The sequence below is a fragment of the Felis catus genome, chromosome C1 (assembly GCF_018350175.1).
Source record: "Felis catus isolate Fca126 chromosome C1, F.catus_Fca126_mat1.0, whole genome shotgun sequence".
In the NCBI taxonomy this organism is placed as follows: Eukaryota; Metazoa; Chordata; class Mammalia; order Carnivora; family Felidae; genus Felis; species Felis catus.
In genome coordinates this window covers 150,060,840-150,132,928 of record NC_058375.1, presented here as the reverse complement: position 1 = coordinate 150,132,928, position 72,089 = coordinate 150,060,840, and the positions used below count along the sequence as shown (strand labels likewise).

The window sequence follows — 72,089 nt, the reverse complement described above, 5'->3', positions numbered from 1 at the left end:
AAGATGGATAATGGTGATGGTTGCTCAATAGTTTGAATGTACTTAATAACACAGAATTGTGTACCTTAAAGTGGTTAAAATGATAACTTTTATGTTTATATATTTTATAAGAATAAAAATAAATACTTTTTTTTTAAAGAAAGAAACCAGGTAAGTTTGGGAGCATCTGGGATCAGAAAAGATACCCTTGTTTCCCATGATATAGTTCCACTCTCTACTGGAAATCTAGGTTGATGCACCTGAGAGAGATTTTTCCCAATCACAGGCTTCCACAGTGCAGTAGAAATAACATGGAAAGCCAAGGCAGAAAAAAGTCTAAAACAGCGTCTCCCCTAGTTTCTGGAAGTAAAACTTCCAAAAGACATCACTGGATACCATATTGGAATTCTCTGGATAGCACTTAATAACTGTCTGTGACTTCCCCAGTTTATCTGTTTGGGTGTTATCTGGCCTTTCCTAAAAGGTTGCCATCTTCCTGGCCACAGGCAGTTTACTATCCCCAGTGTTTAGAAAAGTGCTAGCCATGAATATGAGCTCCACAAATATTTGTTGGAGGAATAAATAAGTATATTTAAAATGAATCTTTAGGCATATCTACAAGTATTTCTGTAAGACTTATTCCTGGAAATGGAACTGCTGCATCAAAGGGCATATGCTTTGCTCCTTTGAGTAGATATTAGGATGGTCAGTTTGTCCAGACTGTTTGATGTGTTTGAAGTGGACACTGTGGTCTGGAGGGGTCAGTGTGCTTGGGCTCATCATACATCCCCAAAGTGCAGCCAAGAGGAAGAGCTGTTTGATACTGTCTTCTCTGATGTTCTGGCAATAAAATACATTACGGTTCAGCTGGGTGTGGTTTCTTCATAATTACTCCAGCCACTTCATCCCCAATTATCTAGTCTAGTGATGCATGAAACCTAATCTTTTATTTATAAATGTTGACAATGACATGTTAACAGTAGAGACTGATTGTTTGCAGGAACTGTGTGACTATCTAATATTTAATTACTTAATCTTCTTGAAATAAGTTTCATAATTGGTACAATGTATAATGTTAAACATATACCACCAATTTTGCCCTTGAATTCCTCACACAGGTATGGTTGTATAAGAATTGTCCAAACAATTGAGACTGTCACAGAGAATGGCTTTGGGCAAAGTCTGTGTGGTTCAAAGACTATATTTAGTCATGGACAAAGGAATGCCCTTGCAAGCATCTTATCTTTGTACTTACTAAGAGCCTGATTCTGAAGAATAAAAATTTTAGATGCCTTATTAATGAAACGTGAATGAGTAACCAAAAATCATTAGTGTATATTAATAGGTTTTAAGATGTTCAAGATGTGGTAAGTCTTAACCTAGGAGAGTTAGTGAAGAAAAAGTGGACTGAATATAAAATGCCAGATAGACATAGGATATAGGGAGCCAAGAAATAATTCTGAAACCTGGGATTTGGTGAAGAAGCAACTAGAACTAATAGACAGTGGCAATAGGAAAACTAAAACATAACAACGTGTTCTTGAGGGAAACTGGTGCGTTCACATGCCTACATCTAGATACACAAAAAACTTATATAAATTCTGGGGGAAAAAAAGCTTAGATGACAAAAAGGGGAAAAACCCACATTTTCAAGAATTCCAAACAATATCAAGTTATGTATCAAGATAAAAATCAGCCCAGCTTCACACTTCTCTTCAAAAATAAGATACAATTGTGGTGTGAACTTAGAATTTTCAGGTTTGTCATTCATGTGTATAGATAATAGATGGTCCTAGATATGCTAGACATTTCATTCAGAGACTCTTCACACAAACAAAAATTACTTGAGGTATACTTGACCAAGAGATTAACAAAGTTAAGAATTTCAGGTTTTACCCTATAAAATTTACAATCATCAAAAGTTGATAGTACACAATATTGACAAGGACGTGATAGGAGACAGACACCCCTTTCTTATTTATGGGAGCGTGAATTGGTACCATCTCTTTTAAAGGCATTAGAGGTATCTAATGAAATGTTTTTATCCTCTGGTAGCTATCAAACTATAGTCTGCTTGGAGGATTGTCCAAGCAGGACAATAGGATAGGATTGTCATGGCAGCATCCCAGAGATAGCTGGGGACACCAATATTTGCATAAGGGTAGTGTTTTTGAGGTAAAACATTTGGTAGTCTATAGAGGCTGTGGGAATTTCTTGACAACTACTTTGAGGCTGAGAATCCAAATAAGGAGATACAGAAGGTAATCCCTGTTGGAAAGGGTGAGGAAATAGCAGTGGACTTGGAGAGCAATGAAAAAGCAAGCTGAATTGCTATCACTCCTTCATGGAGGCCTCAAGTCAGAGAGAGGACATGACTATAGCTGTATTTAATCAGCGAAATCCTATCATGTAGGCCAGAGATGGAGTAAGGGAGCCCTGACTATAAAAAAGAGGACACACTGGGCATTGAGGCTGTCTCCTTAATATCCTTTGTCCCCTCTCCCAGTCCTATTCAATCATGTGATCCCATATTTCTTGGTTGGTTCGGGACCTACCTGATCCACTGAGAACAGGGATTGGTTTAAGAGTGGATATGTGTAAGGAGAAGTTAACTAAGTGCTTCTGAGAAAAGTGTTCTCTCAAGAAAAATATCTAGGAGATATCCACGCTTCCTACTCTGGATGCTGTCTTCTGCAGCCATTTTTTGACCCCTTGAAGAATAATGGCAATATAAGGGAGAGAGATAGAATGAAGCTTAACTTAAAGCCTACTCTACTACAAGACTTATGTCAAGTTAGCTAACCATTTTTCCCTCTTTTTTATAAGCCAGTATGAGGTGTTTTTTTTTGTTTGTTTGTTTGTTTGTTTGTTTTTTTCCACAACAGCCTAAGGTCTCTTAGTAGTACAGAGGATATGATAAGACAGGTAAGCTGGTCCTTCCGGCCACCCTCTTGGCCTAGCCTAAGCCTTTTTTTGGTCAAATTAGGATAAGGTCAGCAGTCCAACCCCACTCACTTAAGGCATCCTGGAAACTTATTCTGAATGTGTATCCCAGTAAAAAGAAGAGGTGGAGTGGAAGAAACCTGATATGGGGCATTAGCACTTCAAGTTTCAAGTAAAATTTCCCTGAATCCCTATCTCACACACACATTGGAAAACCCAAACGCTCTTCCAATCTCTCTGGGGATCTATGGAGAGTGATGGGTGAGAAGATTTGCTTTTATTTCTCCTAGTAACTTCTGGTTCCAAGTGACTATTTCTGCTGTATTCTTCATTCCCAATGTCTCTTTTCTGCAACATGTCACCTTTCATTGCTAGACACTGCACAATCCCTTCCCCCTGCTAAGTCTGTGATATTAGACTCTGCTATATATGTAAGGCCACAGAAGGTGTTGCACGGCAACAGAACACAGCCAATTTCGGACACCTCTGTCCTGACAGGATCCTCCTTACTTCTGGCTATCTCTTCTACCTAAGCTTCAGTTTCCTGTTATATTGCTGGACCGCCTCTATCTTTCAATCTTCTCCTCTCCTCAGAGCATTTATCCTCTCCTCCCAGAAAATCTTATTTCTTATGAGAAACATTTTAGTCATCTTGTTGATTCACCCATCCTATTCCAGCTACGCCCAGAACTATCTCTTAAAATAACATTTTGTCCTCCTTGACACATTTATAAGAGTAGCGACAAAACAATGGAAACAATCTAACTGCTCAGACATGGGAGCTTTTTAAGCAAATTACAGTCCATCCATATAGTGGAATACCAAGTAACCATTAACATCATGTTGTAGTCTTCCATTTCAATATGGCAGAACACGTTCCCAACTAAGGACAATAAAGAAGGACAAAAAGAGTAAGTGTATAACAATGTTGTAAAGGAGACGAGGAAACATCAGGCAACCAGAGCTTTTGATAAATCTCCAGAAGATAGAAAATAGAATGGACACTGAAAAGGCTGAAGGAGGATAGGAGTATTTTCTTCAGCAACAAAGCCAAGGAGAGGCTCAAGCTTGGAGAGGGCCAAACTAGGAAAAGGGGTAAAAATCAAGATGATGAATAAAAAATCATTTACACAGCAACTATACAATTTGGCCCCTCATCAACCCCATCTTACTTTTCCTAGGAGAGTTGCAATGTTTGTCTCCATAATAAAAACTAAAGTACTAATGTCTAAAAACAAACAAACAAACAAACAAACAAACAAACAAACAAACAGTCCTGACCAATATGCTGGGGAGAAAGTAAGACTAGTGAGGATTGGAAGTGCTCCAGAACAAAGCCTTCCTCATTTGGCATAACACAGGATGGAGTTGGTCTACTCGCCTGCCCACTTGATCTTACTCCCCAAGTGAAGCTTCCCAGTAACTACTCACTGTTCATTATTTACACCCATGTTTCCATGAATTGGGAGAAACTTGTTGGTTCAACAGGTCTAGACACCTACAGAGGAAACTCAAACTAGTTACCTCTACTAAACAAGCTTGTCTTCCTGTCCTTTGCTCATAGATATAATGAAGAAATAAAAACAATGGCCCACCAAAGAAACACTGATAATTAAGAGAACAGAAAATAATTTTCAATTTTAAAAATATTAGAGAACAAGTTGCATATAGAAAACAAGAATACAATGCTGAGAAAAATATGCAAAGTCTAAAGAAGGCTTAGAAATTTAAAATGTCATTGCAAAATATGAAATTTAATTGAGGTTCTGGGGAAAAATATAAAGAAATCTTCTAAAAGATAAAAAACAGAACTTGGAAGAAAAGTTAAGACAGAAGATCAGGGGTCCCTGGTGGCTCAGTCAGTTAAGCATCCAACACTTGATTTCTTTTCAGGTCATGATCTCAGGGTCAGAAGATTGAGCTCTGAGTCGGGCTCAACACGGAGTGGATCCTCCTTAAGATTCCCTTCCTCTCCCTCTCCCCCTGCTCATGCTGTCTCTCTCCCCACCCCCAAAAAATTAATTAATTAATTAATTAAAAATTTAAAAAAGGATGTAGAAGATCAACCCAGAAGGTTCAATATCTTTCTAACAAAAATTCCTAAATAGGAGAATATAACAGAAAGGGGGAGAAAATAGTGGAAGGAAATTTCCTAAAACTGAAATAATAGGTCTATGGATTGAAAATTCTTATTAATCCTTCTGTTTGACTGTTTTCAGAGATGGCCACAACAATACCTCCTATACCAGATGGCTTTTGTGATGAGACTCTGTTACTTTTTTTCAGCAAAAAGTAGAATCAATTTTTTCTATACCTAGAACTGTATTTATCCTGAAACTTGCTTTCATCAACAGAATGTGGCAAAAGTGGCACTGGGTAGTTTCTGAGACTATGTTTGATATACTCTTGTAACTCCCACTTAGCCCTTTTTGGAAAAGCCAGCTGCCATATTGCAAGGAAGCATAGGTTAGCTTATAGAATGAAGAACACCATCTGGAGAAAGAGGCTATGGGGAAGACCACTGAGGTAACAAAGATGTGAATGATGTCTTCTTTGACCTTCCTGCCCACCTCAGCAGCCAGCTGAATACAACTGAGTGAGTGATCCCAGTTGACCCCTGTGGAGCAAAACTACTGCCTTGTCAAGTCTGGCACTATTTCCTGACCAACAGAATGATAAGCAATGGTAAGTTGCTGTTGTTTTAAAGTATTAACTCTTTGGGTGATATGTTATAATATTGTCAATGTTTCTTCAAAGGCTGTTTTGTGGACATGTTCAGAATATTTTGACAAGTTCAATGATAAATAAAGATCCTACAAGATTCTAAAAAATAATAGTTATGTATAAAGGAATGAGAAAGAAATTGAATCTATATTCTGTATCTAACCAAAATATTACTCAGATATGAGTGCAAATAGGTATATTTTTGGACATGGAAAGATCAGAAAGTTTATCATGACCCCAACACTGTCTTGAAAATACTACTCAAGGATGTACTACAACAAATTGAAAAGGTAATCAAAAAGAAAGAAAGATAAGAAATCCAAGGAACAACAATGCTAACCCAAGAATGTAGTGAAAGAAATCTCAAGTTGACAGCAACCAGCAAGTCTTATAAAACAATAGCTAAAATTTATAATAGGGAATCACAGTCTCCAACAAGAATGTCTTCAAAGGAAAAGGAAATTATTTGTAACAAGTAAAAAATTAAATAGCTAGTTTTTTTGGTCATTTATTTAAAAAAGAAAATCATGCTCTAATAAGAGGGAAAGAAGGTGAGAATGAAGATTTAAGTAACTCCTTTTTTCCCACTTTCTCCTCTTAATTTGTTTTTTAGTAATATTTTCTTTGAAACAACACACATTTAGTGACATAAAAATACATGTTATATTTTCCAGGGGAAAATTTACTTGTCTTTCTTGAACTCTCCTATATGGTTTGAAATTTTATTATCATGTGCATATGTTACTTACACAAAGTATTTTTTCATTGTTTCATTTATTTTTAAGAGAGAGAGCTCAAGCGGTGGAGGGGCAGAGAGAAAGAGGGGGACAAAGTATCTGAAGTGGGCTCCGTGCTGACAGGAGAGAGCCTGATGTGGGGTTTGAACCCACAAACTGTGATATCATGACCTGAGTTGAAGTCAGACACTCAACCGATTGAGCCACCCAGGAGCCCCATTACACAAAGTATTTTTATATTGCTGTAAAATACCATAAATATTGCTGTAGAAGTTTTTTTGTCATGGGTAAATACACTATTTTTAATAAGAAAAAACATGTGTTGAATAAAAGGTATGTTTGGTTTTTGAAATTATTGATATTTACTCTGTGCTCTTCCAAATTTTCTACACTGGAAACTGAAAGTAATCAGAAGTGTTACGTAAAAAAAAAAAAACGTACAACTTCTCAAAAATAACCAAAAGTTAAAGTTTTTCAGGAAGATCATATCAGAAAAATTGAAACATTTTGTAATGGTCCATAGCTTCCATGCTTAGCTTCCCAACACTCATATTATACCATTGGGAATTAGGGGTTGACAAATCTATTTTGATGTCAATTTTGGTTTTCAGTTTTTAGTGTCTTAAATTCTGTATATCCAACATGTACTGAGAGCTTCTGTACACATGCAAATATAGTATCTAGAAGCTTCTGCCCTGTTCAAGATCTAAATGGAAAAAAGTTGAAACTAACACCTATTCTGCTCTTTATGTAACTAATGTTAAAGAGATTTTGTCATGATATGACTTTCTTATTTTTCGTTTGTTTATTTTTACGTAGAAATGTGTATATTAGTATTCTGGCCTTCAAATTTTGCCAGAACAAGAGCCAGCAGAGATAATGACAAAAACGGCAATTGATTGCAGTATAATTTAGTTACCTCTTAGCATCACCCATCTGGACATGAAGGATGTGCAAATCCAGTAGGAACTAAAGTAACCTTTAGTTGAGGAGCAGGAAATATGCTGCTAGGTATAGGATAGCAAAATATTTCAAGCCAAAGAGGAGGCTTGGAGAACATGAAACAGGATAGGAGAAAAAAGAAGTGAATGGTGAGTTAATTAATTCTGTCATATTAGTTTTGGATAAACGAATTGGAACTGAACCCAAAGCATCTGCTAAGGTACTCAAATTAAAGTGAGCTAAAAACCAGGGGTGGGGGGAAATGTTTTTCATAAGATACAAACAGATTTGACTCACTCTTTCCAAATATCCTTTCCAAGTATGACCAGTTTTAATAAAAGCTGTTTGTTCATGCATGGTTGGAGGTCAATAGGGCAAATTATGTCTTGGTCATCTTGAAATGAAATGACTCCTATATGATAAAGCTTGGTTTTTAAGTCTTTAAACTGTGAGCATGGGTGTCAATGTCACCGATATGCAGGCTCTGACTCCAGCTTAGATATGCAGGAAAATGAAGTAAAATGGCAGCTAAAGAAAGGCAGTGGAATAACTGTTGGGACAGAACTACCTCAGTCCAGGCAGATGATGCTATCACAAAAGTCCTCTAACAACGTCTCAGCATTGAACGATGAGGGGTGGGAGATTACAAAGATGAAAAAAGACGGACTAGAAGGTCCAGGAAGGAAATAGAAAAATAAAAGAGGGAAATAAATGAAGAGGAAAGAAAAGGAGCAAGAGAAAGAAAAAGGGAAAAGAAAGAAAGAAGAAAAACACGAGAGAGGAGAAAAATAGGGCCACACCTAACACTCAAAGCGGACCCGAGTGCAGGGAGCAGCACTGCTCACTCTCTTCCTTCCCACAGCTACCACCCTCAGGCCCAGGCAAGAGGTTCCCTGTTTTGGTTTCTGAAGTTTGTTTATTTATTTTGAGAGAGAGAGGGAGAGGCAGAGAGAGAGGGAAAGAGAGAGAGAGTGGGGCAGAGAGAGAGGGAGAGAGAGAGAATCCCAAGCAAGCTCCACACTAGCAGCACAGAGATGGACGTGGGGCTCAAACTCACAAACTATGAGATAATGACCTGAGCCGAAACCAAGAGTTGGATGCTTAACTGACTGAGCCACCCAGGAACCCCTCATTTAGTGAATTTTGGACCCTAGAATTCCCTATACAAATGGCTTCCAAATGCCATCTAGGCTTCCAACATCTACATGGGCACCTTGCCCGCATCATCTTCTGGAAGATGGTCTACACTTCTGATGTGAAGAGTGTTCACATGTAGTATGGGATTATTGCTGAGGTTTGGACATGGGCTGGGTGTCTGCATTGGATGTGCATGAAGATTCTTCAATGTGTTGGCTGGCACTGGGGCTGGGGGCAGGGTGAGAAAAAGAAAACAGGAGCCATCAGTCAGGCACAGTCTCTCCCAATCATATTTGGCAGAGAACCTGAAGGCTTAAAAATTCTAAGTTAAAATCTGACCTTCCAGGTTGTTATGAATGAAAATTTGTCAAGTTAAAAGAATGGAAATGATTATACTTAACAGGTTACTAACTTGAAACTACTAAATATTTAATATATGATATGTGATTTTTCAGCTACACTCTTGCTCTGAGACTGCAAAGCCTATAGATGAGTCATAGTATAGAAGCAGGATAGACAGACTTCATTTGCATGTAAACAGAGGATAATTTTCGCACAAACACACATACACACAAACCAACAAGTATCTTTGGTACATTTCTATATAAAATAGCATGGTGAGGATCTATAATATACCTCAAAATATAACATAAATGTGACTATTGTTAGTGTTAGAGTTAGATGCCTCCACATACCGTTACCTGGTTTCCTAAGTTACTAAAAATGGCAGATTGTGTGGGGCGCCTGGGTGGCGCAGTCGGTTAAGCGTCCGACTTCAGCCAGGTCACGATCTCGTGGTCCGTGAGTTCGAGCCCCGCGTCGGACTCTGTGCTGACCGCTCAGAGCCTGGAGCCTGTTTCCGATTCTGTGTCTCCCTCTCTCTCTGCCCCTCCCCCATTCATGCTCTGTCTCTCTCTGTCCCAAAAATAAAAAATAAACGTTGAAAAAAAAATGGCAGATTGTGGTTTCCAAAAATGGCCACAACAATACTTCTCATTCCACAAGCTCCTCCAGAGCCTTACCACTGGGACAAGAACCTTGATAGGGCATCAAGGGGTAGAATCTAGGTCTCCTCCTTGATCTTGGGTGAGCTTTTATGACTTCCTTAACTAATAGAGTACAACAAAAGCAGCACCATATGTTACTTGAGAATAGAACATAAAAGGCAATACAACTTCCTCCTAGTTCTCTCTCAGGACACTTGCTTTTAGAACCTAGCCACCATGCTATGAGGAAGCCAACCACCTACATGGAGAGGTCAAATGTAGGCATTCCTGTCCCATGCCTAGCCGAGGTCCCAGCCAACAGCCAGCACCAACCACCAGACATGTGAGTAAGCAAGCTTTCAGAATATTCCAGCCTGCACACACACACCCCCTCAGCTGATGCCAAGTGGAGTCAAGATGAGCAGTCCCCTCCAAACACTGCACCAATAGTTGATTACTGAGCTAAATTACTGTTTGCAAATTACTTTCACTATTGTAAAGTACTAAGTTTGGAACGCTTTATTTCTCAGTAATAGATAAGTAGACCTCTAAGTGTGAAATAATTTTATTTTAAAATATGTTATTACAAAATATATATCTCACTTTTGAAACTAAACTAAAAAAGGATAAGCAACATAAGCAAAAATTGAGTTATGGCTCTTTCTACATGTACATTATTAACTCTATTTAATAATTTTTATGTTTGGAAATTTAGTTGAATTTAGCCAACAACAACCTCACAGTGATTAGGATGCCAATATACAAAAAATCAAACAAACAGGGGTGCCTGGGTGTTCAGTTGGTTAAGCGTCCACCTTTGGCTCATGGTTTGTGAGTTTGAGCCCTGCATTGGGCTGACATCTCAGAGCCTGGAGCCTGCTTGGGATTGTGTGTCTCCCTCTCTCTCTGCCCCTTCCCTGCTCACGCTCTGTCTCTTTCTCTCTCTCTCTCTCTCTCTCTCTCTCTCTCTCTCTCAAAAATGAGTAAACACTACAGAAAATTTAAAAGTCAAACAAACAGAAAATAAGTGTTGGCAAGGATATGGAGAAATTGGGATCCTTGTGAGTTGCAGGAAGTAAAGGAAGTAAAATGGTGCAGCTACTATGGGAAAGTATGATGGTACCTCAAAAAATCAAAAATGGAACCATCATATGATCCAGCAATTCCACTTCTGACTATATTTGCAAAGTAAGTGGAAGCCTGTTCTTGAAGAAATATATGCACACCCAGCATTGTGCACAATAGGCAAAAGATGGAAGTGACCCCAAATGTCCATCAGCGGATGAATGGATAGATTAAAGTGTGGTATGCATAAGCAATGGAATATTATTCAGCCTTATAAAGACAGGAAACTTTTTAAATTTGAGTATAGTTGATACACAATGTTACATTAGTTTCAGGTGTACAGCTTAATGACTTGACAAGTTTATACCTTATGCTACGTCCACCACAAGTATAGCTACCATCTGTACTATTGCATTGCTATTACAATATCACTGACTGTATTCCTTATGCTCTGCCTTTTATTCCTGTGACTTCCTCATTCCATAATTGGAGGCCTGTATCTCCCTCTCCCCTCCACTCATTTTGCCCAATCCCCTGCTCCCCTTCCCACTTGCAGGCATCAGTTTGTTCTCTGTATTTATAGGTCTGATTCTGCTGTTTGTTTGTTTATTCACTTTTTCCTTATAAGTGGAGTCATGTGGTATTTGTCTTTCTTGGAGACTTAGCATAATACCCTCTAGGTCCATCCATGTCGTCTCAAATGGCATGACCTCATCCAAGAAAGGAAATTCTGACTCATGCTATGACACGGAGGAATCTTGAGGACATTATGCTAAGTGAAATAAGCCAGTTCCTAAAAGACAAACACTATGTGATTTCACTTACATAAGGTACCTCGAGTAGTGAAATTCATAGAGACAGAAAGTAGAATGGTGGTTGCCAGAGGCTAGGGAAAGAAAGAATGGGAAATAGCTCTTTATTGGGTGTAGAGTTTCAATGTTGCAAGATGAAAAGAATTCAGAGATTGGTTGCACAGCAAAGCGAATGTACTTACTACTCATCTGCAGACTTAAAAATGCTAAATATTAAGTTAAGATGGTAAATTTTATGTTATATGTATTTTATCACAATTAAAAAGTTTTTTATTTAATCAGGGGTCTTTTGGTTCCATGATTCCAGAATTTCCCCCAATCTTACTCATTTTCATATCATATAGGCAAGCCAATATTTATTACAGAATAAAATCACCCAAATTTTCTCCCAAATTTGCATAAATAAAATTGCTTATCAAATTTGGCAGTATTATGAAATTTAATAGATGGCTAAAAAACAGTTGGCCAAAGAAGTAGGGAATCTGACATTTATTTCATGCATTTCAGAGCCAATGTGGTATAACATGAAACATCTTTTTAAGACTGATGGTCAAGACTCTGGTTAGTGTTTATTTCCATTAAATTGTAGTTCATTAATTATAGTCAATTATAATTCAAATTCATTCATATTTTGTATTTCATGTTTGAAGTGTTTATAAACTGGCTCTTACATAGTTATGGAGTTGTAATCCATTAATGTTTATAGTAGACAATTATAATTTTCAAAAATGTAAAACATGCTTTCTTCACCCTGTATAGCAAACTGCTTTCTCATTTTATATTGCTGAACAAATTGAAAATATTTTGCAATACTTTGGATTATTAATTTCAAAAAATTTTATCAGTATTTCTATGGGGAATTTGTAATTGTAACTTCACAAGCTACATGCCCAACAGATGGAATTTTTTTTTTTAATACCCAGAAGCAGAAGTGATGTCTGCGGGGAAAAAAAAAAGTCACAGTAAAAAAAAAAAATCAGTAAATTGTTTCATTAAAAGAAAATTATGTAAAAAATTGTAATGAACTGATTTGAACTTAAAATTGTTCCCAATGCCTTTCTTTTGTTTACGTTGGGAGGGAAAGCCATTCATATCAGAGCTAACTTCCTGATGAAAACACTGATTGAGAGATTGTTTTGCCCTAAATAAATTGTTGACTTTTGCCTTTTACCTTAATGTTTAGAAATGACATCCAGAAGAAAGAAAGAAAGAAAGAAAGAAAGAAAGAAAGAAAGAAAGAAAGAAAGAAAGAAAGAAGGAAGGGGAGAGAGAGAAAGAGAAAAAGAAAGAGAGAAAGAAAGAAAAGATAGAACATATTTTCTACTCAGCATTCTCCAAGTTAAAATTATCTTTCCAGTAGAAATAATTTTGAGTTTTGCCAAGCAATTTTTAAAATAATAACACTTTTTAATGTTTATAATACCATGATACATATGGTTCCATTTCAGAGCAATGTTATGGCTAAATATATACAGTTCTTGCAAACAAATTTAATTTTGATTTCAAAATAAATCAGGTCTTTTTCTTGTATTTCCTCAACACTATGATGAATTCCAGCAATTATTCTTAAAATCCTCCATTTTCCCCCCTTCTCATCTGTCACGGTCATATATATGAACTATTCCTGGACCTTTTCCTCAAATCCTCCAAAAACTCTCCTTCTCTACCTTCAGCCTATATGACTTTTCCTACTATTTTTAACCTACCTCCTTTCCTAGCCCCTCATTTTATAAATTGACATATATAAATACAATATTATATATAAATTGACACTGAATTGTTTTCCTTCATCCTTCCACTTTTCCCATCTCTCTTTCTCTCTCTCTCTCTGCCTGATCCGTTCTCTCTCCAAAGCCCAGAGAACTGGCAGGACATTTTCTGAGGGGGGAAAATGGCTGAGCAAGGCTGGGTATCTCTTGCACAGACAGGTTATAAGTATGAGAGAGAAACTAAAAATCTTCATACACCCATAATTTTAGTCTGTTACATTCTAATAGCTACAAAATTTACTGTCCTTTCAATAAAAGTATAAAGCTGCTCACAAAGAGTCTCTAAACTTAAAATCCTGAAGCCTTCCCTTCATCCAGACCATAATTTTCAAATAACATCAGCAGCAAGAGCCTAATAAATTGAAGGTTCTCTCCACTTCTTTTTCCAGTGCTTCAGAGAGTTCAAAACCTAGGGGGTGGCGGGGGGGTGGGGAGAGGATTAGTGCAACTTCTTTTGCTCTACACATTTCTGCTTTGGAGAGTTGGAGTGATTTGGATTGAAATTTTGGCCCTAAGCACCATGAAATTCCCGCCCATGATGGGAGGCCCCAGAAACATCTGGGGTCTTTGCGAAACCAGTCTCTAAATCTTCATTTCCCTGCGTGGCAAGCATACAGGTTGCACACTATGATTTAATCAGCCGCTTTTAGAAAAACACTTAGAATTCTAACATACTGGAGCCAGTTGTGGTGTTTTGAAAGTCACGGCGGGACCACACTTCCACGCTAGGACAGTACTCTGTCATGAGTTCTTTCTCTCTTCTTACAGTTCCTCTCTTTGTGCAAAGTAAACTTTGCTTCCTTCGGTCAAAAGGACATTGGATGAGCGGAGTTGAAAGCACCATTCTCCTGTCTCATGAATCACTGACCGACTTGGTTCCACATTAGGTCACCGTAGAACACAGACTGTAACAGGAACACATAAAAGCTCTAAATGGGGAGGGGAGAGACGCTGTTCTGGAATATCGTTGCCAGAGTAACATAAACCTTGTGTGTTTTCACAAGGAAATGAGTCACTTGTTTCTGTTGGCTAAAACTCTGTTTTCTTTAATTTCATATTTTAGCTGTCTAATATATGCTGAAAGAGCCCAGGGTTTCCAGTCTTCAGATGAAGATAACTTGCTAATTAAAAGCTCAACAGAGGGCTTGCGTGGTAATTAAACCAAAGGGGATAAAAGGAACACTCAAGCAACCAGGAGCACAAGGCAAAGGCAAGGGTGAGAGCCCTCAAAACTTTATCAGTCCTTCGTGAGTGGGAGCCCTGGGGCTGGGGGCAGAGGCAGGCTCTGCACATTGAGATAATTCAGAAGAACGTAACAACTAGAAGTAAAATTTACTAAACTCAGTGTGTTAAAAAAAATAGTATATTCCGACAGAGTCAGGATGTATTTGCCTTGAATTATTGGGTTATTTATTTTAATGTTTCCCTTTCATTTGGATGCTTTAACATTAAAAAGTATTAGAGCAGAAGTTGAAAATGCAAATATCAGGGTGCCTGGGTGGCTCAGTTAAGCATCTGACTCTTGATTTTGGCTCAAATCATGATCTCCTAGTTCAAGGGATCAAGCCCCACATCAGGCTCTGTGCTGAGCCTGATGCACAGAGCCTGCTTGGGATTCTCTCTCTCCCTCTCTCTGCCCCTTCCCTGATTGCTCTCTCTTTCTCTCTCAAAATAAATAAAGAAACTTAAAAAATGCAAATATCTACATGGTTAGGCTGGCTATGGGGTCACAGGGAGGGATGGGGACTGTGGCACTCAAGCAACAGTATGTGTCTATGAGCCAGATTTAGCCTGTGGGGATCTAGATTGGGACCTCTATTCTAGAGTGCCAAGAAATACATTATTCCTCACTTTCGTTGGAAGACTGGTTTTATTTCTAATATATGCATTGATAAAAATGTCAATATCCACTCAAACTTTTAAAAATTAATACAACCATGGATATTAAGCCTCTTGTGCTTGCTTTCAGGACTTACGTGCAATACCTCTTCAGGTTCCTCCTCTATTGGCGCTTTCCAAACTATGTGACTATTTGGTAGTACTCTGTCTATATTTTTCTCCCTGCTTTTCTTGACAATTCTTTAACCAAGTAGTCAGTATCCCCTGTTTCTAATGCTCTGGAGTCTCTTCCCCCACAATCCTGGAATCCTAGCCTCAACTGCCCAATTTACTGGAACTGCTAACCTCCTAAGCACCACACCTAATGGATTTTTTTCAGGCTTTATTCCCTTTAGCCTCCCTACTGTGTCAGCCATTAAACTGGGGTGACACCTTGTCTGTATTGCTCTCCTTCATCAGCTTCCCCTTCCACCAGACTTCTCTCCTAATGCTTCTGTCCTTTGATGGCTTCCATATTTGCATTATGCAAGTCTGGTGTCTCCTCCTAACTATATCTGGATATTTTTACTTGATATACAGTATACCACTCCAATACAATATTTTAAAAATCAAACTCTCTCTCTTCCTCCTCTAAAACAGCATCTTCCCTGACTTTGTTCTTTCTGTCAATGGCACTATCTTTGTCTCTGCCGGACAATCTCAAACGCTGGAGATGGTTTTGATTCTTCTCTTTCCTTCTTTTCTCCCACACATCTGACTGGTCCTGTGAAGTAATCCATTTTGGATCCATGCTTTCCTTTCCAATCCCTCAGCCAGACCCTGTCCAGAATCTGTTATCACTTCACACCTAAGTTATTGCAACAGTTCCCTAATTGGTCTCTGCCCGCAATCTCTCAGCGCCACAATCCATCCTGCCCACCGCAGCTGGATATGCTTTACTTACAACTCCAGTCTGCAGGGCTCACCCTGCTCCAAGCTTCCGGTGGTATCATGTGCCTGTAAGTTCCACATCACAGTCTCTTACGCCCTTATTTCATCTTCTCCATCTCTCACATGAAGTCCTTCCCTCTGGTCTGACCTGTGCATTGTTCCATTCCCTCCCTAAGTTCCCTCCCACTGCTGAAACAATGTATGTCATCCTAGAAAGAGTGGCCCTTCCCATTTATTCCTACTCACTATCTTGGCCCACCTCATTAACCATCTCCTTGCTGAAGCCTTTCTGGTCATACAGGCATGTCCTGACATATTTTAGCTTGTATTTATTTAACTTTTCATGTGTTTGAGTCTTGTCCTCATCAAGAATTCTTAGCATTCTAAAGGGAAGAAGTAGGTCTCTGCTTCATGCATCCTGTAGACACAGTGAGATAGCTGCAATAGGTTTTCTATAATTATTTCTTGAATAAGGATGGTAATTATCTTAATAGTGTCATCCTTAGATACTAAGTTGTACATTGAGTTGAATATTTTTTTAATTTTTTTTTAACGTTTATTTATTTTTGAGACAGAGAGAGACAGAGCATGAACGGGGGAGGGTCAGAGAGAGAGGGAGACACAGAATCTGAAACAGGCTCCAGGCTCTGAGCCGTCAGCACAGAGCCCCACGCGGGGCTTGAACTCACGAGCCGTGAGATCATGACCTGAGCCGAAGTCTGATGCTTAACCAACTGAGCCACCCAGGCGCCCCGAGTTGAATATTTTTAATACATTTTCATGAGTGTGTTTTCAAGATTTTTATAACTTCTTTTATAGACATCATTTGTTCATCTTTCATGCATGTCTGAAAGATTTAAGACCACTAATTAAATGTCTAATCAATTTGCATCATAATTAACTTCACCCAAATCCTTATTTAGCATCCACATTCTTTGTTTTCCCCTTAGATACATGTTTTTCTTCTCAGGGATTTTTTTTATCATATATTTGTGTTTATATTACAGATACTTTATGAATTCTCATTTTTATTAAGATATTATTTTATTTTTAGAATTAAAACTCAAAAAGTATAAAATGTATACAGTGTTCCATTTTTTTCAGTTTCCTCTTTTTCCCAATGGGTAACCATTTTGTTAGCATATTTGCCCTTCCAGAGAATTTTTAAGTGTGCTTAAGCCAATATGGCTTCTTTTTTCATCTACATTTCTTCACATTTCTTTTACATATTTTGGAGCACCTTGCTTTTTCCAATTTACAATGTATCTTCAATTTACAAAAGTCTTCCACGTTCTTTTCAACACCGGTCTGGTGTTCTATAGTATGACGTACTTTAATTTATTGAACCAGTTCCCCATTAATAGACATTCAGTTTATTTCCAATCATTTACTATCACACAAGGTAGAACATATTCTTGTACATAAACTTTTCACACATGTGCAAGTATATGACTAGGGTAATTTCTGAGAAATAGAGTTTCTGCGTCTAAGGCCACACATATTTGTAATTTTGACAGATACTACCAAATGGCCCATTATAACATAATGAACTATTTTATACAAATACACAAATGACGCATAACAGTGTCTGTTTCTTCAAAGGCCTATCAATAAAGTGCATTATCAAACTTCTGGGTCTTGCCAGTTTCATAGGTGAAAAATTGATTAACTTTTTAAAATCACCTTTATAGAGGTATAATTTATTCAATAAAAAAATTTTAAGCGTACAGTTTAATGAATTTTGACAACTGTATATGGCCATGTGACCACAACCACAAATGTAATGAAGAACTTTTCCATCACACAGACAAAAATTCCCTCATGCCCTTCCAGAGCCAATGTCCTAGTCCCGCCTCCACCCACTTACGATCAATAATTTGCTTTTGGTTATTATTGTTTTGTCTTTTGTAGAACTTCATATAAACTCCACAGACCATGTACTTTTTTTCTGTGTTTCTTTTCCTAAGCACAATGTTTCTGAGTATTATTCGTGCTGTGTGTACCAATCTTTCATTTGTTTTTGTTGCAGAGTAGAACATTATTGTAAGGATGACTAAAATTTGTTTATCCACTTACCAAGTGATGGACATGTTGGTTATTTCCAGTTTGGGGTTATTATTAAGAAAGCCATGAATATTTGAGTATAAGCGTTTGTGTGAAAATGTTTTAATTCTCTTGGATACCTTAGATACTCTAGAAGTGGTATTGCTGAGTTGTATGTTGTATATTTTTAACATTAAAAGAAACTCAAATTGTTTTTGAAAGTTGTACTTTTTCATTCCCACCAGCAATGTGTGAGAGTTACATTTGAATCATATCCTTCCCAATGCAAAATACTGTCAGTTTTTAACCGTAGTCATTTTAGTGGATAGGCAATGGTAATTGAGGCTTTAATCTACTTTTTCTTCATGATAATGATGTTGAACATCTTTTCATATGCTTATTTGCCATTCATATATCTATGTCTATTCAGATATTTGCCCAATGTTTATCATGTTGTTTTCTTATTATTGAGTTTAAGTATTCTTATATGTTCCAGTTAAAGTCTTTTATTAGATATGTATTTTCACAAATATTTTTTCCAGGGTATGGCTTGCCCTTCTTTCTTAAAAGAGTCTTTTGCATATCAAAATATTCCCATTCTTTATTTTAAAGAAGTCCAGTGTAACCACTTATTGGTTTATACGTTGTGCTTTTGGTTTCCTATCTAACAGATCTCTGCTAACCAAGGTCACTTCTTCTAGAAGTTATCTAGTTGAGCTTTTATATTTTTATGATCCATTTTGAGTTCATCTTTGTGTATGTTATGAGGTAACAGTTGTGTTTCATCTTAGAATCAGATATTCATTTGTTCTAATACTATTTATTGAAAAGACTATATTTCCCCTGTTGAATACCCTCAACAGTTTTGTCAAGAAGCAGATGACCATATATATGAGAGTCTGTTTCTGGATTCTATTTTGTTCCATTGCTCTATACACCAATATTACGCTACCTTAATGAGATACTTAATGAGACACTATTAAGATGCTATCTTAATGAGTTATTTGTGGTAACTCAAATTCAGATTGCATAAATCCTATAATTTGGCTCTTCTTCAAAAGCATGTTGGTTATTTTAGTTCCTTTTTATCTCTATATACATTATAGATTCACCTTGTGAGATTCATAAATATTGCTAAATTTTATTGGGATCATGCTGAAATTATATATCAATTTGGGGAAAATTGACATTTTAACAGTATTAACTCTTCTAATTCATAAAGATGGCCTTTCTCTTCATTTATTTAGATCTTTTATTTCTCTCAGCAATGTTTTATAGATTCTGTTGCACATATTTTAAATATTTTTTTTTAAACTTAATCCTAAATATTTCATTTTTGATACTTTTGTAAATGGCGTTTTCATTTTAATTTCCAATCATTGATAGCATAGAAATACATCTGATTTTTGTATATTGGCCATGTATCATAAGTTGTTGCTAAATTCACTCATTAATTTTTTAGGTAGGTAATTACGTTATCTGTAAAGAATAATATTCTTTCTTATGTGTGTGCCTTTATTTCTTTCCTAACCATATTGCACCAGTTAATATCTCTAGTACTGTGTTGGGGAAAAAATGATGAGAGTAAACATTTTTGTCTTGTTCCTAACCTGAGCAGAAATGCTTTGGTATTTTACCATTAATTGCGATGTAAGATGTAGGTTTTTGTAAATTCTCTTTATCATATTGAGGAAGTTCCTTCTTATTTGTATTGTGCTGAGAGTTTTTTCATGAATGAATGTTGAATTTTGTCGAATATTTTTTATGCATCTGTAAAGATGGTTATAGGACTCTTCTTTTTTAGTCTATTGATGTGGTAAATTCCATTGATTGACTTTCAGATGTGAAAACAACCTTGTATCCCTATGATGAATGCCACTTGGTCATGATGCATTATCTTTTTATTGTTGGATATGATTTACCAAAATTTTGTCAAAGTTTATTACCTCTGTCCATGAAGATTGGTGGTCTCTAGTTTTTTCCCTTGTCTTTCATGGGTTTGGTATTAGTGTTATGCTGGCCTCATAAAATGAGTTGAGAAGTGTTCCTTTCTGATGTGTTTTCTGGAAGAGGTTGCATAGAAATAGTGGAGGTTTTTTTTTTTTTTTAATTAAACATTTGGTTAATTAACCAGTAAACCTTTCTTGACATACAATTTTCTTTTTGGACAAGTTTTTAACTACTTACCTAATTTCTTGAGTAAATTTAGGACTATTTGTGGTATCTATTTCTCCTTAAGTGTATTTACCTAATTTGTGTCATTCATAAATTTGTTCATTTTATCTTTATATCAAATTTGATGCCATGAAGCTGTTCATAATATTCCCTTATTATCTTTTAAATACTTGTAGAATCTGGAGTAATTTCACCTCTCCCATTCTTAATATTGGTTGTATTTTATTTCTTTATTTTCTGATCAATCTAAAAGTTTATCAATATTACTAATCTTTTTAAAAACCCAACTTTTGGTTTTGTTGTTTTTCTCTGTTGTCTTCTTATTTGCTATTACAAAGATTCTGACTTTGTCTTTATTATTTCATTCCTCTTGTTCACATTAAGCTTTCTTTACTTTTCTTATTCTAGTTTTTTTAAGATTTAAGCTTGGATCATTGATTTAAGAATTTTCTCCTTTTTTAACATACTTAACGGTATAAATTTCCTTTTAATAAATATTGTTTTGGCTATGCCTGACAGATTTTATTTTGTTCTGTTTTACTTTCATTCATCTTTTTAAATTTTTTTAAATGTTTATCTTTGAGAGAGAGAGAGACAGACAGACCATGAGCAGAGGAGGGGCAAAGAAAGAGGGAGACACAGAATCTGAAGCAGACTCCAGGCTCCAAGCTATCAGCACAGAGCCTGTTATGGGGCTCAAACTCACGAACTGAGAGATCATGACCTGAGCTGAAGTCAGACTGAGCTGCCCAGGTGCCCCACTTTCATTCATCTAAAAATATTTTCTAACTTGCCATTGTGATTTCTTCTTTGAACCGTGGATTAGTTAGAAATGTGTTGACTCATTTTTTCAAATATTTAGGATTTTCAGATATCTTTTTGAGAGGGAGGTTGGGGCAGAGAGAGAGGGAGACAGAGGGAATCCCAAGCAGGCTCCATACTGTCACTGCAGAGCCCTATGTGTAGGCCTCGAACTCTCTAACCACAAGATCATGACCTAAGCAGAAATCAAGAGTCAGAAGCTTAACCAGCTGAGCCACCCAGGCACCTCTCTGTTATCAATTTCTAACTTAAATCTTTTTTGATTAGAAAACATGCTTTCTATGATTTCAATCTTATATTTACTGACACTTGTTTTATGGCCCAGATTCTGGTATCTCGATAAATGTTCTGTGTCCATTTGAAAAGAATGTATGTTTTTCTGTTCTTAGATGGAATGTTCTATATTACTTAGGTCAGGTTGGTTAACAGTATTGTTTGACTATTGTATATCATTTCTGATTTTCTGTCTACTTGCTCTATCAATTACTGAAAGAATAGTGTTAAAATTTCTGCCTGTAATTGTGGATTTATCTATTTCTCTTTTATGTTCTATCAGTTTTTGCTTCATGTATTTTGCAGCACTGTTAGTAAGTGCATGCACATTTACAATTCCTATATGCCCTTGATAAACTGACTTGTTTATTATTAAAGAAATGTTCTTCTTTCCCTGTTATTGTTCCTTGTTCTCAATTCTACTCTGTTTGATATTAACAAAGCTACTTCAACTTTTTTACTTAGTAAGTGTTTGCATGGTATTATTTTTTCATTTTTTTACTTTTAACCTGTGTTTTTAGATTTTGGGGTTCTGGATCCAATCTCACAATCTTTGCATTTTAATTGGGACATTTAGACTATTTACATTTAATGTGATTAACAATGTGGTTGAGTTTAAATATACTACTTTTCTATTTGTTTCTTTTTGTTCCATTCACTATTTCTTCCCTGCTCCCCATTTCCTACTCTTTTAGGTTAACTGAGTGTTCTCTTATGAAACCATTTTATCGTCACTATTGGCTCTTAGCTATGTATCTTTGTTTCATTACTACTGTGGTTACCTTGGGGTTCTCAATTTACATTTTTAACTTATCACTGTCTGCTTTTAAATAATATTATACCCTATGTAGGGAGAAGGGTAAGAACCCTACAACAGTTACTTCCATATTCTCCTTCTTGTCCTTGGTTATTTTTGTCATGCTTTTTACTATTACATATGCTATAACCTCCATAATACATTGTTGATATTTTTGCTTCAAACAGATAATTTGTTTTTAAAGAAATTATTAAGGTAAGAAAAATATGTCAGTTATATTACCCATATTTTTTCCATTTCTAGTGTTCATCATTCTTTGCATAGATCCAAATTTCCCTCTGGTATTATATTCTTCTCCCTGATGAATTTTTAAAAATATTTCTTGAAGTACAGACATACTGATGATAAATTCCTTCAGCTTTTATATTTCTGAATGTCTTTTTTTTTTAACTTCTCATTTTGACTGGTTAAAGAATTCTAGGTTGACAGATTTCTTTTCCTTTAGTGCTTTAAAGATGTCTGTGTACTATCATCTGGCTTGCATAACATCTGATAAGAATTCTTCTATCGTTCCTATCTTTGTTCCTCTGAGCATAATGTGTCTGTATTCTCTGCTTTTAAGACTTTTTTTCCTTTTGTTAGTGGTTTTCAGCAATCTGATTACGGTGTGCTTTGTCCTATATGTAAAATATGCCAGATTTGTTGAGTTTCTTAGATTGATGAGTTTGAAATTTTACCAAATTTAGAAAGTTCTTGATCAGTATTTCTTTAAATATTTTTTCTATCTCCACTTATGAGTGGGGACTCTAATTAAATGTATATTAGACTGTTTAAGGTTATAGGTTACTGCTGTCCAGTTATTTTTTTCGTCTTGTTTTCCTCTGTGTGCTTCATTTCAGATAGTTTCTATGGCTGTGTCTTCAAGTTCACTGATCACTTATTCCACAATTACTAATTTGATGTTAATTTCACCCAGTACATTTTTCATTTCAGATGTTGGACTGTCATTTATTTAAAAACTCTAAAATGTTCTTTATATAAATATCATTTATTTTTTGTCTCCCACTTTTCTTCTCATACTGCTTATATTTTCTTAAACACATTAAGCATATTATAATAGCTGTTTTAATATTCTTGTCTGCTAGTTTCATCATTCTGTCTGTTTGTATGGATTGTTTTTTCCCTAGTTATGGATTATATTGTCTGCGTATTTGGATGCCTGGTAGGGTTTTGGACTTAATGATTATATGGTGCTTGTTGCTGGATGTTTTATATTCCTTTAAATAATATTATGTTTTATTTTTATGCTTAAGTAATTTGAAATCAGTTGCATTATTTTAAGGCTTGCCTCTAAACTTTGTTAGAATAGGTGTAGATCAGACTTTAGTCTAGGGCCAATTTAGCCCTACTTAGGGTTCTAATCATTGCCTAAGTACTAGGTCTTTCCACTCTGGCTGACATAAACACAAACTATTTCCAACCTTATGTGAGGTCCTTGAATTTGACTACTTACTGACCTTGAGTGGTTTTTAACCCAGCTGCAGGTAGTTTCTTCTCATGCATGTATACATTAGTAATCACCAAAAGACTCAAGAGACCCTGCTGCAGATATCCACTTCTCTCTGAGACAGTTCCTCCTTTCCAGTATCTGCACCATGATTTCTAGCCTTTGTCTTCCCTGGATTCTAATCTTTGTCCTCTTCTCAGCCAGAGAGTCTATTCTGCTGGGTTCCCTCTTTCTGCACCAAAGCCTAGAAACTGTCCAGGCACAGCAAGCTAGAGCAATTACAGTAGTTTCATTTTATTTGTGGAGACTACATTTCAAGACAAATCAGTGGATGCTTGAACCACAGATAGCATCAAACCATATATATATATTTTTTTCTATACACACATACCTATGATAATGTTTAATTTCTAAATTAGGCACAGTAAGAGATTAACAAAGAACTCATAATAAAATAGAACAATTGTAGCAATGCATAATAAAAGTTACGTGAATGTAGTCTCTTTCTCTCTTTCAAAATACCTCATTATATTGTACTCACCTTCCTCTTCTTGTGATAATGTGAGATGATAAAATGCCTATGTGATGAGATGAAGTGAAGTGAATGACGCAGGCACTGTGATGCAGCGTTAGGCTACTAACAAACACAGTTGACCGTGGTAACTAAAACTACAGAAAGCAAAACCACAGATAAGGAGAGACTGCTATATAGTTCTTTCTTTTTTGTTGTTTGTTCGCTGTTGGTTTTTTGTTTTTTTGTTTTTGTTTATTTTTTTCAGGGATCACAGACCTGGACTGCTTGTTGCCTAATGTCTGAAAACTCTCATGTATTTTGTCTAGTTTTCTATTTTATTAAGGCAGAAGATTAAATCTGATTCCTCTCACTCTGTCTTGATAAGAATCAGAACTTCCTATCAGTTTAATATGAATTTCTCTTACTATGAGTGAGGTTGAGTATCTCTTCATGTGTTTAACAAGAGGCTTTTGTGTTTCTGTCTCTGGGAATGTATTTATATCCTTCATCCATTTTTATTGTGTTGTTGGTTCTTTCATCATTTTCAATAACACCATTTAATGCTAGAATTCTGCTTCACTGATTCTCACAGTTCTAAAAATAGTTTTTTTTTTATCCATTGATATTTCAATAGCTCTTCCTAAAATAATTTGCAATGCTGCTCTGCTGGTCTTAAAAACTATTTCTTCCATTTTTATATTTGCCTATTTCTATACTTCCAGTGCAAACATCAATTAAATGAACTTTTTAAAAAAGTATTTAAGACCCACATACAACTATTCTAGAGTAAAGAAGGAGAAAACTAAGCAAAAGACACATTTTATGACCTTAAAGAGCTTTTTATATTGATGGAAAAGGAAAAAAATACATAAATATTTAAGGTTAGGAGAGGAGACACAAAGCCTAAATTATAAAATGGGCTGAGTCATGGAATTCTTTTGGAAAAGATTCATCTTGAGCAAAATTGTGAACCAAGTTTAGAATCTAAATATGTTGGAGAAAGCAGGCAAGGTGGGATTTTCAAGATTAACTGAAAAACACAGAATGAGAAAGAAGAGTAGAATAGTGAGGAAACAAGCCAGAGGGGTGGGCTCTGTGGGGCTGCAGCCTCCACTCAGGCCCTGCTTTATATTCTGTCCATTGGAAGAAAGTGATGTTCTTGTCAAGCAAAAGTTTAAAGTCACAGAGGCCTGGGGAAGCTGGTCTCAGAGACTTTGAGGGAAACACAGTGCTGCCTCATAAAGAGATGAGAACTAGATTCCCTAATGAACAATGCATTCATGTTTTCATGGAGACCATTGCAGTTTTAGAGTCATCTATGTAAGTTCATTACTGTCATGTTTTACTGAAAGAACATAAGGAATCAGTAATGTGTTTAATTGCTATTGCACATTTATATAAAATTCTGGTCATTCTTACTACTGATCATTAGGCTTCCCACCATAGAGGGATTGATCAATTTATATTTCCCAACCTCGGACTTGTTAGCATTCCTCTGACCACCTGGCCAGATGGAACCAGAGCCTTCTCCTAAGGCATACCCTGTAAGACTTAGGGAGGGCAGTTCTTACAAGTCAGACTAAAGGCCCATGTGCAGATCCTCCATTGCATATGTACCAGATGACTCTTAATCCCATTTTCAGAACTCTGTGGCTCACCTTGTGGACCCTGTGTGGCTACTCAATGAGGCCACTGTCTCCTTTGTTATTCTGGTCTTAATTTCTTCACAAACTCTACTGTTGGAACACACCTACTTTTTCCCAATGCCTTAAGCTTCTGAAACCTTATCAGAGAAAGAAAACATTGCTTCTTGAGATGCATCATTCACTTATGACTTGACTAAAGGCCCTGAGTTTTTGCATAGTAGAAAATTTGGGGTCAATCCAATGGATAAATATGTGTCTGATCAAAAGGGCAATAAAAGGGAAATATACCAATGGCCAAATAGAAATATTCAAGAGAACTTCCAAACTGAAAAGGGAAATTAAAGAATGAAAAGTAAATTGATCACTTGCAAAAATAAATAGAAATAAAGGCATAGCGAATTAAGATGTAAATATTAATTCAGCCAGATTGGATAAAACCAAGTATATCCATCGTAACCTTGAATGTGACCAGATAGAATATTCCTATTTAAAAACAAGTACTGTTACTTTAGTATTAAAGAAAAAAATTTTAAGCCTGAGCTACATATTATTTATAAGAAAACCACGTTCAACAGTGGATGTTTTTTAAGGCTAAACACAAAAGGGAGAGCAAACTAATACTAGGTAATCACAAAAATAAATAGCAGAGGAAACATTAATATTACATAAACTAAGTTTAAGGTTCCAAGTGTGAAACGGGAAAAAGAGAAAATATGATGAGTCACAAGTTATAAAAGTCATATTTTTCAAAAAAAGATAACATTCATAGATCTATATGCACAAAACAGCATATAAACAAGAAAAATCTTTAGAAATGCAAATATATCCAAGATATTGTGAGAGATTTAAAAATATCTCGTCAGAAGTAGGCTAAAAAGTATGAATAATACAAAATAAGTAAGAAAAAAAGATAAAATGATACAATAAGCAACTCATAATAATGTAAGGAGAGATGCTTCAAATAGACAATATTATTTTTCTTCCTACATGCCCATGACGTATTTACAAAATCAGTTGTGTAGTGGCCACAAAAAGATGTCATTAGCAAAAAACTTTAAAGTAGAGACTTTAAGGGGTGCCTGGGTGGCTCAGTTGGTTGAGTGTTCAATTTTTTGTCTCAGGTCAGGTCTTGATCTCAGTATCATGAGTTTGGGCCCCACACTGGGCTCCACACTGGGTGTGAAGCTTACTAAAAAAAGAAGAAAGAAGAAAGAAAGAAAAAAAAAAAAGAAAGAAAGAAAGAGAAAGAAAGAAAGAAAAAGAAAGAGACTTTACAGGCCACATTCTATAGTCATAATCCAAAAAAAATAGAATAAATAATAAAAAAAATACCCAAGCAATTCTACCTACTTGGAAATTAAAACCCATACTCCTAAATAACTGTTAGAAATGAAAGTGGCTACTAAAATGGAATGATGTAGAAGAGACCCACATGTACATGTACATGGCCCTCTGTGAGGAGACAAGAAGCCATCTTTCATTTCTGTTACTTTAGTGTTTAGCAAGTAAGTTACACTTACTCCTATATGCTGCTATGTGTCCAGGATTGATATTTATAGGTTTGTTTATTTACATAACTGATGTGTTCTTTCAAAAGTAAATCAGTAATTCAAGAACAAGTTAAATTGCTCTTCTTTTAAACATATAGAGTATGTGGTTAGTTTTGGTATTTTCACTTGATCTTAGCGAAAAGGCTGAGAAGCGATAGTTTTGGTATTTTCAAATGTGTGGCTTAATACAGTTTTACACATTGTTAGTCACATATATTCACATTAGTTAATAATGCAAAACTCTTAGGATAGGACACACAGATTTGTGTGTCACAAATCCCATGTTAACTATCAGTATTTTATTACATGAGTTCCTACCTGCTTAGTTTCATAGAAAACCCTGCATCCTCCTCCCCCTGCAGGTCCGCAGGTTTCTTCCCTTAATGTGCTCAAAATTTCCCATAGTTCACCTCCTCTACATAGAGACAGTTCCCATTACTCTCAATGGGTTCCTGGGGCCAGAACTTGAACACCTTCCCTAAAGCTGAAAATATAATTTAGAACATAGTTAAAGCTTCGTTAGGGGCACCTGAGTGGCTCAGTCAGTTAAGCATCCGACTTCGGCTCAGGTCATGATCTCATGGTCCGTGAGTTCAAACCCCTTATCCGACTCTGTGCAGCTGGAAGCCTGGAGCCTGCTTTGGATTCTTTGTCTCCCTCTTTCTCTGTCCCTCTCCTGCTCATGCTGTCTCTCTGTCTCTCTGTCTCTCTGTCTCTCTCTCTCTCAAAAACAAACATTAAAAAAAAAAAGCTGTGTTAGAGAAGCTAATGCTTTCTGTGTAGCACTTGACTCAGATTCCATCTTGCCAAATGTGCCTGCCTCCTTCCCTACTCTTCTCCAAAAAAATAATACATAGCTGGCCCTTCTTTCCAGCTTTCTGGTGAATTGTCAGGAAGTGGAAATTCATGGCCCTCTATTCCTCAGCAGGTTCAGATACTTGCTCTAGAGTCTTTATCCTGCGGGCCTCATGGAAGTTACATTCTAATAGGGGAGACAGGAAATAAACAAGTAAACCAATACTAATGTAAAAACAGGTAGTGGTAAAGTGCTATGGAAAACATAAAGCAAGATATATCAGTCAGAATCCAAGCAGGAAAGCAGTAGTCCAATAAACAATGGTCTAGGTTTAATATGGAGAATTAATTATGATGATGTTAGAAATGCTTTAAGAGCAAACAGGTGACAATGAGATAACCCAGAGATTTGCAGTTGACCTTTGGACTGAAGAATAAGGAAAACAAGCCCAAAAGCCAAGCCACTTTGCAAATGCTGGGACCATGGCAAAGATGCAGTGATTTCTGGAGATACTACCCAAAAATAGAGAAAAGGGAAGAAATCTCCAAAATTCTCTCCCTGCTTCTTTCCTTTTCTTCTCCCCCCCAAAATAAATATCTCTCACTGACCAAACTTAACTAGAAGTCAATTGGCAAAGGAGGCTGGGAGATGTAACTTGTAAGGATCAATCTTACAGCATGGAGAGAGCAAAGGTGGGGAATGGGTGTCCGATGAAACAGACAAAACATATGCAGATGTGGGAAACTACACCAGGCAAGGTGAAGAGCAAATGAAAAGATCCTGAAGAGACTAGCTCGGCATGGTCAAGGAGCAGTGAGGAGGCTGGTGTGGGGAGTGCAGAGCAAGCAAAGGATAAACCAGCAGCAGAGGAAGTCAGAGAGAGAGAGAGTGGAGGCCAGAGCATGCAGGGCCTTCTAGGCTATGGTCAGGAACTTAGGGGTAGTGCTAAGCATGATGGGAAACCATGGAAATGTTTGAGTACTAGAGTAATGCGAGCTGATCAACGTATTTGAAAGATTTCATTCACCTTGCAAACATAAGTAACCTCAGGTGCTGGGTATGCATATGTTCCCACAAATCTCTGCTATGTTTCAGCCCCCTGTCCTGCCCCTCTGGTGCAGAGTGTCCCATAGGACCCATCTGGGACTTGCCAATTTTGGTACCAAACAGTTACAGTACTGTCCTCTCTGGAGCAGCCCTACCAGCTTTGTGTTTTCAAACCATTCAGGTCGAAGCAGGTTTGAGGGGACAGTGCCTGAACTGTCTGAGTTGTATTGGTGCTAGAGCTGTCTGCTAGTTGGAATGGTCAACTGAAGAACATAGCCCTTGGAGGTGGAGGTGAGATGGTTTTCTTCTATATAGGAATTCCAACTTCGAGGATTCACTCAGTGCTTGACAGGAGGCTAATTAGAGTAAAAGTGGGAAGAAGTTACATGTGTCACAGAATGTTATTATCCTCATGCTTTACCTTCAACATTTAGCACTATAAAAACCATTCCTACCACCATACAAAACAAGCAGCGGGTCAGCTTTGACCCATGGGCCTTAGGTTGCAAAACCCACTGCTCTGGAGTAAAGTCCCCTGTTGACAAATCCTCCCAGCAGCACCCTGAACATAAATGGAAAGCCAGAAATCACTAGACAGTCGAGGAAAATCTCTAATGGGAGAATCAGAAACCAAAATATGGAAATAGCAAAAAAAGAAGAACAAACAGGGAATAAAACCAATGCAGGGAGCAAGAAGAAACCCACACCATGGCCCATTGGTCCTAAAAGGGACTCAAGAAATAGAATAGAGGGGAAGTCACATGGAAAAGATCCAGAAACACAATGGCATTGGATTACTCAATATTAATACTAGAAGCTAGAAAATAATGGAGTAATTCAAATTTTGGAGCGCAAATGATTTCCAACCTAGAATTAATTCTCTCAATCAAGTATGAGAACAGAACAAAATCCCTTCAATCAGTGGGTCTAAGAGACAGGGAATCCAATACAAAAGAGAAGTAATGGAAATCCTCAGAATAATGGCAAAATAACTCCCCTGGCCTCTGTGTAGCAGCCCTTGAGAGCCACCAGACTGTATTGGAACATGGCCATGTGTCAGTACTGGAGCTCCCAGTTTTTGTGGAGAATCAGGGATGGATTAGTGATACATATATAGATAACTAAGCAAACAAAAACCAGGCAATTATTAACAGAGGAAACAAGTCAAACAGGAAAAGAAATACAATAATAGTCTACCATATGACTCAGCTGTGATTAAAAATTATTCTCAGAGCAAGACAAACCCTGAATTTTGATCTAACTCACAAGTATGACATTCTATTAGGAAGGTGGGGTAGGGCTGAGAAGAGAGAAAGAGGTGTTTAGGAGAGCATAAATTCTCATCATTTCATAGTAAACAGTAAGTCAAAAGGTAATATCTAAAACAGAAAAATCATCGTTTCTTGGCCTTTTGGCTAAGATCAAGTGTAGTATCTGTTCTTAGCAGTTTAAAACAGAAAGACAATGGGGAGCCTGGGTGGCTCAGTCAGTTAAACGTCCGACTGAGGTCATGATCTCACAGCTCGTGAGTTCAAGCCCTCTTATTGCCCTCTGGACTGACCGTGCAGAGCCTGCTTGGGATTCTCTCTCCTTCTCTCTCTCTCTCTCTCTCTCTCTCTCTCTCTCCCCCTCCCCTGCTCACTCTCTCTCTGAAAAATAAAAAAATAAATAAATAAACATTTTAAAAAATAGAAAAGTCAGGTGAGAACACTATAAACATGTAATTTAGAAATATAATATAAATGCTAAACAACTAAAAAGGGGTACCAGTGATTACTGCTGGGGACTGAGAATGGAGGAGGAAAGGGACAGCTCTTTGTTATTTCTGGGTAGTTATTATAAGAATTGCTCAATTCTTTGTGATAATTCTCTGCACATGCACACTCACTCTGCACATGTGCAACATGGATGAAAATTCACACGCAGATCATGTTGGTTGCCCTATACAGAACTGATTGGAAGGGGTAAGTGCGAAAGCAGAACCAGTGAGGGGTTCTGTGTAAGCAGAAGATGGTAGCAATGGAGACAAGAGTTGACAGATTCAAAGGCACTTTGGGGGTTGACACAGCCACATTTGGTAACGCGTTCACTACAAAGGCAAAAGAAACAGAGCTGTCGAAGACAATTCCCAGGTTTCTGGCACGAGCAACACATGGAGATACCGTTTAATGAAATGTGAAATGTGTTCAAGTTGAGGATCATAGGAAACTTTCAGCTCGAATGTGGGAAAATAACTCCCAAGACTGAATTTTAATGGTGACCAGCTTCTCTGATTTTCATAGGATTTTTTTTTCCCCGTGTATGCATCTAATTCTGGAAAACTCCTGTGAGATTAAATTTCCCAAGTAGCAAGTTGAGTCACTTTGCCATTACTCCAAGACAAATCTATAAGTGGTATACTCTAAGGTTGTCGCTGTACCACCTACACAATGCTGTCAACCTGCCTTGCGCTTTCTACCAGCCCCTTATTTACAAACGAAAAGGTACAATCCATAATGAGTGGCACTGATTTGCTAAAAATATATTAATCTTGTTACTGAGCAAGTTATTGCTGTTTTCATTTGACTTAGCAAATTATTTTATAATAAACCTACCACTAAAGACGAATGAACTGAACGGAAACATTTAAAAATACTCCCCAAAGTATTCACGTAGAGGAGAGCAGTACCTGTGGCAATACCCATCTTAAGCTCCCCAGAAATAGTTTTTGGGAGCATTTTGCAGTAGAGACCCTCACTCCACCACTCAAATCCTCAGGTGTAGTAACACCTGAATCACATCAGATGGTAACCAGATGGTGAGTATCTGAGGACCAGTGAAGAACACAGATTTAGGTAAAAATAGGAAAGAAAACCAAAGGAAAGAAGCTAGTTAGCCAGAAATCCTATGCAGAAAAACAGCCTTATGAGAAGAGAACAGCAAAGCAATTCAGAACAATCAAGCTGACGTCTTCCCAAAGCTAACATATCCCTCCAAATGCAAGTGACATCACCCTTGACCAGGAGTTGAGAGAAAAGAAGGTGGCACTGAGGTCAGGGTTGATTTTTTTTTTTTCAGACTTGACTTTGTTTGGCCAGCATGAGGGCTATGAAACTACTCTGGCCCCCACATGAAGGAACACAGAGCCAATCCGCGAGCTGCATGGACAACATGTGTCAGCAGCTTAACAGGTATCGGCCTGCCATGGTTTTTATTACTTCTTACACAAACAATTCTAAATACCGCAACTTCTAGAGAAGTGATAAGGTCCAGCAGGTTAGGTCAGTAAGCATTCCTTTCCTGCTTTCCTGGAAGCCTTTTACACCAGCACTTGGCCTTTTTGCATCAAGTACTTAACAAAGACTCTTGTCCTACAATTAGCTAGACGGTGTCTTTCTGTTAGGCGCTTCTCTGTATGTATATTTTTATCTGAACTGAATTATCCAGTGAATTTTAGCAGTTGGATAGACTTTGTGTTATGGCTTTCTAAATCTACCAGATCAACTGTGTTTGTTCTAAATTTACTAGATGCATCTAGTTAAGCAATTCACCTGATCTTGTCTTGTTTTGTTATTGTATTGGTGCTTTATTGTTCCTGATTGGCATATCTTAGCCAAGAGTGGGAAAAGGAGTGTGATAGGCCCACCTTACTACACACACACACACACACACACACTCACATACACACCTACAATACTTGCTGAATGAAGTAGGTGAGAGTCTTATATTGGAGCAGGTATTTTAAAGACAGCCTTCCACTGAAAATGAGTCATTTTTATTAGCAGTCAAACAACATAAGTAATTTAGAATACTTTGATGATTAATTTCAGAAGTGCCAATAGTGTTAAATTAAGAGGACTAGATAGTGTCATTTGAGGTCTAAATAGGTACTCAAAGGCCCAGGATAACACAGGACACATGTAAGCTTATTCTGCTACAGGATATTTGGGAATGCCCTTGTCCTGGTAAGTGACGAACTTTTCTGTCACTTAGAAACAGATTCAGTTTCTCCTTTTATCAAATGGCAAGAAATCTTCCTACCAGTCTAATGGGACCTTAGTAAAGGCTTATGTCCAAGAAGTTAATGAATCTCTTTTAAATGCCAATTGTGGATATCAAAATAAAAAGGTAAGTGTAACCTATTGAACTAATTCTGCTAAAGCAAAGGTTATGCAGGTGATAGAAGACAGTATCCCAAAACACTAAATATATGTGTTAATTTGGACTATACTTATATTAGTAATCATTGCTCAAATTATTAAATTAATTTCATCTTTTAGATTAGTGCTTCCCTCAGTTTGGCCAAAATCACCCAGGGACTTTTAAGAACCACAGATTCCCTTATCTTACTCCAGATGGAAATGTCCAAGATTGAAATCTGGGCATGTACTGTTAAAAAGAGCCTCAATGATTCTGAGCCAGGTTTGGAATCACTGATTTAAGAAAGCCAAGATAACTGGCTCTTAATTTGTTGTGTCTGGTTACTTTGCTTGCCTTAAAAATCAATATGCCTGTCATGGGGTGATCAGCAACATATATGGTCGAGTCAGTCAATTATTCATGCAAAAATTTCCTAAAATGGAATCTTGGAGAGACCTATTAATAGTTTTTCAACACTGAAACATTGCATTAAAGACTATTCTTTTGATCTCTTTGCTCAGCCCCAATCTGCTAAACTTAATTTATTGTCAAAGCATAAGGAGTCTGAGCAAATAGTTAAAAAATCCATTGACTAATTTAATGTTGCCTTGTTAATAAATGTGTGAGTGAATAATAGTTTGGTAGATTACTTTATAGACATTTCTTACTTATATTTTCCATGCTTTCGCTCCCCAGTCTACCTATAACAGGCTCTCCTCCATTGTTTGTTGTTTCATTGCCTGGGGGAAGGGAAGGAGAGGGGTAAAAACAGAGGAAGGCCTCTCCCTGAGGTTTTCCAAAATTCTAATCCCTTAGGAGAATTTATAAGACTTGAGAAAGGGTAAAAGGGACACGGGTTTTGAAAGAAGAAACAGAATAGTCTGGAAAAGCAGGCAGAAGAAAGGAGCTTTCTGCCAAAATAGTCAACTTTCTCCCAGGGCTAGGAGACAAAATGGGGAAGACTTACTCCTCCTGCATAGTACCCCAGGGTGTGTCAGAGCCTTAACCATGGTCACTTGATACATCAGGCAAAGAATTCAGAGGTTCCTGACTCCTAAAAAGTACCTGAGTCCCAAGCATGGTATTCAAACAACAAAAACTACCAGGCCGGAAGAGTCAGGTAAACAGGGACAGTGGCCTGCTCACATTTATGTGTCCAAAAGACCAGAGACCAGATGCTCTGCCACCCCACCATGACACCTTGCCTGGTATAAGGCCTTGTGTTCATTTCCTAACAAATTACCACATACCAGGTGACTTAGAACAACAGACAGTTATTGTCTCACAATTCTAAAGCCTAGAAGTCTAAAACCAAGATGTCAACAGGGCCATGCTGCCTCTGAAAGCTATAGGGAAGAATCATTCCCTGCCTCTTGCAGCTTCTGGAGGTATTGGCAATCCTTGATGACTTATAGATGCATCATTCCAGTCTCTGTCCCCATCATCTCATGGCAGTCTTCTCCCAGCACGTTTCTCTTCTCTTCTTATAAGAACACCAGTTATATTGGACTAAGGGCCCATATGACTCCAGTATAACCTCATCTTAACTAATTATACCTACAATGGCCCTATTTCCAAGTAAGGTAACATTCTGAGGTACTGCAGGTTAAAACTTCAGCGTATCTTTTGGGGCCAAACAATTCAATCCATAACAAGCCTCAATATCTCAGCCTAACCCCAGAGTAAAAAGGAACACCAAGAATTCTTGAGGTGAGATGCTCTTCAATATCTCCCTGATATTATGATATCAGGATTTGGGTACCGAATTAAGCCCATTTTACTAAGAGTAAAAATATATCTTGTACACTTGAGTTTGTAGACTAAACACTGTGTGCACTACGATTTTCATTCAAAGGTTTAGTATGTATAGGAAGTGTTTCATATCTTAACAATCTGTTCTGTACAAGAGATCTGGGAATTCTCTGCAAGAGTTCCCTAACTCCTCCCTCAGTGTTTTATACAGTGTAAGTACCTATCAAATATGAAATAAATGAATAAACATATCACAGAATTCCAACAGAAACCTTTCTCTTTATTGGATATTTATACAACCTGATATTTTTCTTTGAAGATATCAAACTACTTAAAATAAAGTCAGTTTCTACCTTGATTTCTGAACCTGATGTTACTTTTTTTTTTAATTTTTTTTAAACGTTTATTTATTTTTGAGACAGAGAGAGACAGAGCATGAACGGGGGAGGGTCAGAGAGAGGGAGACACAGAATCTGAAACAGGCTCCAGGCTCTGAGCTGTCAGCACAGAGCCCGACGCAGGGCTCGAACTCACAGCCCGTGAGATCATGACCTGAGCCGAAGTCGGACGCTTAACCGACCAAGCCACACAGGCGCCCCTGAACCTGATGTTACTTTAAAAAACATTTAAGTTTTAAAAAAATTGGTTTCATTTAGGATCTTCTTTATAACTTTCATGGTTACTTTTCTCATAGTTTATTTCATTTTTTTTCTCCTTCAAAAAGTAGATCACTGGGGAATTACAATCCTTCTAAAAATTCTAAATGCAGGTACAACATTTAAAGCTCATTTGATTAAAATCATTCCTTAGAACAGTGGCTTTTTGAAAAGGTTAATTTTCTTCTAATGTAGTCAGATTTTTAAATCAGAATGCTAGTGCTTCAGTAGCTATATTTATTTCAGAAATGTCAACCAAAAATTCAGACTGTAATAACCAACTAGGAAAATAATAGTTACAGAACCCATGTCACTCTTGAATTATAGCAAAAAGAAGACCTGATATATAATATAGAAACATTTTAAAAGATAGGAATTTGATTTAACTGACATAACATATTTAGTGACCTTGTTTCATGGATAAAAATAGGCAAACTTTCCCCTGTGTCCTTCTCATCTTTTTGAGGAAGAAACATAAGGATAAAGTCAGATGTTTGCATTGTTGGGTTTGAGCTCCCCTACAGAGGGCATTTAAAGCTTTTTCATAGCCCCTGAATTCAGAATAAAAGACTTATTTAAAAAAAAAAATACTGTGTGTGTGTGTTCAGAAAAAAAAAAATGTTTGAGTTAACATCAATCCAAGAGACACAAACCCCCTGATCTCTTGCCATGAAGGAGTAATCACTTTTGATGTTACTGTAAAAGATTTCCAGCTGTTCAAAAACAATTCAAGGCCATTAAACTAGTTTAAAAAATTAAATCCTTGTTTTTGAAGTCATAAACATAGATGGAAACTATAGCCTGCAAATAGATGTGAGTTTAATTTTTGGTATCTGCTCAATCATACCCATCTCCCACATGTTTTAGTATCATTGTGTTAGGACTTGAAATACTTTAGAATCACGGAAAGGTACATTTGAGAAGTCATTTATTCATTTGTATTTCTTCAAACTGAAGTCTTCTTAAACGATCCTTAAATATTCAAGTGGGGAGGCTTCCTAAATTGTTGTGTATGTGAATTTTCTTTTAAGAATGCAGCACTTTGGAGGAACCATGAAAACATAGTTACAAGTCTTAACAAATTTTTTGTCTCCCAATGTCGACTGGACAAAGAGATAGGAGAGGAAACCGCACAATCTGACCTGTTCTTGACAGAACACCAGAAGGAATGCTAATGCCTCAACTTTGACCTAATTCTGTTCAGCTTAAAGAAATGAAAAGAATTAAAAGAGAAAAACAGTGCTGTCAGGAAAAAAAACAAAAAACAAAAAAACCCTGTGGTGCTAAATCAGAGCAGAGTTCCACAAGAACCCAACTATTACATTGGTTTGATGATCAAGGCCATCCCCTTCAGCAAAGTAAAGAGACTCTAGAACCAAGCTAAAAACTGTTTTGCCTCAATCTTGCTTTGGTTATGACTATGAACTTGATTAAATGCCTGAGGTACAAACCACAAAACCCCAACGAAGGTCTGATATAAAGGAGATAGTTGTGGCAAGTATACAATTCCCACTGTGAAGAGAAATTAAGAATAATCTATATTTAGAATAATTTTTATCTAAATCTTCTTCAAACTTTTTTGAAATAAAATCTTTGTTGGGGGGAACGGTCAGATAAAATTTTTGAAAGTAGAACTGTGAGGGCAAATTTGAAAATAGACTTAGCATTAGCCATCCATCTATTTAATAAATAGGTTAGATATTAACAGCAGCCAAATACTAGGCTAGGTGTTGAACATACAAAGGTGAAATCTGTCTTCAAAAAACTTGATGTTTAGTTGAATTTGACAATAAAAAGGAATGAGATACTGATACCCACAGCAACATGGATAAACATTGGAAACACTGTACTAATGAAAGAAACCAATCATAAAAGACCACAAATTGTATGATTCCATTTATACGAAATGTCCAAATAGACAAATATACACAGTTAGAAATTAGATTAGTGATTACAAGGACAGGATGGAATGGGAAATGGGGAATTTCTGCTAATGGATAGAGGGTTTTGTCTAGAGGTTATAGTGTACATTGTAGTGATGTACATAGAACTCTGTGCTTACACTACAAAAAGTGAGGTGTATACTTAATAGGTGAATTATATAGTACTTAAATTATATTTCAATAAATATGTTTATAAACATCAGTAGAGATAGACACATTCTTAAAATGGTATGAGTGGCACTATTTGTTCTAAGCTACAAGTAATGAAAAAAAGAATAGGATACATTGAGAAAGGGGCAATTAATTTCAAACATGTGAGATTGATAGTCACTGAATAATCAATGCATGGTCATATCAGGATGCTTCTTTGTGAATAACTCAAAAATAAACTTCACACAACGATATAATTTAGAGTTTCAGAACAAATATGTAGTGTTTCAGAACTAATAGGACACTAAAGATTTCCAAGTAAGGATAGAAAATTGAACCCATAAAATTATATCCAAGCATCACAAAAAGCTAAATATGTTTTAAAAGATTAAAAAGTCACAAAGTAAAAAAAGGACAAGAAATGATAACAATGGAGGAGTGATGTCAGCACAATTTTGGATTTACCAGCAGCAACATTGAAAGATGAAGACAATGGAGATCAATGCTTTCAAAATTCTGTGAAATGATGATTTCTAAAGTTCTATACCCAGCCACACTAACACTCAAGTTTGAAGTTTAGGAAAAGATGTGTCATAAACCCTTCCTCAGGAAGCTAGGATGAAGGATGGCCTCAAAAAAAAAAAAAGAAAAAAAAAAAAAAAAGAAAAAACAATAAAGAGGAAGACATGAGATGCAACTCAAGAGAAATATTAGGAGATTTCCCATTATAATATTCAGGAAGCTAAGAGAACAGCCAATCTAGAGAGGAACATGAAATTGAGGATTCCAAGAGAGTCCCTGAGAGTGGAGATGTCACGGATAAAACTGACAGATTATTTAATGTTTTTGACCATATTAGGAAGGATTTTTTTTAAGAATTAGAGGTACAACAATTTTTTTTAATGACAAAATGAGGCAATCATTAACTGTAAGAAAAAAGTTGTATAAGAAAGGAAGTGTGATCATAATACATTATTTAGTGAATGGTGAGAGGTGTTTATATAAATATAGTAATAAAAACCCTGAATATTTAGTTTTCCAAAAATTATGATTATCTTAAAAAGAATAAGGTGATAAATAGCAGAGGTCAGGGATAATAAGAGAGCTAAATTCTCATCTTGCAAGAATTAAAAAATCAAGGAATACTTGTTTATATATATTGAGTTAAGTAGCTCAACAAAAAGCTCTAAGACCTGATCATGGTTACCTTTGGGTAATGAAACGCAGGGAAGGGTGGAGCAGAAGATTATCATTTTTTATCACAAGTCTTGTAATAGTATTTGACATTCTTAACTTCATTGATGTATTGTTTCCTAAAAATTAATATTTGAAAAAATATACTCAAGCACTGAAAATACTGCCAAGTCAAGAACATGGATAGTCAAGTGACATGTTTTATTCTTCTTTGCGGTTTCCTCACAGCACTAAAATAGTACCTTGAATATATTAGAAGCCAAATAAGTATATACTATTTGATAATGACCACTCATATGCCAATTCTGTGGATTTGACAGTAGATCCTGTGGGATATAATCTCAAACCTAATTTTGTCTTTATAAAAAGAATCTAGAGGTCACAACATGCAGTGCAGTCCTTTGTCTTGATATGGGAAAGAGTTAGATGCAACTAGAGGAAAACAGTTCTGGTTATGTTTATCGTACAATGCCTGGCAAACTGTAAAGTGCTCAATCAATTAACCAATACTTTTTATTACAGTTTAACTTAGAGAATCAATAATATGAGCCAACTACTTCTATTTTTTATGCTTTTTATGCCCTCTAGAACTTTGTATCCTGTTTCCATGATTTTCAAAAGGATTTTCTCCTTCCTTCAACATCAATTGATTTAAGATGTATTTTTTAAGAAGGTATGAAAGATGGCAAATGCATGGGGCTCATATCACCACTCCCCCACCCATGGCAGGTATTGCCATCTAAGGACATGTGTGGGTGGCGGAAATGGCATGGCATATTCAGGGACAAGGAAGTTGATTGCCTTGTCTGGAGTGGAAGTTTATACACTAAGTAGCAGGAGATGAAACCGATCAGCAGTGCAAGAACAGGATGCTGAGATTTGGATAGTTGAAGAATTTGAATAGGATTCATTGAGAGTGGTAAACCTTTTTGAACTGGAAAGCAGCCTAATAAATTATAAACACACAGGAAAGAGGTTCTTAAATTCTATGAAAACAGTCACTCGCTGGGTAGTGGAAATGATGCAGAGATAGAAAGTAGATTATTAAGGCAGAAGAGAATTTGCTGAATTACTAGACTTAAGAACTAAGGAGAAGGCAGTATTGTACATAATAACAAGTAATATAATTAACTTTTTTTGTAAAGCATTTACTGTGGTGCCTGGATGCTGTGCTAAGCCCCGCTGAAGGGGACTTTATTATCACTATCATTCCCCCATTCTCCAGTTGAGGTAACTTAGGCAATATAAAGTAACTTGGCCAGAGACCCACAACTTATGGGTGGTTAGATCCAAGACTTAAACCGGTCATCTATTTCCTGGAATGGAGAATTTGGGAAGGTAGATTGGATATCCAAGTGGAAATGACTAGTAGTTAGATAGAAGTATGGAACAGACTTTATGTGAGAAATTACAGTTTAACACATTTAGAGGGAGTCACTACCATTTTGATGAAAGTATTCATTTTGAAAATGGAGGGGAATAGGGATAAGAACAAAGACTTGAGTCAATGACTACAAGGAGAAAAGGAGACATCAAAGGAGAAAATGAAGAGTTGAAGAGGTGAGGAAAAGATCCCGTGTTATATAATCAGAACCCTGAACACATTTTCAAGGAAAGAAGATAATCAACAGTGCCAAATGCCACAGAGAGATTTAGTGGGTAATAACAGACAGTGACAAAGGGCTGGTAGAAAAGCTCAGAAAAGCATCATTTCAGTTGTTCACTGGGAATGGAAACCAGATTGCCAAGGATTCATACGAGAAGAGATGATGAAGAAATTAACACAATCAATAATATATACTACCTATTCAGGAATTAGTCAATGAAAGGTGGTTGTCTGGATGCAGTAGTTCAGAAGGCAATGATGTAAAGTTTTATATTCCAAGGTAGGGAAAAACTTAGGCCTAGTTAAAGGCAGAGAAAACAGAGTTGTTGTGGGTTTTTTTTTTCATGAAGCCAATCTTAACTGTAAAGAATACACCTGAAAATATTGAGAAATTCATTAAACTTATCTCTGCAAATGTAGTAGTCAGCCAACATATCATTCCTTCCAGATAACCCTGGGCCTAAAGCCAGATAGAGTGCATTCTTAAGAAACTCACTAAGAAGTGATGTGCCTCCAACGCCCTGCGACTCATCTGGGAGAGAAATGCCTGCCAAGAGAGGCCTTTTGAACATTCAGAGGAGTAGCTGATTCTGCCAGCATAGGATCAAAGCCAAGAAGCTCACTCCCGAGACTAGAGCAAGGTCAGCAAGGAAACCAGTGTTCAGGGTGGGGTGGGGGATGTTTCAAATGGAGCACTCAAATGGAGCACTCAGGAGGCAGACATTTCGCAGACGTTTGAGTGGGTGTTCATGTCATCACTTGGCAAAGCTCAAGGCAGAGTCAAGACCCAAGTGGCAGTCTGTCTCCACTGAATAGGTCAGCAACTGCCTTGCATGACAAATAGCCCTGCTATCAATGCCCCTTATACCCATTAAGCCAGTTGAAATAAAAGGGCAAAAGCTTGTAATCAGCCTGAGGTGCCAGTAGACACACAAGCTAGTGCTTTCCAGATACCTAAACCTCTTACACACCTGGACAGTAAAAGGGAAACAAATACACATCTCTCTTTGAAAGAATTTAGAAAAATCAAAGTCTCACACTCTGGAGTTCCTAGTCTGGCACTAGCAGAAGTTAGACTAGAATCCAGGTTTCTTGCTTCATTTGTTAGAAAGTTACAGGAGCCGTGTTCTCTCTGAGTGACCCCCAATGCAACCAATTTGGTTATTTGACATGTATTGTATTTTCAATTTGAATTAAAAGCTATTAATCCAGGGTTAAATCCTTAGGCAATAGGCTTTTCCTTTCTAGGAAGGGTGGGTAAAAATCCTCACCCTTTTTAATGCCCAGAGCTAACAATTAACTTTCCATCTTTATGTCTACATCAAATGTGCCAAAAAGAAAAATCAAAAACATCCTCCCTGAAACAAAATTCAAAAGCTGAAAAACATCGTAAGAATTAATCCCTATGCCTTATTCTTTGGCTGGCAGGTTAAAAACTGAATTTGCATAAATCTATAGCAGTCAGCCCTCTCTTGTTTGTGTGGATAAAAGAGGTCTTCACGTGCTGAAGGGGAGGTCTGACTATGCTGTTACAAAGTCATGAAAAATAGTATGAAGATGAGTACAATGGAGTGCTTTAACTAGGAGCCTGGGAGTAATTTTAAGACAAACTACCTAAGGGTTGATAAGAGGGTAAAGAAAAGGCTGACTACCACCCATTGATATATAGGCACAGTCTAACCCTTAGAGGAAAGGGAAGGGAAAACGAAGTTCAGGTGGGAAGTTTATCTGGGATAAACTTGCTGGCCCAAGTCTACGACTCCTCTAATTTCCAGTAAGTTGTTCTGCCTGCTCACTCCACCCAACATAATATATCCTAGTCTGGTAGTCAGCCGTATAGCTAACATTGGCATCTATCCTGATTGGCTGGTGCCATGTCATACCTCATTAAGTATTTTAAGACTGGCCCTGGTTATATCCAAAATTAGACTCATCATCTCCTCTTAAAAGCTAAACTCATTACCTCCCTTCCTAAAATTTTTCTTTCTTGTGTGCTTTCTTTCCTTCATGCCACTTCCACATTCCTAATCACCCTGTTAGCTTCAGTTAGCTTTTGACTCCTGCCCCACATTTGTTTGCCTCTCCTCCAAATCCAAGCAATTTTCAAATGCAATGGATGTGTCATACCTTGAGATTCTGCAGGGTACCACCAGTTATATACTGGAGAGGCAGGAAGGACAGACGAGACATCACTTATGACCACTGGTGGGTGGCTGGGGAGAGGAGCACATGCCAGGGGAGGTGTAAGATCAAGTGTGTAGAGTTCTCCAACTACAAACCAGGTAGTCTGCAAAGATATGTGTGGCGAAGGGGGCATGCGACTCATCAGGTATCTAAAACAGGTGACAATTGGAAGCCGGCACATGGTTGGTCACATGATTCATAGTTGGTCTACAACAAATGGCAGGACTGACATTGGAAGCCCTCTTATCAGGCAGGCCTCAATGGCAGGTGAAGGGGGCAATAAGACAACACAGATGAACACCCCTTAAATATGGACTGTGTTGCTGAGCAATTAGCCCAAGAGGAACTCAGAAACAGGGACTAAGGCAGGAATTTAGTTGTAAGAACTGTGTTATGAAGCAAGGAGGATAGAACTCAAGAATAAAGTAGAATAAGAACCAGGGATCTTTGATTATCAGAATTTAACCATTCAGTTAATGTTTACCAACTACCATCAGAGCGGACATTGGAAAAGAGTTTAAATGTAAGTGCAATTCAGTACGACAAGTGCCAAATCCAGATTCAGACAAGTTCAGAAGAGTCCAAAGGAGCGGATGGTCAGCTGTACCACCTGGAAGTGTTATACAAAGCTACATAGAGGAAATGGTGCTCAAGCAGGTTCTTAAAGTACAGTTAAGCCCTGGCAATGTGGAGAGGGGACTTCAGACAGAGAACATAGCAAAAGTGCTGAGGATCAGTGCCTAGAGAACTATAAGGCATTCACATGCATTGCATTGGGAGCAAGGGTGGCTATGAGTGTAGCTATCAGACCATGTAGATAGGTTTGGAGAAGCATCTCTGGCATCTGATGGGAAATTTCCTGGATATTCAAGCAGAGCTGGCCTCGAGTACCAAATTTAAATGAGGTAGAGTGGAATGCAAGGCCTAAGATATATTGAGCTTCTGCACCTATCTCCTCTCCTTTCTCTTGAACACTACCCTAATTCAACCCACCAAAACCTCTTAAGTTTATCTAAACCAGTGTAGTGTTCTCTAACCAGTTTTCCCAATTAGACTCCTCCATTCCTTTCAATCAACTCTACACATCGTTCCCTGCTCAACTTTGAACATCCTATTCCCCTTAAAAAAAAAAATTCTTTAGCGTCTCCCTATTGCTGAAAGGATCAAGATTCCTATTTGTATTCTATGTTTGAAGGACTACTGTAGGACTCAATTAAACATTTATTTATTTCATGCTATAAAAATAATACAAAAATTTCTACAACACAAAGGTGTCATTGACAATGGAGATGATGGATGAGAGGTAGAGAGAAGTACAATTAGGTAGAACAGAAACCACAGGCTTCCCAGCCCTCATTTTCTCTGCCCTCCCATCCCTTTGAATTTTTTTCTCCCTCACTGTTTGGAAGAAGGAACACAGAGCCAAGCAGCCACAGCTGATGCTGCAATGACATCTTTGTAGCTTTTGTCATGTGATGTCCTCTGTGGCACTACCTTGGTTTTTTGTTTTTGTTTGATGACTTAGATCTTATACTTTCTAAATTTAATGAGTACCTATCAGTGTGATTTTCTTGTGCTCAATTTATTTTATTTTCTTTTCTATGCCTGCAGAATAAGATTTATTTTGCTTTATAAACTTCACTGGCACATAAAAATAGATTTAGAAAAGTATTGGGATAAAATGAAGTAAATAAAAGTGGTTGACCACTATTTTCATGTCAACAATTTAAAATCTTGAGGCTGTAAGTCCAAAATGGTAAGGAATTACTAATTCCAAAATCTTCGCTTTCATTTGAATGTTGAATATCCTACACACAAACAGTAACTGCAATAATGCATGATAATAGAAAGTCAAAAGCTATCTTTATAAAAGGGATTAATCTAAATCAAGAAGCAATTTTTTCTATAACAAAAAATCAAAAGGAAAGTGGACAGGCAAGATCAACCTACCCTCTAATGTATGTTTTACAAATGGCTCTTGTGAGTTTCCAAAAATAGCACTGCCTCACTTCACAGTTACCACCTTTTTCATAAACACAAATCCCCTTCCATCACAGCGTAGTCTGAGGATATGAGCTCAATTTTAGATAATTCTTGTAGCAATGAAAATAGTTCACATAAACGACAAGACCTTTATATGTGACATCACTTGCAAAGGATATAAATGGCCTCTGTCTGTTAATAGTTTGCTTTTAAATTCTATTCCACTCACATGACTGAAGAGACTATCATTTGTATAGGTTATATTCAGAGAAATAAACTTCCTCAACCATCTATCTATCCATGAAGCTAAAAGCTCTGAAAAACCACCACTGGCCCCAAACCTGAGATTTTATTACAAATGACACCAGGAATTTGGCAGAGGAAGGAAGCAAGGTCAGGTTGTTTGATCAGGGATGGCAGAGTCAATTTTTATGGCTCCCACTAGATAGACCTGTTTCCAAGTGCAGCTGACCACAACACTGTTCTCTGCCACCTCAGGAAGAGCTCAAACAGCACAGCTTACCCTGCCTTAAAAGTGCTCAGTCACAACACCATGAGCTCTTTTCTAGAATACTGGAACACCAGTTAGGGTGCTTTGGGCTGTAAGGAACAGGAAGGCCCACTAATAGTGGCTGGAACAAAAGAGAATTTATCATTTCACAACTGAAGCAAGAACTCCACGATGTCATTGAGGACCCAGGTTCTTTTATCTTTCTGTTCTCCCTACTTAGAGCTTTACTCCAAAATATAGAAGAAAGACAGACTTTCCATGCATCTCTTTTTTATCTCAGAGAAAGTCCTTTAGCAGAAGCCTCCTGTTGAATGACTTAACGACTGATTTGGGTACATGCTTAAGCCCTAGCTATAAAGGTAAAAAGCAACATTGGTCATCTCCTTGTCTTCAGTTCTGGCCTGTCAAAGTTTGGCAGCAAGACAGAAATGGATGCCGGACAGGCGGCAGGAGCAGGTATAGAACGCAACTGGGAGGACAGCCACAGTGTCACGAGCAGAAAGTTAACTGCTTTTAACCATAAACATTTAAAGTATGCTCCTTGTACTTACAAATAGCATCCCTTACCAACATGCCTTGCTATGTTTGCACATCAGGTAATAAATAAGAGGGGCATTACCACATTCCAGATGATGATGATGATGATGATGATCGTAAATGAATAACATACTTGTATTTGCAAAGTATATTTTTGAGCAATGGTCAATAAAACTGGGTATTTCTGAATGGTTGTTTTTTTCCCCTTAGATATCAATTAATTTCTTCAGATATGTAAACTCCAGGAATCAATATCCTAATCTTTAAAAATGGGTATAGCATGAATAACACTTGGAGAAGGCATATATATATATATATATATATATATATATATATATTCAAAATGGATTATTTTCTGAGAATTATTTATAAGCTTGGATAAAGAAGGATTGATTATGTCAATTATTGGATCTCTCCCCAGGGGCAGAGTTTGCCTGAGAGCTGCTGTAGGAGGGCCCCTGTTGGTCTTTGGGAGAAAGGGTATGATAATCACCACACCATTTCACTGGACTCTGTCAATATTTGTTAGATTTTCCAGAGAAACAGGACTGCCTATTAACAGTTCGACTGCACAAAAAGTTAATTAACATTTTCAACAGGAATACTGTGCTGGCACCCATAATTCACTTTTAATATGAAAGATAGGTTCATAAGAGAAGAACACTCATTGGCCTACTATAGGAATGTTGAAACTATGGTAAATTATTTTATTTACTCAATAACTAGACCCATACAAGTACATGTGACTTGACGGAACCAAAAAACTTCCTCTTTATGCCCTAGGCTTATCCCTTATCCCTTCTTACTTACAATTATTAGTACCTACAGTTTTTCTATTACCACAGTAGCCAAAAACAAATCTTTGAGTGAATGAGACTGGGTTGGGGGAGGACGGAGGGGAGAGAGGGAAAGCGGTAGAAAGATGGGGCCTTCTTCAGGTATGGAGCTGGGACCAAGAGCATGAGCACAAGCCTGGGAGCTTGGTAGACATGCAGAAGCTTGGGCTACACCCCAGACCCACTGAGTCAAGACTTGCATTGTAACAAGACCCTCGGACAATTCCTGCACAGGTTTCAATGTCTAAAGCACTGCTCTGGGTCCTGAGGCAGTATCTCCAAAGAACAAGACCTGATATTGTGCATGTGCTTGGAGCCTGGCTTCTGGGGACTGTAAAGGTTGGGAGTAAGGGAAAGGTCAGGTGAATGGGACAGGCCAGCCCAAGTGAGGAAAGAAGGTACCAAGAGGGTGACAGTGCCAATCATGGTGATTGCTAGCTTTGATTACACACTGACAACAGCAGGCACTATGGTAAGGCTTTTCATACATTGTTTCTGATCCTCATAACCTCGCAATGTGTATAGCATGAGGAAATGGAAGCGCAGGGAGGTTAGGTAACTTGCCTAGGCGTCTATAGCCAACAATTGACAAAATCTGGATTGCCTCCTGGGCTTTGGAATTAAAGAAACCCAAGGAAACCCAAGTTCAAATCCTCTTGTCTCATACTACATGCATAACTTTGTCAAGTAAGTTTCCTCTCTGTGCTTCTTTTCCTCCTCTGGAAAATTGGGGTAAGAAGATTTATTTAGCATCTAGTATATTGTGAGGTTATGTGTATATATATATATATATATATATATATATGAGCTTATCTTTGCATAATATGAAATATGTGTGCACTAAATAGCAGTAATGTATACTATTATTACTATTTCCACTAAGAAGGAGGTCTCCAAAACCAAAGCAACGTCTTCACAATTGTGTCCACATTAGCCCTATTTCATTCAGCACAGCGGAATAGTGCACAGTGGAAAGTGCAAAAAATGCGTAGGATAGGGTCCTGGCCTTCGTTCAGCTTTAACTTCTGTGATGGATCTTCATTCACTAAGAAAGCCAGTCAATCCTTCTTGAAACAAAAATGTATGAAGTGTCGGGCGCCTGAGTGGCTTAGCCATTAAGCATGTGACTTCAGGGCTCATGTGAGGTCATGGTCTCACAGTTTGTGAGCTCAAGCCCCACATGGGGTAAGTACAAGCCCCACTTCGGGCGAGCACGAGCCCAGCTTCAAGTGAGCTCAAGTCTCTCATCCGGTAAAACACAAGCCCCCGGTGAGCCCTGCTTCTCTCTCTCTCTCTTTCTCTCTCTCTCTCCCCCTTGTGGGATTCTCCCTTTCTCTCTCTGCCCCTTGCTCACTTGTGCACGCTCACTCTTTCAAAAAAAAAAAAAAAAGTATTGTCTACCACGTGCAAATAACAAAAACAAAATGCAAAGCCCGCTGAGGGTCCCTCGCCCCAAGCAGGTGTTGCCAGCAATGTGATAAATGCCTGAGAGGCGTGTTCTGTGCATGTGGCATGGCTTGGCAACTGAGAAGAGAATGTGCCAGGTGCTCTAGTGGAGTCACAGAAGACTTCAGAAAGTTGCTGCCCACTCTCTCATGCCATCTACAACGATCTATTTATCGTGTTAAAGGATGATTTTTAAAAGTCTAGACAGCACTCATTCAACTACATAATAAATATTTCAAAGATTGCATTTAACTCATTAACTGATGAAGGAAACAGTGAGATACTAAACCTGGTTCAGAAGAGATTTACAGGGGCAAGTACTGATAGGTAATTTAATAAAGGAATGTTAGAATAAGATTGCTTAGCTATATAAAAAACTGGTTAATGTCCTACTGGATAACAAACTGTAACCTTAGGAATTATCTTTTTTCACTGGATGGAAATGATCGCACTTCCATGAATGCAATAGAAGAGAGGATTTCCTGCTTTCCCAGCCTTATCACTTTCTGAAGAGCTGAAAGGAAAGAGTTGGTTTTAATTATTCCATATTCTTTGGACTTTAACAGTATTTTTTTTACATCAAATAAAACGTGAGGTTAGAGAAATTCAGAATTATCTGGAGTCATATTTCTGAGTATATAGCGCTAAGTCTTAGGATGTTCATGTCATTCACTGGAGGAAATGAACTCTCTCAGAAGCAGCAAGGTGTGGTAGGGGGAGGTGGCCTGGGAGTAGTAACATACCTGGATCTGTTCAAGCCATTAAATGTCTGGTGACCTCCAAAGGTCATTTCCCCTCTCTGAGCCTCAACTTCTTCATCTGAAAATGAGGAAGTGGACTAGATGACCTCTAAGGGAATAGGTGTCAAACCTCAGTGGGCATCAGTGTCACTGGGGGGAAGCTTGGTAAAAAATAAGGTAAAAATGTATATTCCCAGACCCCACACCCAGAGATTCTGGATCAAAGTCCCAAAATGTTCTCAGATGGGTGCCAGTACCCTGCTTTTGTCAGTATGGTTTTGTTTCCAGTATCCCCAATGATGCCCGTGCAAGCACAGACCATGCTTCGAGATGCTCTGCTTGGAGGTCTCTTCCAACCACTCGGTATCCTGGGTGCACTGTGCTCAGGGCCTGGAAGACTGGGCTCAGCTGCCTGCTGGTGCTCTTATCACGAAATGTTCATGAATATCCATGGAGGTTTCCTTTGTTACCTATTTCCTTTCAGAAGACTCTGCAGATTAGTAAACTGGCATGGGTATAGCATTTAATAGTTCTTGAAAATAATGCACTGTTACTGCGGTGGACCTTTCCGGAAGGTTTTTGGTTGTATATTGTTAAGCTCCAACTTACTATTTTACCTACTTAAGACTTCTGAGTGGTAAATTGGTATATGCATTATTACAATGTACTATTTTCTCAGAGAATATTATGGAAGGGATTTTATTTTACATCTAATGCAGCTGAACATTTATAATTTTCTGAGAGCTAAAATCATAAACTATCTTGAGTGGGTTTGCCTTTCATCTTTGGTTACATTTTTAAATTGGTTCTTCTAATATAGCCATTCAAGTCATTTAAGTGTGTTTTAACAACATATAAACATCAGTATTATACCCAGATAAGCTTGTATTTGTGCCCTACAATGAAACAAGTTTATTCATGCCATTCTTTGCTTCTGTAAGAAACTAACAATGACTTTCAGGAGACTTAACACAAGTAGAAACAAGATTTAAATTGACCAAGAAATCAAGGAGACTCAGGTTTGGTACACCAAGAACTTTTTTTTACGATCAAAGAAAAGAATAGAAAATAAATATCCCTTCTGTTGGCAGGCACACATACACACAAAATCAGTACTCTACTTAAGAGCGGAAAAAAATAAGCTAATGGTGAAAACTTGACTGATGTTTAAAAGTTACAAAAACTTATTATTTTTCAAAGCGGAATTTGGGCTTTCTTTTATAGTCTGATTAGCACTTTATGTTATGGCTGAAACACAAGAGTACTTGGAAAGCCAAAATAATAGAACACATAAACTTCCTCTTTATCTCCTAGGGAGGACCCAATCTTCCTAGTGTAAGGTAGCTAGAAAACGAACAGACATTCTATGCTAAACTCTGAGTTAGGATTACCTGACCATTTTCCATCCACCCTAGTTGATGTTTCATCTAACCCATGATTGCTTTGAGGAAATTTTCCCATCGCCCACAACTCAAGGGCATCTCTATCTGACTGACACAAAACTCCAATAGTGAACAGATCCATTGCTTCAAACAGCCCTCGCCTCACCCAGAAAGCCTCTGTCTCAAACCTTTTCTTCCCGGTAACACCAATCTTTCATTTATCTATAATTGTCTTTCACACCTGCCTTACACTGACCTTATCCTCTTACACCTCTGTGTGCATAGGATCTATGGGTAAAAGAAGGAAAGCTTTTGTTATATCTTCCTTGTTCTCCGCATTGGAAAAGAGTCTCTTGAGTCAACTGAGAGAAATGCTCTTTGGTACAAAAACATTCCACAATTTATCTAAGAGCTTCATTATATCTTTTCAAGTAAATTTTGTGTCCAAGTACAACAAATACAAAAAAGAGCCCAAATCTTAAGAGTGCAGAGAGAACACACCCCGTAATTAGCACCAGATCAAGAAAAAGAACATAACCACAACTCTAGAATCATCCCTGATGTCTACTTTAGTCACTAACTGAAAGAAAACGACTCTCAGAACTTCTAACACCATCTATTAGTTTTGCTTGTTTTTGAAATTTATGTAAATGAATTCTTGTACTATGTACCCTTCTGTGTCTTCTTTAGCTCAACATTATGTTTTTGAGATTCATTCGTGTTGTTTGTGTGGCAATAGTTTGTTTATTTGTATTGCTATGTGTCATGCCATTTTATAAAAGTACCACAATGTATTTATTCAGTCTACTCTTGATGAACATTTGGTTTATTTCTAATTTGGAGCTATTATGAATTGTGTGCGATGAACAATCTTGTACATATCTTTTCGGTGAACATACATACACACTTCATGTATATATAGATGGTGTATCACAAGTGGAATTGCTGCACCAACTTTAGTAGATACTGCCAAATGGCTTTCCATAATAGTTACACAAATTTACACTGTTACCACCAATTACTTCAAAACCACATTTGAATGTATAGTATATATCATTATGGTTTTAATTTGCATTTCCCTGAAGTTCAATATAGTTGAGCACTTTTCTATATATTTATGGCAATTCAGGCAATTCACCTTTATGAGGTGCCTGTATAAGTCTTTTGCCCATTTTCTATCAGGCTGCCTGCATTTTTCTTTTCTTTCTTTTTTAATGTTTATTTATTTATTTTGAGAGAGAGAGAGAGTGGGGTAGGGGCAGAGAGAGGGAGAGAGAGGATTCTAAGCAGGCTCCACACTGTCAGCACATATCCTGCCGCAGGGCTCAATTTCACAGACTGTAAGATCATGACCTGAGTCTAAATTGGGAGTTGGATGCTTAAACCACCTGAGCCACCAGTGCCCCTTCCTGTATTTTTCTTAAGGAATTCCTATATTCTTGGAATTAATCCCACTTGGTTTTGTTGAACTATCCATTTGCATATTACTAGATTTGATTTACTGTTTGTTTAGAATTTTTGCTTTTAAATTCATGAAAGTGATTGGCTTGTAGTTTTCTATTCATGTAAACTCCTTTTCAGGTCTTAGTAACGAGTTTATACTGGCTTCATGAAACAAGTTGGGAAATGCTCCCTTTTTTTCTATATTCTGGAAGAATGTATATAAGGTTGATAGTATTTCTTTTTATTTTATTATTTTTTTACTTTTTATTTATTTATTTATTTATTTTTTCAATGTTTTTTATTTATTTTTGGGACAGAGAGAGACAGAGCATGAACGGGGGAGGGGCAGAGAGAGAGGGAGACACAGAGTCGGAAACAGGCTCCAGGCTCCGAGCCATCAGCCCAGAGCCTGACGCGGGGCTCGAACTCACGGACCGCAAGATCGTGACCTGGCTGAAGTCGGACGCTTAACCGACTGCGCCACCCAGGCGCCCCTTTTTTTTTTTTTTTTTTTTGAATGTTTACTTAATTATTTTGAGAGAGATAGCAAGAGCAGCGGAGGGGCAGAGAGAGAGGGAGAGAGAGAATCCCAAGCAGGCTCCATGCTGTCAGCACAGAGCCAGATACGGGGCTTGATCCCATGAACCATGAGATCCTTACCTGAGCTGAAATCAAGAGTTGAATGCTTAACCAACTGAGACACCAAGTTGCCCTGGTATTTTTTTTTTTAATGTTTACAATAATTTATCAGTGGATGGACATATGCTTAGTTTTTTTTTTTTTTTTTGTGGAAGGGTTTTAATAACAGATTTGATTTCTTTAATGAAATTAAAATGTCCTCAGTAACAGATTTAATTGTTAATTTTTTTGAGAATTTGTCGATTTCCTCTAAATCATCAAATTTATTGACATAAAGTTGTATGCCAGTTGTATGTAACATTTATTACTTTAGTGTCTCAATGATCTGTAGTGATGCCTGCTCCTCATTCCTAGTATTTGCAATTTGTATCTCCTCTTTTTCAAGAATAGTCTTGCTAGAGGGTTATCAATTTTATCATTCTTTTCAAATAACCAACCTTTAGCTTTGTTGAAATTGTTTTCTATTGTAAGTTTGCTTTCTATTCCACTGATCACTTGTTTTATCTTTCTTATTTTCTTTCTTCTATTTTATTTGTGATTGCTGTTCTTTTTCTAGTTTCTTGAAACGAGCTTAGATCATTCCTTTTCTGCCATTTTTTTCTAATATGGGTCTTCAGTTACTTTTTTTTTTTTTTTCAACGTTTATTTATTTTTGGGACAGAGAGAGGCAGAGCATGAACGGGGGAGGGGCAGAGAGAGAGAGGGAGACACAGAATCGGAAACAGGCTCCAGGCTCTGAGCCATCAGCCCAGAGCCTGACGTGGGGCTCGAACTCACGGACCGTGAGATCGTGACCTGGCTGAAGACGGACGCTTAACCGACTGCGCCACCCAGGCGCCCCTTCAGTTACTTTAAGTACACCACACAAGTTTTGATAAATTGTTTTGATCTTCCTTATCATTATCTTCTAATTTCTATGTGTGATTTAACTTAGAAATGCAATGTCTAATTTTTTTTTAATGGGAATTTTCTAGTTAATTGATTTCTACCTTAATTCCATCATGGTCAGAGAACAAATTCTATATGACTGCATCTTTAAATTTTATTAAACCTTGCTTAATGTTGCAGCACAAAAAACTTGGCAGGTATTCCATTTGCACTTGAAAAAAATGAGTATTCTGACATTGTTTGGAACATTGTTCTATAAATATGAATTAGCTCAAGTTCGTTAATTTTATTGTTCAGAATTTCTATAACCTAACTGATTATTTCACCTATCCAATCATCTATTAAGAAAGGTGAGTGAGGGGCGCCTGGGTGGCGCAGTCGGTTAAGCGTCCGACTTCAGCTAGGTCACGATCTCGCGGTCCGTGAGTTCGAGCCCCACGTCAGGCTCTGGGCTGATGGCTCAGAGCCTGGAGCCTGTTTCCGATTCTGTGTCTCCCTCTCTCTCTGCCCCTCCCCTGTTCATGCTCTGTCTCTCTCTGTCCCAAAAATAAATAAACGTTGAAAAAAAAAATTAAAAAAAAAAAAGAAAGGTGAGTGAAAGTTTACTAACTATGATTGTAGATTTATCTGTTTCTTCATTTACTTATGCCAATTTTTGCTTTATATGGGGGGGGTACAGATTTAGAATTATGATATTCTCCTCATGCATTTGAGAATATTTTCATTATAAAGTATCTCTTTCAATGTTTTAACAGTTATTACCTTAAAGTATAGTTTGTCTGAAATTTGTATCTTTCTTTTGGTTAGTATTACATATGGCATATCTCTTTCCATTCTTTTAATTATAACTTTTCTTTATCCTTACAGTTAGCATATGTCTTTTTACTTAGAATGTTGTGAATTTTGCTTCTATATATGTCTGAAATTCTCAAATGTTTTGTGATAATATTTAGCCCATTTTTATTTAGTATAATTACAATAAATTGAGGTTTATAGTTAAATTTTTATTTGTTTTCTATTTATCCAACCTGTTTTAGCCTCCTTTTTCTCTCATTCATTGTCTCCTTTTTAATTAAACAAATCTATTTGTTGTTATTTCATTTTTCCTTATGACATCTTATATTTATACTTTCTTTTAATAGTCTTTCAGTGGTTATCCTAAAGATTACAGCATGCATCACTGACTTATCACAATTACATCAAATTTTTTCTCTTGTGTCTCCCTTGAAAATGCTACACCTTAGGGTGCCTGAGTGGCTCAGTCAGTTAAGCGTCCGACTTCAGCTCAGGTCACGATCTTGCGGTCCGTGAGTTCGAGCCCCGTGTCGGGCTCTGGGCTGATGGCTCAGAGCCTGGAGCCTGCTTCCGATTCTGTGTCTCCCTCTCTCTCTGCCCCTCCCCCGTTCATGCTCTGTATCTCTCTGTCTCAAAAGTAAATAAAACGTTAAAAAAAAAGTTTAAAAAAAATTAAAAAAAAATTAAAAAAAAGAAAATGCTACACCTTAGAACACTTTAACTCCATATAGTTCTCCCACCTTTTTCATTATTATTGCATGAATTTTACTTTTTCTATATATTATAAACCCAGCAGATATTAGTATTAATGGTTTTCTGTCAAGATTTGTTTATATGTTACCTTTTCTGGTGTTCTTTGTTCTTAATATTTCTCTTTTTCCATCTAGAGTGATTTTTCTTCTAAAGTTTAGTTAGAAATTTCACTTATAAAATCTCCCTTTAGTTCCTTTTTTTTTAAGTGAAGATCTGCTACCAAAAAATTCTCTTCACTTGTGTTTCCTGAAAAATACATTTATTTTAGCTTATTTTTGAAGAATATTTTTGCTGAGTATAAAATCCTAGGTTGACAGATACATTTTTTTCATGACTTTAAAGATATCATTCTGTTTTCTTCTGGACTCTATTATTTCTGTGAAAACCCAGGTATAATTCTTTTTGTTACTTTTTTAAAGATAATGAACCTATTTTTGGTATTTAAAATTTTTTCTTATCATTTTTGGTTTTCATCAGTTTTTACTCTGATATACCTTGGTTTGTTTTCCTTTTATTTATCCTGTTTGGGTTTTAAGCACTTCTTTAATCTGTAGGTTTATCAGTTTAGGAAAATTTTCAATCAGTTTATCTTCAAATATTGCTTGTGCTCTGACCTTTCTTTATGTATTCAATTGACATATATGATAGAGCTTTTTACTGTCTCCCATGTGTTCCTCATGTGCTTTTCTATTTTTCACTTTTATTTTTCTCTGTACTGCAATTTGGATATTTTTGTGTTGTGAAACGCCATTTTGTGGAGCTCATTGTTTTCCAATTCTGGAATTTCCATTTCTTTCTTTTTTTGTTTTTTTAAATAGATTCACACTCTTTGGTAAAAGTTTTCATCTTGTTTTCTATTTTCTCTACCTTTTCTCTATTTTCTTTAGCATCTTAATCATAGTTAAGATCCTTGTATCCTAACATCAATATCTGCAGCACCTGTAAGTCTGTTTCTCTTATCTTTTTTGTCCTCTTATCTGTGATCATATGATTCCATCTGTAGCACACCCAGTATTTTTTTATGGAATGCTAGAATAGATGATGGATAGATAGATAGATAGATAGATGATATAGATACAGAGATATGGTAGCAGTGGCTCTATATAACGTTAATTACATCTAGAGAGGTTTAACTTTACTCCACTAGGCAGATAGGGTGAGAACTCATCTACTTAATTCAGTGAAGGTGTGAACTGATTCAGGCTGGTGGCAGTTTTGCAATGGCTCAGTCCACCTCTGGTTTATTTCAGTTCCTAAGACATAGTCCTTTTCTGGATGGATCCTGAACTCTAATCCTGATTAGATTAGCATGGCAAGACTGCTAAGACCTTTTCTCTGCTTTTTGAAGGCTTTCTGATACATTTCTTAGCCTTCTGAGACACAGCTTTATATTTTTAGCAAATGTGTCAAGGAGATAGCCAGCCTTATAACAGCCTCAGTTTTCCACCCCATTCTTTTCTCAGCCACTCCACTTCCCTCCTGAAAAAGATTCCTGCTATTTTTCTGTCCATCCCTCCATATGAGAGGCTAATTCCAGATTCTCATCCTCTTTCCCCATTTCCATAATCAACAAATGCTCCCAGGAAAGAAGTGGATGCAGACTCTTGTTTGAAATCTCTGAGATTTTTCCCCTTTTTTGAATATCCTCTTCTTCCCCAGTCCTAGGTTGTTTCAGCAGCTCTCCTATCCCTTGAAACTAATTGCTTTGTTTTGTTTTGTTTTGTTTTATCAAGTATTTCTAGTTGTTTCTGGCTAGATACTACTTCATCATAACCAGAAGCAAAGATCCATATTGTTTTTAAAATGGATTCTGAGGAGCCCTTGCTATGAAACAAAAGGGAACTGCTGGAAGATACACCGCCTGGAGGTTGCCTTAGTGGTGTTTTACCTCACTGTATCCAAGAGTCAGAATAAGTGGTTGTAACCACAACTCTTCAATAGCTGGCTGAATAAACACAGGCTGGCCATTCGACTTTCTCCACTTTATAAATGAGGACATTATCTGCTCTTCCTCCTCCATGTAGTTGTCAGGAGAAAAGTATTTAAGTGTTTTTGAAAGGTATATAGAGGGGCGCCTGGGTGGCTCAGTCGGTTGAGCAGCCGACTTTGGCTCAGGTCATGATCTCACGGTCCGTGAGTTCGAGCCCCGCGACAGGCTCTGTGCTGACAGCTCAGGGCCTGGGGCCTGTTTCGGATTCTGTGTCTCCCTCTCTGCCCCTCCCCTGTTCATGCTCTGTCTCTCTCTGTCTCAAAAATAAAGAAACGTTAAGAAATTAAAAAAAAAAAAGGCATATAGAATGCAAATTATGAGTATGGTCAACTAGTTCTACATGATCAAATATTTGTTGGTTTATCTAGCTATTCATTGGGTGAATATTTTCCTTCCCCAATTAGACCATAAACACTCTAAGAACAAGGTCTGTGTCTTCTACTTCCATTGTTTTCTCTGCCGTTTCAAATTTTGTGTAATTAACAAAATAGACATGTTTAAGTGTGTTGCTGAAAAAAAAATGTCAACTTACCCTGTGTCTGTCCATGTTAAAGAATTCTGAAGTGCAGGCTATAAGACTCATTTTGATTTTTATCAATCTTTATTGATAAAGTTTAGAGATTCATAATGTTATATGCTGACAAATTTGGGGGACAATTTTTGACAATTAGCTTTTTCTATTTCATCCTTTCAGTTAATAAAATCTTAGGATAAGGAATTTTCAATTATGTAGAACAGCAGATGACTTCACTTGCTGATAATCATTAGACCCAACTCTTTTTACAGTAATTACTAGTTTGCGTAAAAATGGATCACCTCTCACAAAGGGCTCACTTAAAATGAAATGCTATCTACCCATCCACTTCCCACCCCATTGACCCTTCCTTTCATCTAAAAGCAAGGGAATTGCTTATTTCAAGGTGGTCTTGAAAATCATCTAGGCATAATTAAAGTTTGCAATATCCTGTAAGTAAGCATTATATTCTAATATTTTCTGCCAAGAATTGAATTTGCTAGGCATGACACATTTATTGCTGGCAGTAGATGTACCAAAATGTACCAACACCAGGGAATTAATAAATACCACAGCCCTCCTATGGAGCAAGTTGCATGAATATTTAATAGGAAATGCATGATGAATTTCTTGCATGATTATGCAGAAAAACATTTGGGAACGGTTGCAGCTGTTACATGAACTAGCTAAGTCTCTTTTCCCCCATCTCTTTTGATCTTTATCAATCTCAATATTGTACTTTAACTTTAGCAGTAAGTATCTCCAATGATGAGTATTGCAGACACCTGTCAACATTTTAGGAAATGTGTGACTCTTCCCATATGTTATCTGTGTATGTGTGTACCTTACAACGTTCAGTCGTGCATTTTGAGGGAACAACTGAGAGGTTGTTGGAGGATAGACAGGCCATCAGGGAGACCTGACTCAAAAGAGAAGGTGGAAGAAGCTAAAAGAGTAACAGCTGCCACTCTTGTGGGTTTGTCAAATTTTCTCTGACAACACCTTTACGTCTCTAACTAAGCCCCATGAAAATATATTCCAGTCTAAATTTAGGGAAGCTTTTTGGACTGATTCTTGACATTTCTAGTATTCCCAAGATTTTCCCCCTCATTTCATGGGTATTAGATATAATTTAAGTGCTCCAGAAGTATGGTTTCTTTCAGCAGGTAAAATATTCCTTTATTCTGAAGTTGCTGCTATATTCATAAGGTTGAAATATCAGAGCACGAAATAATTTTTTTAAAAATCAAGACCCATAAAACAGGAAATTATTCATTGAAATTGTGTGAGTAATGCGGTCAGATCAACATGTATTGAAAGCCAGTTGGTTTGGGTCCTCTGGAGCTTTAAAGGGCATCTCTCTGAAACAAAAGCCACTCTTTGGTTCCATTCAAACATCCCAATTCATAATAGGTCTTCCGCATCATACTCCCAGGAAGTGGGGATTCCAGAAAAACCTCAGACTCTGGACTCTTCATAGACCGAATACAATGTTATCACATCACTGCAGGGAACTCAAACGTGCTGTTCTTGACAATAGCCTGTGACCTTTTAATGAATTGCAGGTGACAAAATGTCTCTGTCCCTTAAAGCAATTTAGTGCTTACTAGATGCCATTAAAGAGCTGACACCCCATAAATTAACAAGTGATAATTATATTCTTGGTTTCAAAACATGAAGAAAATCCTGCTTAACAATATATTTGTTCCCCAAGTGTGTAGTGAGATGAGTTGCACCTCCTAAAATGGTAACTTTATTTATTACTTTCACATTTGGGGATCTACTTTTGGTAAGAGCTCTTGGTCACCCTAGACAGAGACTCTGCAATCACAAAGATAAAAGCGTCTTTACTGAATCAAATGTTTCTGTATAGGGAAAGTTTACACAAAAGAAAGGCTATAGTTAAAATCCAAAAGCTCCAAGACACGCACCCCAGGTTAAAAAAAGAAAAAAAAAAGAAAACAAAATCATCAACAATACTAGAAAGCTACTTTCTTTTCCAAAAGTTTAAATGTCATAATGAAGCAAGACAACTTATGTTCTGGTTTCCCACCAGAACCCAAATATCTAATGCGTAGACATTCTTTGACTAGCCCAGAAAAAGTCATCAGGTGTCTCTCCCACTCTTGGCAGATGTTCAATGCTTGACACCAAGGTCCTCACAAACATATATATCCAGGATGGTCCTGAGCCACACAAAAGACATTCCCATGTCAGTAGATGAATGTTTATCCTTATCCATCACAGAACCTTCACCAGCAGCACAGCTCCTTGGGGATACAACTCAAGGTGAACAGACTCACATCACCTCCTCCTTCCATTTTGTCTAAGTCTAAACTCTAACCCATGCTTGGGCAAAAGATTAACAAGAAAAACTCATCACATGTCGAATTAACCTGAGTGCTCCACTTGTGTGGGTCCATCTTTGGCACTTCTAGAATATTTATATGCAGGCAGAAGTATGTATATCCAAGGAAAAGAAAGCTAAAGGGCTCTTGCTGTTCTACAAAGAGATAACTGACCATTAGAATATTATTTATATTGTATGAAAACTTTAGCTTCATTGAAGCAAAAAGTAGAATGGTGGTTGACAGGGATAGGATGATTGGTGGGAGGGGTAAAGGGGAAGTGTGGAGCTGTTGGTCAAAGGGAACAAAGTTTCAGTTATACACGGTAAATACTTCCTGGGGATCTAACATACAGAATGGTGACTATAGTTAAGAATACTGTCTTGTATACTTGAAATTTGCTAAATCTTAAATCTTAACTGTTCTCACTACAAAAAGAAAAAAAAACACTTTATGATGATGACTTAGTATAAACTTCAATTAGAACATGATTGTGATGAAAGAAAAGAATTCTAATTCTAATGCTCCCCAAAAGCCTTTTTCTTAACCCAGTATTATCAATTATGGTCAATTAAAGTGGCCAAAACATTTATACAAACTCACAAAAGAAAAAATATTATAAGGAAATGGGCTTTACTTCCTTTTGTATCTTTCAGGGTAATACAATGGAACTCCTCACATGAAAGAAAATGAGATAAATTTCTTTTTAAGCAAATAATATTGTTTACAGCTAATCTTCAGTACTTTAAATTTTATGTTTGGAAACTCACTCGCCCCAACTCAGACTTGGTCTGAAAGACTCCGGTTCAAGCCACCCATTGGGAAGGAACCAAAGCACAGCCACCAGCTTCCTGTTGCCTGGATCTTTTATTACCTTGGCTCATTAAAACTCCTTGTTTTTATTTGCATTTTACTCTTGGGCAACTTTATAACACAGAATAGTGATAAGCTTGCAGACTGATCCTACTCATTATGTTTAATCATAACCGCAATAAGGGAGATCATCATATCATGCCTCTATCTCAAATACACTGCTGTGATTTTAAAATAGAATTGGTACCCTACAATAGCCTTGGCACATGCCCTCTCTGTTTCTCCTTTTTTCAAGATGAGCTCTTGAAACATAAAATAAAAGGCATACAATAAACTTGGAGAGGTCCCCATTTTTAATTAGAATGTATGATTAAAATGAAGAAAAAGCCCTACTTGAAAGCAAATGTGCATGGAGAGAGAGAGAAAGAGAGAGAGAGAGAATGGATGAATATCATTAAAAGGTCAGGAAATCTTCTGTGGCTGAGCCACACATCCCTGCTCTAAAACATCCATCTTAGTGTGGGCCAAGAGGACCCCCATGTTGTTTCAGGTTGGTCTCCTGCATATTAAGGTTTACATTATAGTTTAACTGAGCCAATGCTTCAGTTTCTGGCATAAGTTACTAATTTTCTTATGCTAATGAAAAACACACATCAGCTCCTTGAAATTCCCAAAAGCAGCATCAGTTTTGCCACTAATTGCTGCACTGTTGAGGCAGTGAAGGAGAAGGAGAGTGATTACAATAGCAATATTTGGGACGGGGCTCTTTGCCTCCCTGAGTGGTCCTCTAACTGAAAACATTTGGGACTTGCCCCTGCTGGCCTTGAGTTCTCATGAATTTTAAGAAATTGGAAGCTCCCAGGAGCACCAGAGCGTGTGGAAATAATGGAACTCTGGCCTAGGAGATATGAGGAAGAAAGTCTGGCTCAAACTTCAAGCCCCAGCAGAAGGGAATTTGAGACATAACCATTTGATCTTCTGTCTCAACCTGACAAGATATTCCTTTTCAGGGCCAAATGCACGCATACTGGCTTCTCCAACAACTGATACCTAATGCATGAGAATATTCTAATGAATCTGACCAGCACAAATATAATAAATTGCTTTTCTACGAAACACAATTTTTTAAACAATCAGAGGGCTTTGGGGTGCTGAAAGTTCTCCCCAAATTTGGGGGGATCACTAGAGGGTTTTTTTTCTCCCCTGAAACCCACCTCAGGGCTTTCTCCTAGTTACTAATGCATAAAAAGTCAATTTTCCTCAATAGAATTTGTTCTATGGATAAAAACAGAAATATCACAAAAGGGTTGAAGACCCCATTACACACAATACCTCAACTTGTGCATATTCAAAACAGACATGCTCTGCAGATATTTTACTAAAATCATTTGCTGCAAAGCAGGAGCCAGGCAGGAAGCCGATGCACAATGAATTGATTTCCAAGTCTTATTTGTGGCTGATTTGAGGTTAGAGAGCATTTCTGTGCTGGGTGGAGTGGTAAAATGAATGTTTATTGTTTAGGATTTAAAAGGCCCATCATCATGCAGACTCAGTAAGGTTCTGCCACACAAAATGGAGTGCCAGGCCAGCAGGCAACTGATTCAAGTGACAAGAGGTAAGCGGCAACAGCCCTTCCATGTTAATAAAACATGTCCCAGCACTCGAAGGAACCCTAGCACAGTATGAGAGCAGATAGAACTTATTAATCAGAACTACTGCTAACTCTAATTACAGGCTTCCCCCAAGTTACAAAATAAATGGATGGCTTGGCAATAAAGCAATGTTTTGTATATTACATCCTCTATTTCCACTGAAGCCTCTCACAATTGAAAGTAAGTTTTGATAGAAAGAAATGTCTAATCCCATTAATAGGGACTGTGAGATATCTCGGTATACAATCTCCTACCTCTAACCTTGTAATCTTTAGTTCTGGCTCAAGTGCCCATCCAGGTCAGCAATAGAGATGCCTGACTCTAGTTACTCTAGTCATTAGATGGGACACCTTAAGTAAGTCCGTCTTCTCACCAAAGGAAGGTGTTGAACTAGATTAGTTTAAGGAAGATACTGGTGAATCCTAGATCCCTATGAATATCTTATGAAAGCTCTGGACCCTCTCCCCAGAAAAACACATGTACACAGATGCAGCAGTGGGAAAACACATAGAATGGCAGGAATATATCAACAGAAGCTTATTCAAGAATAGAACGCGTGGGTGGCTCCGCCAGTTGAGCCTCTGACCCTTGATTTGGGCTCAGGTCATGATCCCAGGGTCTTGGGATTAAGCCCTATGTTGGGCTCCAAGCTGATCATGGAAACTTCTTGAGGTTCTCTCTCTCTCTCTCTCTCTCTCTCTCTGCTGCTGCTCCCGTAACACACATGCACACACATTCTCTCGAATAGAATCGAATCGAATCCTGGTCTAAAACCCCTGAGCCAGACAATCTAAGGTAATCTGAGCTTTAAAACCTATGATTTTAGTTTCTTGAGCAACTTCCACATGGGAATGGTAGATTATAGACATTAGATTGAGGCACATTAAATACATCAAATACCAACCTGTACCATGATGAAATAAGGAAAAGTTAATATGTGAATAGGTTGGAACTTAAATTATGTGTAAATGCAGGCAGTATCCATTCAATAAAGGTGGATTTCAATAAAGGAGGGATTTCACAGAGGCTGAAGATGTAATAACACAGCATTACCCTGCACTAACTTTCAACTCCACATAGTGTCTGTGCTGGCCTATGTTGTGCGGTTCATGCTACCACCATGTTGAAACTTAAAACCGAAACATTTGACATCACACCTGAAAACAATTACTCTTTCAGCTTTTAAAATTTTCATATAATAGGGGCACCTGGATGGCTGAGTCAGTTAAGTGCCTGACTCTTGGTTTTGGTCCAGGTCACGACCTCACAGTTTGTGGGTTCTAGTCCATATCAGGCTTTGTGTTGACAGCAGGAGCCTGCTTGGGATTCTCTCTCTCCCTCTCTCTCTCTCTGCCCCTCCTCTCTCTCTCTTTCTGTCTCTCTCAAAAGCAGGGGAGGGGCAGAGAAAGAAGGAGAGATAATCCCAAGCAGGCTCCGCGCTGCCAGTGCAGATCCTGAAATGGGGTTCAAACCCACCAATGGTGAGATCATGACCCAAGCTGAAGTCCCAGAGTTGGATGCCTAACTGACTGAGCCACCCAGGTGCCCCTAAAATTGTTTTTTTATTAAAATTTTCATGTAATATACTTTAAAATTCTCATGCTCATGCCTAACACTCCCTTCATGCTTGATACTATAGTCCTTAACTTAATTTACCCTTAGGTAAAGAGTACTACCGCCTATCATGGGTGAAGATAAAGGGAGATAATGATAAAATGAGGGTCAGAATAAAGATGAGGCTCATGTGGAAGGAAAGTCAGGGAAAGCTTGGTGTTTGTAGCTAAGGACTTTTTATTTCAAGGTCACTGAATCCACACACTGTTTCTACACTCTCCTTACCAAAATTTGAATCTCAAGAAGTGGTTTTTAGCTCTGTAAAGTCCATGTATGTGTGAAGAGAACTTTACAAAAAAAAAAAAAAAAAAAGAACACTGAGGAAATCAACCCAGAATTACTCTGGGAAGTTTAATACACCTAATAATGACACTAAAAAAGATAAAGTGGTAAATACTGAGTCAACTTGTATCTGCCCAACCCTAGAGTACCAAAATTAGTTCCAGTATTGATGTCACCAGCCAAGTGATAGAGCAACGTTATTACAGTGGGAAAATATACTTAAAATATATAAAATCAAATCTATCCAAAGTTTACAAAGAACTCTACAAGTCAGTGAGAAAAACAAAGACAACTCAATAGAAAAATGGGAAAGAGACTTGACATATTTCAAAAAGAAGTATATCCAATGGCCAATAAATGTAAGATAAAGTATTTAATCTCATTAGTCATCAGGATAATGCAAATTCAGATCTACTTAAATACAACTCTATAGTAGAAGATGAAACTAGAAAAGGGCTGATAACACCAATGTTGTAAAGATGTGAAGCAACTGGAACTTTCTTTTTATTTACTTATTTATTTATTTTTAATGTTTATTAGTTTTGAGAGAGAGAGGCAGAAAGCAAGCAGGGGAGGGGCAGAGAGAGAGAGGGAGCCACAGAATCAGAAGCAGGCTCCAGGCTCTGAGCTGTCAGCATGGAGCCTGACACAGGGCTCAAACTCACAGATAGGGAGATCATGACCTGAACTGAAGTCAGGCGCTTAACTGACTGAGCCACCCAGGCGCCCCTAACTGGGAACTTCATACTGCTGATAGGAAAGATGAGGACACATTTGGACATAGAAGTTTCACTAGCAGGTATGTTCAAATGAATTGCATGCACATGTACACCAAAAATTATGTGCAAAATGTTCAGAGTAGTATTAGCCATAATAGCCCCAAACTACAAACAACCCAAATGTTGATCAACGGTACAATGAATAAACATATTGTAGTATATTCACACAATAGCATATCACATGACAAATCGCACTTACATGCAATAAAACTAGTGAATTTTACAAACATCATGTTGGGTGGGGCACCTGGGTGGCTCCGACTTCGGCTCAGGTCATGATCTCACAGTTTGTAGGTTTGAGCCCTGCATTAAGCCCTGTGCTGACAGTTCAGAGCCTGGAGCCTCCTTCAGATTCTGTGTCTCCCTCTCTCTCTACCCCTCCCCCACTTGCACTCTATCTCTCTCTATCTCTCTCTCAAAAATAAACAAACATTAAAATTTTTTTTTTTAAATAATAAACATCACTTTGGGCAAAAGAGCCAGACACAAAAGAATATAACTAGGAAATCATTTATATGAATTTCAAAAATAGTCTAAACCGTAATTTTAGAATTTAGGATGTGGATTATCCTTGGGATCGATGGAAGGGATAGCATTAACAGGGATAAAGAGAGGGGTGCTTCTGTGATTTTTCTATTTCTTGACAAGAGTTATAATTTCACACATGGAACCATTTTGTGATGATTTATTGTGCTATACATATACAATCTGTGTACTTTTCAAGTATATCACACTTCTGAAAAAAATTTAAGAGAGAGAGAACATAAGTCTAAGGGCATAGACTGACTCTCAAGGGTTGAAATCTTTATTTCTCATTTATAAACTATGTGACATTGGGTAATTTATGTAATTTCTCTCAGCCTCAATTTTTCATCTTTGAAATAAGATAACAATACTTACTGGCTTTATAGTGTTCAGTGGGAAAATTCATAAAAAATTATTTAGCCTAGTAAATGTTTGCTTCTCTGTCCATCCCCTCAGTTTACAAATAAACAATCCAAAGAGACTAAGAAGTGATGGGTCTTGTTCAGGATCCCTCAACTAGCCTGTCATTGGGGCCAGAATTTAGGCTTTATTGGGTAGCACACCCGGGCAAGGACAGCTACCATACTGTGAACTGAAAGGGAGCCTTCGGGTTTTTTGTTTTGCTTTCTCCGCGTGTATCAAGAGCACAAGACAACACAAAATTTCTTCTTTGTTCTGCTCCTGGCAATTGCCACAACTTGGCTAGTCGCTGCTAAGCACCTTTGGAGAAAAGATAACAAAAGAAATCAAAGAAGCAACTAATTCAGTTAAACATTTACGGGGCATATACTATATGCCAGTCACCATTCTACACCCTTGGAATCCACCAGTAAACAAAAGGAAAAAAAATGTCGATCTCCCAATGTATTTTAGCAGACAGAAGGCAGAGAGGAGGGGAGTTAGTGAAAATTAACATGATTAAATAACATTTTACTTTTGAAGGTAATAGGTACCTGTTGTAAAACGGCTTCCTGCGAGGCCAACGGATCAGAAGACGACTGCCATGAAAAAGACAGTTGTTAGACTCCCAAGTCCCGCCAAACCACAGGAGCCACACAGGGAAGCACCAAGATCCATCGGGAGGCGGAGGAAGCAAAGGGAAAATGTGGACAAGAGCCTTTACTGTTGTTTCTACAGGAAGTAACATGTGAGGCAAGTTAAGCAGGCTTAGAATTGGCTGGTTTGAATAATTTCAGCAGGTTCTGGGGTAGGTATATGTACCTAGCCCTAGGATAATTAGGGTAGGGGAATATTATCCCTGGGTGGGTAGTTGGGCTGGGCGTGTGGGCTCTGGATGTGTTGGTTTGCATAAGAAAGATGCACTTACAGGCCAGCTGTTTACTATATCTAGGAACTGGCTAGCCCTGGAGGCGTAGTCTCTCCTGGGGTCAGCAAGGCACCAGATGTCAAAACATCAGAAACACATGGTTAATACAGTGCTCTGAAAAACAAAGAGGGCAAACATGAGAAATAATGTTGAAGAGTCAATAATCATCTCCAAATCTAGAATATTTACCAAATAAACCACCAAATGGACATGTGAATTTTCCTTAGAGTAGGTTTATGTTTCCTCTGACTTTTTTTTTATTTAGTCCTTAGCTGCCAGTGCAGAGCAGGTGAGAATGTCTGACATATGAAAATTAAAGCACAATTTGGTGACTAAGCACAACGTTATAAAATAAAATAAGAAAGGGTAGTTTGGGGGGCGCCTGTGTGGCTAAGTCGGTTGAGCATTCGATTTGGGCTCAGGTCACGATCTCATGGCTCGCGAGTTCAAGCCCCACGTCAGGCTCTGTGCTGACAGCTCAGAGTCTGAAGCCTTCTGTGGATTCTGTCTCTCTCCTTCTCACTCTCTCTCTCTCTCTCTGCCCCTCTCCCCCTTGTGCTCTGTCTCTCTGTCTCTCTCTCTGTCTCTCTCTCTTTCTCTCTCTCTCTCAAAAATAAGTAAACATTAAAAAGAAGATGAAGAAAGGGTGGTTTGGGTTATCGATGTACATGTGTGCGTAGCACAGAAGCCACCCAGACAGATAGAAGACTTAAGTCATCATTCTGCCAAAACAGCTGCTTACTTACTGCTTCCATCCTGTGCACCCAAATATTAATCTCAGCACCTCCACCTAAGAGCCACATGTAACTCTAGTTCTCTGAAGGTATGGCATGGAAATGACAGGAGAGTTTACTGTTATAGGCGATTTATTATCCATGGTCCTAGATAATGAACAATGAGAGCTATGGAACGATTCTGGCACTAATCTCTAGTCTCTTCTCACTGTGAAATAATTATCTCTAATCAGTGTCGTTCTGAGACTATTTCTGATCTAGGCCTGTGCTTAATCCTCTTCACTGTCAATCACCAAGCAATAGTAGCTGCTGGGTGGCAGTGGGCAGACCTCAGTGCATACAGAAAAACATAACGGAGGACAATTAAAAGTTGGCAAAGTGAAAGTAAGTGAGAGTTACAAATGAATAACCCAAGCAATAAATGACAAGAAGGAAAATGCTTTTGCAAACATTTTTAAAACGCTGCTATTTTACACATAATCAAGGCAATCACAACCTGTTCTAAGCACATAACACTTCTGAATAGATGGTGGGAGAGACTGGGGAGTTTTAAGAGGCCCCAGAGTGGTTAATGGGGGAATTAGCACAATTCAGAAAAGACATTAATTAGGTCAATCTGCAGTTTTGAAAAACTTTAGCACCTCTCCAATGCTATTAGTGAATTAATGACCCCAGTTACTCAACAATAGACAAAGATTAACACAAAAAATTTGGGCTGTTTAAAGCCAGTTTGAAAGGGAAGTCCAAAGAAAGAGCCAACAAAATTGGAAAACTATAATAAGAATTAATGGAAGTGTGTTTGTGAATCATAAAAACAGACATACATGAAACAATGAATTTTTTCATAAAGAACTCTTCAGCACGAATCTTACAACCAACTAAAAGGAAGAGAATGCCCGGTGATACTGAGCCTAAAAAGAGAGATGGTGTAACTTCTCTAAAAAAGAAATTTTAAGTTGTGTAAAGAGTATGAATTTACTCAATAATACTTGGGAGCAAGAAGCATTCCAAAAATGTGTTGATCTTTTTTTTTTAATATTTATTTATTTTTGAGAGAGAGAAACACAGAGTGTGAGCCAGGGAGGGGTAGAGAGGGAGAAAGAATCCAAAGCAGGCTCCAGGCTCTGAGCTGTCTGCACAGAGCCCGATTCAGGGCTTGAATCCATGAACCACGAGATCATGACTTGAACCAAAGTCGATGCTTAACCAACTGAACCACCCAGGCACCCCTGATCTTTAAGTTACATAAATTCTAATACCAAGTTTTCCTCATCATGGTGGGGTGTCATATTTTAAAAGCCTCTGCTTTGAGCATCACAGAATCGGAGATGCTTATGTAAATGTCTCAGAACAGGGAAAGGACCTGTCTCTGAATTTCACGATGGTTCTTATGGCGGCTGCTCTTGCTACTACTTACCGTCCTAGATCCTGGTCCTTCACGTTCCATCAAACAACACTGCTCCGGAAAGGGCAGGGCTCTTCTTCCCAGTAGTCTTCCAGGATGACTCCTGAAACCCTTGTAGGAATTCTACATTAGCACCCTGTAGGGCCTCATGAAGTAAGTGCAGAAGTTTTGTTAGAGAGTTTTGCAATCTGTATGTTGCAAATAACACTCTGGTTATTATGCAGATGCCTGGGATTACATAATTCAAAATGTTATTGGTTTCAAAACACAGGATACCATAAGCAAATTCTTCCAAATTTGAATAATCATTCAAATCCCTGTTATGCAACAATCAATAATGAATCAAATATCAAGAGTTCATGCTCACTTTTTTTGTGGAAAAACCAATGCCTTTGACATATTTGCCAATCAGTTCAACATGTGATATGTACACTCTCCTTTCCAATGAATGATATAAGTATCAGAATTCACTACCCAGAGCTAAAGCTTCTGCCTCCACACAAATAATTTCTGAATGTGTTGTGACTATTGTGGCTTTAAAATAAAGTAATAATTATTTTCCAGAATAACTGTCAAGTTACCATGGAAGGATCCTTTATGAATGATAAATCATGTTGACTGATTTGAATTCCCCAGGATGGTTTTCTACCTCCTCCACATCTATTTTAAGATTTGCTACGTGGGATTCCACACCATTAATCACAGAGTTTGATCAGCATTAACACATGGATCAGGGAAGTCTTCTAACACTGAAATTTCCAGTGGAGGCGGCATAACAAGATCTGGAATCTGCAGAGAGAAAGGCCTGAGTGCAAAGACATTTGATGAAGTTCTTCCAGATTTACAGACAAGTTTGCAGTAATAAAGATCAGTAAATAGATTAGTAATAAACTTCTTTAGAGGGACATAATTAAAGGGTTTGGTTCCTTTCTAGAAGAGAAGCTGAAAGAGAATTACAATCAACACAAATTTTAGAGGCACCTTTAGTGGTAATTGTGGCACTTCCCGTGAGCAAGGGCTTTGCAGTCAGTTTCTGTGTAGTTGTGCTTTATGGATTACAGAGTTTATTAGGCAGTTAGTGTCTCAGCACTTTCTTGCACTTGCACCTGACTGTGCCCAGCCCCAACATCATGAGATGAAGTGTCAAAAACAAGAAAATAGTGGTTATTGATCATCTCAACATACTAGTCATATACTAGCGTTTAAATAAGCCCTGCAGATTCATATATTTGTCAGCGCCTTGCCTGGTTTTGCTCACTCTGAGCACCCAAACACTGAATCACAAGGTCAGGTTCGAACAGCTCAGGAATCACAAGTAAACAATTAGGGTTTTGAATCTTATCTTGGGATGAAGAAAACAAAAGGACTTACTGAAAATGACTAAACCACATTCAGTAATGGGAATCCCATTCCATTTACTTCACAGGCTTGAATACACTAAACTATAAGAAAGAAATAGTGATCTTGGAAGTAGTGCCCAGTTCTGCCGCACTGTGGAACTAATGATAAGCTTAACCAGAGTGATTAAGAGAATAGTTCTGCTCCAGTTGACACGCTCGTTAGAGCTTTGCATTGCCCTCATCCTACATTTTTGAATATGTGCCATTCTGGTGGTCTAGTCAGTTCTTCAGGATGACAAGGTAGTGCTGCAGCTCTTTGTCACCCTCAGAGCTCTGTGCCTGAGGCAAGGAGCAAAAAAAGTGCTCCCACTTAAATAGAGATTTATCAAAATGTAAGTGAAACAGAAAGAAGAGGGAAGAAGCCGGGTCCTCATAGAACACCAAGGAGTCCACAGGCCTGCAGCTTACTCACCTTGAACTTGATTCTCTTACTCCATTCATGTCTGCTCTAAGAGCAGTAGAGGGAGTCACAAGTGACAAGAAAGGGGGCTTAGATTTTTGCATTACCTTTCAAATTTTATATATTGTTCTTGCTAAATAGTGCTATGAATCGGCATTCTCTGTTCAAGGGCACCATTCTTCAAGCTGTAGCAATAGGAATATTCAAACCTCTTGAGTTTTTTAAAAAAAAATACACACCATGATACCTTCTATGTGATACTAGTAATCATCCCTCCCCCCCCCCCACACACACACACGCAATAACAGGGGCCTGAGGAATTGCCAGTGGCTCACTTCTTACTGCAAATTGTGAGGGTTACAATACCACAGACTCAAAAGCCCATGGATTTTTTTTTTATATTCCAGAAAGTATACTCATGCTTGGAAATCCAAAATTAGTGCATTCCTTTTAATCTATAAAATTGAGTAACTCTAGAAGGACCACATTCTTACTTTATTTATAGCCTGGGCCTATCACAGATTCCATTTTCTCTTTCTTGACTGGAATTAATACCAGTAGCTTCTTTGGAAGCTGACACCAGATGTTCCTGGTCACTTTTTTTTTCTTCCCCTGACAGCTAATTATCATAATTATGTGAACATATCTAAAATCTATCCATGACTTTGTCCTCTGTCAACTGCAAAAGTAAGGAATCACTGAAATGAGATAACGCATCTGAGTTCTAGAAATCAGTATGTGGGTCAGGCATTAAAGGATTCAGGAGTGATGACTGGGCAACTGTGGAATTTACATTCATAATCTTTGACAAGAGTTGTATTGAAAAGATGAATCTCTCTGATACAATAGTGAGGAGTTTCCTTACTTGTCTGTGCTGGGTTGGGGGCTGTTGAGGTGCCTTAGATAAACTTCATACAACTAGCCAGTTCAAAGATTCATTGATTCAAGCTCTCATCATCATAATAAAGATTTGAAATTTTCAAAGAGAAATGGAGAGGAGAAAAAAAAAAAAAAAAAACCTGTGTAATGACCATTTGCTATGTGCCAGGCACTTCGCTAAGCATTTTACAAACATTATGCCATTTCTTCTTACCACAAACCTAAGGATAACATTCCTGATACTCTTTAGTAATTACACCCCTGGCCTGACAAATTAACGGGCATCTGACCTATCCATACCCCCTCCAGTCATTATGCCATACCACTGAGAACTGGACAATAATAAAACACAGGGTACAGACAAGAAAACTGAGGGTTAGAGAAACTAAGAAACCTGCCCAAGACATACAGCTAGAAAATGGCAGTCAGGACGTGAACACAGATCCACCTTGCTTCCTTCTGTTAGAGTGACCAGCTCCACACTAAGAGGTTTTTTGTGACCATTAGGATGGCAAGTTATCCATGACGAAATCATGCTGAATGCTCATATCACCTATGAGAGCATTGTGCTTTTGATATTTTGCACACTACCTCCATGGAAAACATTTTCAGGGTCCTTCTATTTTCTATAGACTCTAAACTCCTTGTCTCTAGCCTCTCAACTTCGCAATCCACTTTAAATCCAGTGGCCCAGTGGGTCTTATATCTAATCACTCTAGACACCTAATTACTCCCCAAATATACTTGGACTTTCCTTCTTTCTTGCTTTTGTTTATGCTCTGCTCAAGCCAAAAATGTCCTCTAGCCTAGGAGCGCCTGGGTGGCTCAGTCAGTCAAGCGTCCGACTGTGGCTCAGGTCATGATCTCACAGTTCGTG

The 72,089-nt window shown here is 37.7% G+C and overlaps 1 long non-coding RNA gene and 1 pseudogene across 2 annotated transcripts; both read left to right on the top strand.

Moving 5' to 3' along the window:
• Window positions 1–13,785: 13,785 nt before the first annotated feature.
• On the top strand, window positions 13,786–66,798 carry LOC123379161. 2 transcript variants are annotated; one of them, XR_006583248.1, is made up of 5 exons: window positions 13,786–14,310; window positions 39,396–39,480; window positions 40,862–41,054; window positions 61,737–61,830; window positions 66,010–66,798. It is a non-coding gene; the product is annotated as an uncharacterized LOC123379161 (long non-coding RNA). The 2 variants fall into 2 exon arrangements; XR_006583249.1 differs by lacking the exons at window positions 61,737–61,830; window positions 66,010–66,798 and adding an exon at window positions 60,059–60,531.
• On the top strand, window positions 30,389–30,534 carry LOC111562205 (annotated as a pseudogene).
• Window positions 66,799–72,089: the final 5,291 nt, after the last annotated feature.